Source organism: Cardiocondyla obscurior, linkage group LG18 (assembly GCF_019399895.1).
Source record: "Cardiocondyla obscurior isolate alpha-2009 linkage group LG18, Cobs3.1, whole genome shotgun sequence".
In the NCBI taxonomy this organism is placed as follows: Eukaryota; Metazoa; Arthropoda; class Insecta; order Hymenoptera; family Formicidae; genus Cardiocondyla; species Cardiocondyla obscurior.
Window position 1 is genome coordinate 4,852,494 of NC_091881.1, and position 59,750 is coordinate 4,912,243.

A 59,750-nucleotide genomic window follows, 5' to 3' on the forward strand; every position below is an offset into this window, starting at 1 on the left:
TTAGTATATAACAATAAATTTAATAAATTTCAACTTTAATTTTAGTTAGAGCAACATTTATATTCCATCTAATCTTTTTTTTCATTCGATTAATTATTAGTCTTCTTATAAAAGCGCATTATTGCGAGTTAAAAAGTTTCATTGTGTGAATATTACTTTTTGCATGGTAAAATTATTGTTTAAAAATAATCCTAATTTTCCATCAAATTATTTTGATGTAAGTAATGAAAATTTTCTTACCCGAGCGTTGCCATAATTAAAAAACTATAATTTAAGTTTAATTTAATTTGGGCTGACAATAGTGAGATTAATTCTATATTAGAGATATCAATTTATCTTTGATAAGTTTCAAAGTGCAAAAGCTATATTACAAAATCAAATTTAATTTCTAGTCACGTAATTCATCACGTAAAAAATATAGAATCTATTAACAAGTCTTTCTAATTTCTAATCTAGTCAACATTTTAATTTTACTAAAAGTCAAGTTTTTAATTTAAAAAGTCATTACTTAATTATAAAATACGTATCTAATTCGTATTAGTATAACTAAAGTAAATAAACTTTAAGAGAAAGTCAATCAACAAATCTAGTCACTGCGAAAAAAAGTCATATTTGATAGTACAAATCTTTCTTTAAGTTCCTAAAACGATTTGCTAATAACTTCTTCAAGCTTTAGAATCATAAGTTTCCAAAGAATCTCTTGCAAACCATACGTATACATTCCTCTAATGTATTAAATAGGTTTAGAATATTCGTAGAGTGTAGTCACTTTATAGTATAATTGTAATTAATTTTGTATATCACTCTTGTAATTCTAGTCATCATTTCTATTCAACCATTTAATATAATTAATTTTAAATACAACGCAGAATGTGCAGGCCACTAACAAATGCAATCCTTTCTTGAAATACGAGATTACATCTCATTAGCGTGGCATATCAGTATTAGTCTGATATTTATACATATAAGTTTGTACATCACGAGTAGGTCCGTGGATACGATGCCATACAAAACTAATACCAAAGCATACTAGTTATTTTCTCAGACAATTGAATAATCCTCAATGTCTTTGGAAACATATAACTCTTATCTTTATCTTAGTTTAATCAATTTTGTGTGCAAATAATCTAACAAATTCTAGGCATTACACTAGTCAAATGTAATTATTAATATTAAAGGCATTTTTGAGATTTAAAGTAAGGTGGGTAGGCACTAAATAGGTTTAATTAAATTACAAATAATTTATAAGTTGTAATATATTTTGGGAAACGTGCCAGTATTGCTATCATTTAAAACCAATAGTATCAAAATTATGAACATTTAATTATTTTGGAAGAATTATTTTTTAACAAAAAAAAGACTTGATTATTTAAGTATAGAATAAATAGAGAGACATAAGTTTGTATAGTCCCTATGCAATGTATGTATAAAGTGCCTATATATTTAATTTTCTTATTAATTTATATGCAAAAGCAAAAAGTCCTCAATGGCAGCTATAAAGGAATGAGTTATATTAGGAAAGCATAAGATGTATATGTTTATTTCCCAAAGATCTCAGAGTATTTCTAATTTAATTTATTTGTACCAAAGATCTCATATTTACTAAAGACTTCAAACTGTAACGTAGCAAAGTCCACTTGCCAAAAATTTTAGATTTATCTACCAAAGATTACGAGTTTTAATGCATTCTAGTCTGTTTCTCTAGTCTACTGTCCAAAAATTTGGATTGTAATGTATTCTAGTCTATTTGCCAAAGATTTCGGTGACCTAAAATGATACCAATACGAAAGAAAAATAGAATAAGTTTAACATTAAGTTTCGAATTTGTATCTAGCAAGCCTTCACTAGTCTGGCTAATCATCTTCAAGTATTATTCGGCTGTGGTTAAAATAATATTTCATAATTACTTTCTTGGAAATATATTCTAGTCAAAAGTAGAAAATTATATCAGAAACATTTTTAATAAAAAATTTTCTTTAACAGAATAACTAACTGGAAAACTAATCAAATATAATCTAAATTTCGTCTAATATTTAAGCTTTTATTTATACTGCTGTAGATTAAATAACTCTAACGACTAGTTTTGTGAAGAATGTAGTTTAAAGTTTGTGTATATAAATAAGAATTAAAATTAATCTCACTATAGTCAGCGTGTTAAGTCAACCTAGTGACCTAAAAGTAAAAGTCTATTTCTTAAATAGCGTGAGTCTATACTATAAATTAATTTGTACAAATTAATTTAACTGGTATCAACTTAGTGTGTAAGAAAGATGTAACTTATAAATCCAAAATATTAATTAAGTAGCCAAAAATATATTAATCTGATGATGACAAAAATCAAATAATTATGTAGAATATTTTTATTTGCAATGTGGCAATTAATATAATTCATCTTAATTATTTTGCTTATAAATATTGTAAAACAAGAAATTTTTTTTTAAAAACAAATGGAATTTAAAACATTGGTTCAATCATTGATTATCTATTTTTGGCTATTATATATAATATTTACGAGTGTCATCTAGTCAGAAAGCTCATGGACGACCGACTCGAAAAGTTTCTCCGGAAAAAGACCTAAAGTGGTCTCGGTAGTTTACGTAGTAGAGTACATGATCTCAGTCCATGACAATTAATTTATATATAGGCAGTAATTATTATAGTCTGTATTAATAATTCTAGTCTGTAAATGCAGTCTCTTCAGTCAGAAAGATTAAGTAGTTTAATATGAGTACAGCATTATTTATCGAGCCTAATAATAGACAATAAATAAATAAGCGAACATACGTAGAATGATACAAAGTCTCGCGTATTTAACCGCCTACATACTAATTGTTATTTTATATCTTATTTAATTATCTGATCTATACATCTATTATTTATTACTTGCATCTGTTACGCATTATTCTGTGTATTTGTTTGCGTAAACGAGCTGCTAATTTACCAAACTGATTAACTCCATAAAAATAAAAAAAAAAAAAAAAAAAGAAAAGATGCTAATCACTTACATTAAATATCAATGAAATGCTTCAGCCCTAAGACTAAAAAAAATTTTTTTAAGTGGAGTTGGTTACTTTGGACAGGGAATGGTTCAATTTATTCAATATTGATAGTTTCTTATGCCACTAATATTACCTATGATATATTGTATATCGAGCAATTAATAATAAGCATCTAACATTCCGGCGTTAGACCATATCTAAAATATTCATTATTCTTGGTGTGATTTAATAATTTTTCTAGAGCTCTAAGTATGTCGTATACCATGCATTTAGTCAATTATTTATTATTCCGCGTATTTAACTCTGACTTATTATTTATGTATTTTTTTTCTCAATATTTATTATAATATTTAATCTATTTAATCCGCTATTTTCTTGTATTTCCGCATAAAACTATTTAATCATTTATTTATTTGTCATTACACAACACTACATTTGTGTGTGCTTGCGATATGTAACTAAATCGTGATGTGTGAAATGTATTTTATATTATTAACTCCCACAAAATATCAAAAACATGTCCATCAGAAATATACATGTACACTTTGTTAATTCTGAACGAATTACAGTGAAATGCCGATTATTTACAGAAATTGAGAAGTACCAATCTAAACTTGTTATCAAAACCGAAAGAAAAATATTAAATAAAATAATATGAAATACACAAACATGACAGCAAAATTATAAGAACATATGTTTACATCGTATGTAATAAAATCGACGTTTTACTGTATTCTTATTCCAAGCAAAAATAGATATAACGATTCTACCCTCCATATGCTACTGTTGTACAAAAACCCGTCTTTAAATAAAACCTGTAACAGCCGAATAGGCCAAAATCTTTTTTAAACAATTCACAAATATGAAACAGGGGTAAGAGTTATTTTATACAATTAATAAAAGTGAACATTCGTACATATAAAAAATTAAATATAAGGACGGCTGACTGGTTCGATCATAAAGATAGGTTCGATGGATTCGACGAATACGTGGCGCCATTCATCGTGGCTTGCCCTCACCAACAAGTATATCCACTCGCTGGTAACGCATTTATCAGAAGTTGTAATGCAGTACTTACTGTAACAGAACAATTTATTATGTCATTATAATTGAATGATCGAGTATTATATTAATGTATAATGTAATATTTCGTATAAATTCATTACTCAAGAGTGAAATACAACAAGAGCGATCACTCACCCTTGTGACGATGTTTAAGGTCCAGGAAGGCTGCCCCGGTGACGCCAAATCATCCCTCCGACATCCTTCCTTCTCTTCGGCACTCACGTTACACGTTCTCTTGCAGGGTCACCGTTACCTGCAACTACGCGCCGTACTTTATTTAGCATGATGCCCTTGGCGTTGATTAAACGTGGCTTACACTTGATCGCCTACCCAAGAGATAAATGAAAACATTCGGAGGACGCGACCGCTGTGGAAGGGCATCTTTCACTCGGCACTCACGATGTCGTAACGAGTAAGAACGCGACGAACAAATGGCGTCATAGAACATCATAGAATAATATCGAAAGTCCAAGATTCATCATCGTAGCTAAGTTCATACCGACGCCACTTCCGCACAACCCCCCCTTCCCCTCCTCCCCGAGTCCAAGACACCGTTGTAGCAAATTTTCTACCTACGCGATGCATATTGTCTTTTTTCTTATCAATCATACTCTTTTTCTCTGTCTCTCGTAATGATTATTTATACATGTAGCGATTTGAGCATATTTAAAACGACGTATACTCGCGTAATGCGATAGTTAGTCAACACGCGTCGCCGGTAGCCGGTCATCGTTCACTAGATTATTATTGAAAGGTCATGGTGTTACAACAAGTCGCCAACAGGTTAATATTTACAGTATACAAGTCACAAAACGTTTAGACATCGGCTGATAATAATTGATGTAACCTACTGATTGCTCTGCCTTCATTTCGCTGCCGATTTACTTGCACGACGTTGCGGGGGGTGGAAGACAAGTTCGCGAGTCGGCAGCTTCGTCTCAAACTACGTGAGTCGCACAGGACGATTAGGACAAATCGCGTAGGCAGGCCGAGTACTCTAAATCTTTGTGCGAATAACATTTTTCAATACCTTGACTTCTGAGGAACGTCCTTGCTAAATATTTCGTGAAACAGGTATACCGTTTTCGCAACGAGCCGACGAGTCGACGAGCCGACCAGCACCAGGACCAGGACCAGCATCGAGACGATTCGGTTAGAAATGACCAGAGGCTGCGTAATATATCGTTGAGAACCAATCAGAGCTCGCAAATATGAACTTAGCCAATCAGAGCGCACTAGTACGGCTCTAAGCCAATCAGAGCGATCTAGTGCAGTTTTCAGCCAATCAGAGTCGCAGGCCATGTTCGCTGCACTACCACGAGGACGGCCATGTTGTCTCTGATTTCACTGCACTCTAGTCGCTCGTGACACAACTTCGTCGCCTTAATTCTGGCCAGAGTCCATCAGAGCGCGTTAAAAGCTGGTTTCGCGAATAACGTACGGGTGTGTTGAGCTGTGTGGAGTGTGTGGAACAGTGTAGTGTTACCAATACGAGGATGGTGCGACGTAGGAGTTCTACGTCTAATCGCACACGAGCCGCGCGAGTGAAGTATCTTCCGAAACGCATGCGTATCCCTTTTACACCCCCATGGACTACCGGTAGCTCCAGTAGCACGCGTCGACGTCGACGTCGCGACGTCGGCGTCGTTGGGATAGTTGTACACGCGTCGTTGTCGCCGCCACTGACGCCCGAAGTGGCCACCCACCAGAGCCGAAAATCTCGCGAATAGTGTGCGTTCACCTGTCGCACCGACATGTTCCCTCTCGTCGCCTGGTGAGCTCGCCTTTCAATTTTTTTTCCGCGGGGGAGTGTGCGGTATACGTTACATCCGGTTCCTCAGTACAAGATACTTCGTAGTTTCCGTGTTCTGTTCGCTGGTTTCACGCTATCGTCGTCATCGATCATGATACTCAATTGTTTCATCAGAATGTTCAAACAGAAACTCTGACTAATTGAAGCTCAACGGAAATTATCCGAATTACACCATGCAACAGGCTGCCGTTGCGGAATATTATGAAGTGAGTGAGCGAACAATACTCATTTAGAAGAAAAAAAAAAAAGAGACTTTTTATGCTATTAATTACAATCTTTCCAGGATTAGTGACGATGATCCGGGAATGCTGCCTGTGCCAAATTGATGGAAGCGCTAATAACATACATGTAGAAGTCGACGTGTTACACTTGCATCTCTCGTGAGACGATCGTAAAGCAGACCATGTAAGTAAATTTCTACATTATTTTTTCTTCTAAAAATAAAAAAAGATATATAATGTTAATTGGAAAATCTATTCGTGATTTCTGAATAAGGAGTATTTGATTTTTGGTTTTCAAATATGAGCCACAATTTACTATTACAAATATACTACGGTAAATGCGAAAGCGTACTATAAAACGCAAACCTTTTGAAAAATAAAATACCGTGGAAATTCGTAATTTGCTCTTTACAAAAAGAAAATATACATACTTTTATTTACATTGTTGCATTTTCTTCAAACTTAGGCAGAAGTGTATAATTTCACAATTTAACAAAATATTTATTAATGTATTAAAACGCACTGAATAGATGCAAAAAAAAGTTATCTAATAGTAAACTAGATTTAAAACACATTAAAGTTGCAACCTGATGATTATACTTTTCTCTCAGTTTTTTTTTGTACATTATGCAAAACATGTATAATGCTTCATCATTATATATCTTTTTTTCTTCTTTCTGCTGTTCCTCATTTTCTGCGTCATTTATTATTATATTCGAAGCAACCTGTGTATGCAGCTGTACGTACACAGTCCCTTGCACAATTTTCCTTTTTTTTCTGCTTTTTGTGTTAGAAGAAAAATGTTACTATTTCAAAGTAAATTCAAGGTAAAAATTTCTTATAGAACTTAATACATCTTAATCATATTATATGTATATAATTAAAGTACTTTCATTTTTAAGTAAACATTTATTAATAATTTATGAATACATATATGTAAGATATACAAGACAAAATAATTTCTTATTACGTATCACATTAACAAATCTAATTGTTACAAAAATTACAAAGTAAATTATTATTTGTTGATGTTAAATTGTGATAAAAGCTTTGCGTGGGGGGAAAAAGAAGGAAAAGGAAAAGGGTTTGTACGCAGCTATGCATCACGCTCGAATCTATTTTCGCCTTGACGTAGTTTCGTGCTGAACACGAACAATTGAGGATCTTCCTTTTAAAGGACTCTTTAGTTTGAAAAGGGAGAACAAATGACAGTATCACATTCATGGTGAGAGAACGTACAAATGGAATTCGGAAGTAAGATATTACGATATTAAAATCTTAAATGCTATGCCCTACTTCCTCTTTCGCGGATATTTGTAACACAACGCTCAAAGCGAGAATGCCATTAGATCGTATTAAAAGAATTTCTGAAAGGACGCGACTACAACACCCTTAAGCACGTAGAAAAAGCGAGACGGGATTATGATAAAGCAGAGATAAAGTTATTTCGTAGCTTTGGCACGTATGACTAAAGATACTCAATGTTATAAACTATATTTTGCGTTATCGTATCGTAGAATATTCTGCGTGAAAAGCAGAAATAAAATTGCAAGGGAGACGCGTAACTTTTAATTTGCGGAAAACTCACTTAAAAATTTTTTTTTAATTACATTTCCCAAGATTTAAGATTGCACAAAGCAGAAAATCATTTAGTATATGTGCATTCCTGCATGTTGAACGCCACTAATGAATTTAATAATACTTGGTAAATGCGGTTTATTTCTTTAAAATAATTTTTTAATGTCCTATTCTTTTTTTTTTATGCAAGTGACGTATATAGACGGATAATGTTTCTTTGCTCTTTAGCAAAAAGAAAAAAAGTTTACACCAATTCTACGATGCGAAACAAAACGTAAGAGATGAATCCCTGTAGACATCTGATTTATAAGCTAAAAATAATCTCGCAATTGTCAGCACGCCGTAGTCGCATATCATAAAGCAGGATTTTCAATCCCTTGTAAATCCGCCAATCTTTCTCTCTCTCTCTCTATCTCTCTCCCTCTTTTTTTTTATGCATAACAATTTAATATGCGACGCGCTTTAAGATTTAGAGGAGCCAGCAAATTTGATAGGCGTAACATTGTCTCGCATGTCGCGACTTATGATCGATCGACAACGTTTTGCATTAAACTATGATGTAGTAATTATAGTCATAAATCTTGCCCAGCGCTGAGCATTAGAGGAATTAAACAGTGAAATTCTAACGAGTTTGCGCGTTTATAAACTAAAGAGACTCCTCATGTATTCTGAACTAGATTTAAAAGAAACTCAAGTTTTTGTTATTGTGGTTTTCTTTTCTTTTTTTTTCTTTTTTTTTTTTAATAAGTCCGATATTATGCTGCGCAAAAAAATTATCTTTTTCGTAGGGAAATTCGAAAAGAAATATTTCCGATTATTAAAAGCTTGGGGAGGGAAACTAGGAATTGACTATAATTTACCGATTACTTGTCCCGAGATATAATCAGATTTTACAGCAACACAATATTAATAATTTTAATTTAAGTTATGGTGATTACCGGAACTTAACTTATGGCACTTACCGTGTCTTTTATTTTTAAGTTCTCTTTCTTTATCGTTCTTGTCTCCATCTCACAATCTTCCACAAATAATAATAAAAATAAATATATTTCTTTATGATGCTTTTTATCGTCAACATCAAAACTTTAATATTACGGTGACAAAAACGAAATTAAAGTTCCGAATTAACTGGTATATTTGAAAAACTAAAGTGTTTCGGGATAGATTCGTTTAATCTAATTAGCGTAATAGTACCGGTTTTATTTCGGCCACATGTTTTTTTGCTTCGAAAAATGTCAAGATTCTCTCGTTGCTAGGCAATAGAGACCCTATCTCTTCTCTACCTGTGTTTGATCTCCACGGCTATCTAAGAAATATAACCTACGAATGTTCCCGATTATATCCTATCTTTTAATTTCGCTATTGCCTCTTTATAGCGGCTTTTATCGTAAACCGATTTTACAACTTTCCTGCGATCGTAGCCGCATCATCATTATTAAGCTTTGTGATATTCGATCTCTCCAATCGCGCACAACTTGAAATTTTTCCTCCTTTTTTTTTATATATATTTTCTTATTTTTTTGATATTTAAATTACGGAAATATATGTAAAAGTTTTTAAATTAAGAAATACGTATATGTTTGAAATACTAAATAAAGTCACAGCAACTGATCGATCAATAACACCTCGCGAGCCGGTTCAACTTAAAAATAGCTAATAATATAACGGTGTATGCAATTTCGGCTTGTTGCTAAGACGTGTGGCGACATTAGACCCGGTTAATGCAAAAAAGGTTAATTGCGGTTCAATATTCGTCAGGTCAAGCTCGTTAGAAAGCATATAACCATTAATTTGCGAACGGCTTGGACTTCGTGCTGCGAATGGCTTTTGGTCTAGTTCGAGAAGTGGCATTTTCGTTTCATGGAAATGTACGCACGTGTTTATTTCGCCGGTTAAAATACTTCTCGTGATATTACGAATGTACGAACTTTCTTTTATCGTCGTGACATTCCTTTGAAACGCCGGCCAAAGTAACGTTCCATTTTGCGACGAGTGCATATATACTCTCTCTCCCCCATTCTTTCCTATTGTTAAATTTTGCAGCTCGCTGACATAATTTTGTACAATTTTACTTTTTATTGCGAGAATTTTATTACCTTACACTTAGGATATCGCGTTAAATATTTTTACAAAAATTCTTTATCGCGAAGCGTAAGATTGTCGGAAAATGAATTTTTTTTATTATTACTACTTCCACTTGTGCTTGATTACCATTACTTCCATAACAAAGCCGTAAAGCTGCTTATTAGGCACTTAGCCTTCAAGTATTTCCAACAACTCAAGATCGGTTTAAAAGAACGAACAAATTCCGATAGTTTTAAAGTAGTTATAAGTGTTTTTACTTTACGAAATGCGATGGTATGAGCTCTTAGAGCAATATAATTCAAAATATCGAAATAATTACGAAAAGAGTTATGTCGTAACGTAATAGCATCTCGGGGCCATAAAAGCGAAAGGCTGAAGTTAAAGTAGTCATGGGCGCGCACGTAATTTTCTACGAGATCGTCTGTGGAGACTGCAGGCGTAATTAACCCGCGTATTATTCTAATCTTACAATCGCGTGCGACGCGAATAACCATATTTTTGCGTGCGTACTATGCAAACGTTAATAAGCGTAAGGTTTTTAAATATTCATGTAATCAAGACTGTAGAATATTTTTTTCAAAACCAGCACGTTTTTATTTTATAATTAATTTTTTCTTTTTTTTGCACATGCATATTTGTTCTTGGTAAAATTATAATTATACATGTGTAATATATACACATTTATTCGTCAGTATAATACTTAGAATTTTTTATTTCCGTCATAGATACATCATAAGGGTGGGTAAAGTTATTTGACGTTGAAACGAACGATCATCAGGCAATACAATTAATTGTGTTCTATCTGATTTGTTCGTGCATGACGACAGGTTGACTGACGGAATTCATTAGCGATTGAATTGAATAGACATCGATTGATTCATTTATCAAACATGCCGGAAGTTGAGAAATTTGACGAGGTCTTTTTCGAAATTTCGGTTTTTGGAAAAAGTTTGCTATTGTTCTCGAGTCTGAAAACTCGTTTCTTTATATATATACACATAAATATATGTCGCTGAGTTTCCGTCTTCACTCTGTCTTGGTCCTTCGTCGCTCTAGTTTTATTGACGTTAAGGTTTTGTTCGAGAAGCTCATCTAAACATGTGTTCGAGACTCGTCGACACGCGAAAAATATTAATTTCTAATTAAACTTTCTAATTCTAATGATTCTTCCTTACATTCATTATTATTCGACGTGTAATTGTTACGTTTGCATGTGAGGTATCGATTTACTTGGTATATCAGCGCATTGTCATCTTCGCGCATACAGATAGGATTATGTACCTCGGTAAAACTAATCGTACCGTCTTCAACTTTCGCGAACCGTTGGATAATAGGACAAACTCATCTCAATTATTACTATTCTCCTCGAACATTCGGTCATCTATCGTGACGCAGGAACTTAGCCGAGTTTGTAGAGAAAGACCATGAGAAAGCCGAGAAGCGTGAGAGAGACGGAACGTAACCGGGTATTCTGTTCAACCCCTAAACTTAGGGATAGCTCTTAAGGGTTGCTGCACTGCACGTTATAACCAGATTAGGATTCCAGTATGTTTGCACTCGGGCAATAGAGTTGATGAAATAGTCGGAGATAGACAGATAGACAAATAAATAGATAGGTGGATATTGGAGTAGTTTATTGTGGATTGTGCAACGTGATGACGCACGGGAATAATTGCGGTGCGCTACGCAAATATATATCAAAGATTCTGTATTAGTCAGGAGCGGTATGTACAAATGGATCGACAGATTAATTATATATAACGCGTGTGTGTAATGTTCATTGACGCAATGATGCAAAGTGGCACTTTTCTAGAAATAAAATCGTGAAAAAGAAATTTGTAAAATAGAGATAATGTTACGCTAAATCAATTTGTAGGGGGGCACATTTTGTAAGAAAATAATATAAACACAGGATGGAACTCGAAATTGTTGCGGGAAAACTTTTTTTCTCTTTTTTTTTTTAAATTTGACAAGTTATACCGTACAACTTGGTTATCGAAGGAATTATGATATTGAGTTATAGGAAAGTAATAAGTTGAATATGAAAAAAAAGGACCCTGCGAGGCTTCTTTATCCATAAAAAGTTTTTAAAGAAAGTTGACTTTGTAAAACTTGCGGCAAAAAGCCTTATGTAACTTTAACATATGCAGATTACTTATTACGGTCGATCATTGAGTAACGTTCTGCTCGCTCTCGCGGAGCATTCAGAATTCGTTGAAATCGCAAACGTGAGAGGTTCAGCTATCGGGTCGACTTCGTTCAAAGAGTTATCAGGTGCAGGGGGGGGGGAGAAAAAAATAATGCGATCGAGCGGCAGAGGGATAGATTCACCCTTGTATCGTGTCGCGATTTAGTCTTCGAGTTGCCGCACCCTCGCCTACCGCGGCTACAGCCGGTTTGACTGACATGCGCCATGACCCGTATACCGATAGATAGCTATCCATAGGTATGGGTGTAAGGATGGTATTTCCCTTACAACCGAATGTTTCATCACGAAGCCAAATGCACGCGTGAATACGCATTACGCACGCTGGCACCGGCCACGTATTCAGACCTTTCTTTCCCTCGTATCGATGTTACGTACGTTCCACGGTGTTACATTCATCTAGCTAGCTGCCGACACTTCCGTCGAACAATCAGTTGTTGATCTTTTCGAAATAATACATTCCGTCGCGCAATTTTCATCGACATGTGTTTGCACGGCACGTGTACGGAAAAGTCTAACGTGGAGATCTGAGATACGGATACTATGCACCGCGCTACGATCTCGCCTCTGTGCACGATTCGCGAACTCAGTTCGGACTTGTAAATGGGATGACAATATAGAAATTTCGATACGTTGCAGCTATTGCGTGCTGTGTGCTCGTCGATCCTGTTTCACGTACCACTTGTTACGCCTTTTCGAACACAAACGCGCGCGTATAAAATAGGTCGAGTCTTAATTTGAACAATTACTTTCACACCTGAAATTGAAATCGATATCGCGAACAAATTGATAATAATAATAACAGTAATTGAATCGGTTTACGTACATGTATATTAATAATTATATACGATTTTTGTGACGAAAAAAAATAAATAAATTGTTTATTCGTTATCTTACACCGTATTTTGTGCAAAAAAATTTTAATATTATTTCTCGTTATTTGGTAATGATTGAATCATAATGCAAACCCTCGGAATTTAATAGACAACAATGAAAAAGTAATATTTGAAAAATAAGTATATTTCCAGTCGAGTATTAATATTTAAACTTGATTTTTTTTTAATACAAAATGTAACTTTTTTTTCTTTATTTGTTTGTTCTTGAAACGTTAAAATTTTCTTTAGGAAACAGAGTCTAAATTTTACGGAGTCTAAACTTTACGGTGACAGCATAAATAGGCATGATTTGCTCTCATAATATCTATTTCAATTACGTTAAGTGCGATAACACATTCGCGTATATTAAGAACCTTTCCGTAAAAGCTTTTCTTTCGTGCTATTTTGACGAAGTGTTTAAGAGAGATAACATCGTCTACGAATACGTAAAATCTAATATATTTATACAACTTTAATTAACTTATGGTGGGATTTAATTTTTCTACGTGCCGGTTTCAAAGAATTTAATGCGCTTTTAAATTACATTCTATGGTTTCCGTTCAACAAAATAAGCGATAATTATCACGTTATTCGATTTGACGGTGATTGCATGAGCAAACTCGTCTTAGGAAATCTGAGTGGTGGAAATCGTAGAGAAGTACGGGTCAGATACCATCGGACTCTCCTTCGTTTTATCGCACGGAATGCAAAAAGAAAAAAAAAAAGAAAAAAAAAAGAAAATAGGGGTCTGTAAAATGCGGATAAAAGCCTGTCGTGGAAACTACTAGTGTAGATGCGTAGACACAGCCAGAGGCAATTCAACCTGGATGGCAAAAAAAAAAAAAAAAAAAAGGAAAGGGAGAGGGTGGAAAATACGCGGCAGTTTCCGTTTGCTCTCATTGCACACGATTCCGCTTCACTCTCGACCACGCATCTCCGGGTAATTCCCATGGCTACTGTGGTCGAAAAACTATCTGGCGGAAGAGCATCCTCTCGACTCTCGGCAGCTTTTACCTGTCATTTCACTCCGTGTATCGCGACGGAGCTTCCTCGCCAAGGGCAGTTTAATCTCTTCTCGTACTACTCGAAATGTACGGGGCCGCTTCCTGTTAAAGTTGATGCTGGTCTTTGCAATAAAACGTACTCTTCCCTCGTGCCCGCGAGAGCTACTCGTCTTGCAATGTTTTTGCCCGCGTAAATGCGGACTTTTTATTTCCTATTTGACATAAATTAAAAATCCCTCAGACAAACGTTTACCGCGGAAATTATTCATGGGCTCTTTCTGATTTAAATGTAAATCTGGTTTAGTTCGTTCAATCTCGTGCCGTGCACATTACCTAAATCCCCCAATGCGATTCTCGGTTAGGTAAATAGGACACGTCTTATCGATACATTGCGTGAAAAGAGAGATGGACGCGGAGATACCCGGAAATTATTCGCGTGCCACGTCTAATCGAGATCGGTATGCGCTAACTTTTCGCTATTTGCACGCTTCCGTCGATAGTACTACTTCGGCGGTGCATTCTACGTCATTTCTCCTTCCTGGCGAAAGTTTCATCTACTCTGTACTGTCGTTGAAATAGCGTGAGCTCATTACTATCGTAGATTGTTCGCAGAAGTACGATATTTTAAGTTAGACCGTGCGTTTTACATATACATATGTATATACACGTATACAAAATCCGAGTTTGATTTACTTTTATTAGACGGGAAAAATGATTAAAAAATTACGCCCGAGTGTTAAATTTGTATTATTCTGGTGACTTCAATTTACTTTTTAGCACGGATATTGAAATTTATTTGTGAATGGCGCTTTCCGTTCAAACCATTTCTGCGCATTGAAAGAAACAGCTAGAAGCTTAAATGTAACCTAATTTGCAAGCTTTTAACAACCACATTCATGATACAGTTTCATTATTATAAAGTTACTGAGAAATGCGGTCATTAATGTTACTATAAATTAAAATGATTAGAGTGGAGACAAAGGGGAAAAACTTTATATATATAAGAGATTGAATTTTAAGGAATAAATTGGCATTTGTATCTAAATTTATTTTGCAATATCTAAACAATAAGATAATATTCAGTATTTAATGTACCTACAGTGTGCTACATATTTTACTACATATCGATTGCGTAATATAACAATGAGTCATTGGTGTTTAATTTTGTTAAATTCTAGAATCGTTAAATAACGAAATAGCATAATGTTGTAAATAATAACGTTGACGATCGAGCGTCTTTGTGGTAGCCAAACACTACGACTGCTAGCCGTGGCGACGTAGAAGGCTAAAGGTGACAACAATAACCATAAGCTCCGCTCGTAAATTCACCTTCGGAAATTAAACCGTGCTCGCTTAATTCGTGACCCCTCGTACTCTTGCTTGATATTCGTATCCTTCCCCTTTTCCTTTTTTTTTTCTTTTTTTTTTTCACCGTTCTCAATTACTCGAAGCACTACGTGACAAGGAACAATTCACGAAGAGAAACCCTGTGAATGTAGAACGTATAATGTTCGAATTCAAGACGTTTTTCATCCTCATCTATTCCTACTTCCCCACTTTTTACGATTCTCACAATTGGTTTCTTTTCTTTCTGTTTTTTTTTTTTTTAAAGGTTTTTTTTCTTTCCTCGACATAGCTTAAATTACAATTCCTTATTCTGTGAGTCAGATGATCTAAAAGCAATTTTCGGTAATGGCAATTTAATGCTTTTTAGAGTTTGAAATACAAATAAAAGTGAAAGACATAAAAATTATGAAAGGTTGTTGAAATGATATATCTGTGAAAGTTGTTTGTTTGTTCTTTTATTCAGAAAATATATAAAATTTCTACCTACTTCTGTCTCACTGTTTGACTCGGTTGAAATAATAAATTGTATAGACTGCCTCTGTGCTTTTCTTGGGTTTCTTTTTTCTTATGTCTCTTGTGTTTCTCCATTCACTTTCTGCTTACTTACGTTACAATTCATCTTAAAGGAAATAAATTATTCTACAGTCTGTGAGCTTTTATCTGATTGTAAAACATTCCTATGTCCCATATGTTTAGCTCTTTAAGCTAAAATAAATGGGTCCAAATTTGATTTATTCTCGTATATGTTCAAATAAGTCGATTATCATCGATTGGAAGAAAATATTTCGATGTCACGCAATTCGATAAGGATAATCAAACTTAATTAGATTTTAATTTTATAAGCTGTTATTTACATATTTATATTTAAAATTGTACATTTGCTGAATAATTTAGTTACGTAAAAACTAATTAAAAATCGATTAGACACTTCCACTTATTATAATGAAAAAGTTCTATGTATAAGAAACAGTATTTTAATAATACTTTTATGTTATCAAACGTTTTCTTTTTTTAAAGTAATATTATTATAATGAAATAATTCACTCAAGTTTATATTAAATTGAAAAAAGAAAAAGGAAAAAAAAAAAGGAGACTGAGCTAGTCATGGAAAGAAAAAGCCATTTATAAATTCACAACATGAGATAACGATGAATCTTGTGAGAAAAAGAACGTAACTTGTTACCGCGCAAATATTCTTGAAGCTCGCATAAATAGAACGTATCCAGTGACGCAATATTAAAACATATTTCTTTCATGTCATGCAATATTCTTCAAGTTTAAAACAGAGTTTTTTTTCACGCCGGCATTTATTAATTTATTCGACGCCAAAAAATTCAATATAAACGCGAATGCGAAATACAGATATTCAAGATGTTATTGCAGAGCATACTAAAAAAAAAAGTATGTCAAAAAGTCGTGGATTTTTGTCCCGCTGCAAACTTGCATATTTTCGTCACGGTTGATATTTACTACGTCACTGTTTATTCATTATCCGCCGACATATCGCGGCTATGGCACTACATCCAAAAATCCCCTCCTTAGCCATTTGAGAGATACGTTTGGTAAAAACGTGAAAAACCGTGTCGAATAAAATTCGTATTCGCCAGCGTATATTTATTACGTAAATGTTCCGTAATATTACGTAAAAGTACCTATTATATTATCGAAATATCACGCCCATATATCTCGCGAGTAACATAAGGGGCACACATTATGAAAAACTGATTTATCGGCGTAAGGAGAGACCTTGTATATTAATTTATTCTTAACCCAGGCTACGCACAAAAAATTTTTTTAATTTTAAAATAATATCAATAATCAATACCAGTAATGGTGTGTGGAAACGCATAGGAGGATAGACGTAGATTTTGGTAGATGAGTATTTTCTTTATTTCAACTCGTATAATCGTACATTAAAAGAAAATATTTTGGCTGAGTTCTAAATCATTATCAATTCTGTTTAACAGCGTGGTCCGGGGTGTTGGCTAAAATGATGATTGTCTGTAATTAAATTTCAGTATATGTTGTGGGCTGATATTATAAACTCGGCATAAAGCTTCCCACCGTTACAAGAACGTAAACAATTTTTGGTTGGTAAATTAATGACTAGATCGTAGATAGGATGTTGCGTAGTTGGAGCGCGTACAAAAAGACTATATGTATCATAATATAATAGCGGTAACGTATGTGTGTGGGTGTATTATCGTTTAGATTTTTTTACATCAATTTATTAAACTTAACGTTTAAATACAAGTTGCGGTAACGTCAACAAGCGTATTTAGTATAACTTTACCAAGAGCTTTGGCACCTTTTTTAATCGATTACAAAACGAATTGAAGGAGAAATCGATACGCCACACAGGCAGTTTAAAATTAAATCATCAGGTTTGCTCCTCGTAAATTCTTACAAGTAATCAAATGTAATTTACCTAAACCGCAATTTACTCGAACCTAGTATCCAACTTGTTCTGACTGTTCCGCTTGGTGGAAGATAATGATTAATCTCAGCCGCGCGTTTTATCAATTATCTCACGATAGAGTTTGCTTCCACTGATTCATGCGAGAGTTTCGCGTCGCCAGTTGCGAGCCATTAATGCTATGACAGGAAATGCAATGCGCGCTGCCGCAGAATATATACTTTTATTGTCATCGCGCGCGGCGCAACAGCGTTTCCAGATAAGAGAGTTTCAACGAGGTCATTGTCGTCGACATAACGCGGAGGTTATATAGATAATATAAGAAAGTGCATCGTTGTTTCCGTCTCGGTAATAACATCCTTGAAATAACTCGAGTCCGTTCTAGCTGTTCGCAAAGTGGCTAATGGCATTCCCATAAATCGCGCTACCCTCGCAATATTCTCCGTCCGTAGTCGTTCTTCGTGAACCGTGCACTAGTCCCCGTGAACTAACCCGGTCGTTTGCGTGGCACTTTAAATTTTTTCACATTGATATTCCTTTTCGGCCGACAGGGACACTATAGTTAAAAAAAAAAAAAAAAAAGAAAAAAATTATGAATTTCTTTGTATGCACATACATGGCATCGTTCTTGATTCAGTGAACGTAGTGGAAAATCAACGACATACGACTGAATTTTTAGACCGATTGCATATTTTATTGAGAGAAACCTTAACTTGAGATCTATCTATATAAATTTATAATAAACTACATCGATCCACGCGAACGAGTTGGGCCAAGTATATAATTAATACATCACGAGATTGAGTTACTTAATTAATATTTCAAGACGACGTTATATAACACGCATCTGTCACTATCTGGATTTGACTTGTGAAAGGATACACACGTAGCTTATTGGAATTTAAGGATAGGATTTTATTCGGGTATTTTAGCTGTTTAACGTTCTCATGCACATGAATTATAAAAATAATTATAGCGCAAATTAGAAAGTTAATTTACATAAATTTTAATCAACAATCAAATTTTAATTTATAATTCTGAAATTATTACGAATAAAAATCTACTGGTAAGATTAAAGAATATATTATTTAATCTACGTATTAAATTAACCGCACGCAAACGTGAACCAGTTTTACCTATTACGTATACGTATATGTATAGTTATTTAAAAAAAAGAGGCAAAAAGAAACAAAGAGCGTTAAAAACCCGAATAAACGACCAATGTCCATTTTCATTAATGCAAATGAACTTAAATCCCGGTATAATTTACTTCCCACTTTTTGTAGTTCTAAAAATTCGAAAAAGATGAAGAGTGGATTAAACCGAGATTAAAGTTAATCTGCATGAGCAAAAAACTGTAAACTTAAACCTTGAAAATAAAACCCTAGCGGGATTAAGTAAATGAAATGAAATTAAATGAAAAATTTTATTAAAAAACTCGGTTGCGTGTTAGTATTATCGGTGAAGAAATGATTAAGGGACACTTTCTCCGCCTTCGTGCTATTTCCTGTGCGCATTTGCGTAATGTTCGCTCAGTCACTTACGAACGCCGTAATGACATCAGAATCGAACCGCATCGTGGAACGAAGTCGTAGGTAGAATTAACTATCGGCTAATAAAGTGAGTCTCCGCGTTAACACTTTGAAGCCGCACTGACCGACTTTACTCTTCACGCTAATCGACGAAGCAGGAATCGCTTATTAGTCTCGTTGCTGGGTTTCTCTCAATTTCTGTCTTGTCGTCAAATAAATGTGCATAATAAAAAGAACACAGATAGTCTAAATATTCTATACTTCACGTCAATTATTTAAAAGATTGTGAAAAATTCCTTTGACAATTTTACACACCGAGAAACATTACTGAACTTTTATTTACACAAAGTCCTTATAATCTGATTGTAGATATTTTCTGTTCGCAAAGGTTTCTCTGTGATGCGATAAAAAAAAATATATATATATAAAAAATAAAAAAAATTTTATTATATTTTCTTTGTGCAACTAAACTTGATTGATGAAAGTCAGCGTAAAGTTGCGCCTGAGATTAAGGCAGTTTATAAGGGAATATTTTAAGAAGCTTCCTCGCATAATTTGAAATTTAGAAAAAAAAAGTTTTATAAAAAATTTAAAGTAACTTTAATAAACAATATTCAAACGCAGATAATTTTTTTTTACCTTTAGTCTTATAAAGGGAACTTTTATTATATCAAAGATGTAATAAATTTATACTATTTTTAATCAATTAAATAATTTACGATGTCTACAGTGCTGATAAAAATATGCAGTTAAAGTCAGTTATCGATTGGCATAAATTAAGTTTTTCTCGTTGGAACGTCTTTTTTTTTCTTTTCGTCAACGTAAATATATTAAGCTAAAGGTAGCTCGGTTTAGTTGTAAATTTCTTACGTCATATAGCGATCGCGGAGAAATTGTGTTAATTGATTTTCTTTATTATATCCTGCGTCAATAAATATTTGCCGACGAGACAGAAAATGTCAATCGCTTCGTTAGAGAGATGCTATAAATACATCCTGTTACGATGGTACAGTCAACACAGTCTTTTTCGAGGGTCGTTCAGTTCTCTAGTGATCATTAAGTGCAATAGCAGCTACATCGTTGAATTCAGTCAGATGCGCAACTCCGAGTACTAGACCGCATTATTGACCCATTACACATTACACTGCTTAGCATTAGGTTAACATTTGCGTATCGACCGCATGGATCATCCCCTAATTTGCTCTATTAATTTGTTGTGCAGTTTCGGTATAACAGGTTGTTCTGTCACGTCTACATATGTATACATACCTTAGTTTAGACTGCTGCTCTTTTTGTTAATCCTCAAGCACATTAAAAAGTGCCACGTATTTATTCAATCAATTTAAAAAAAAAAGAAAAAAGAAAAAAAAACGAATAACTATAAACTACGAAAAAACAATAGAGGTAGAAGAAAAAATAGAATATATCTTATATCACGTAAAATAATAATTGTTAACAGGGACGCGATAACATCATATCATACATTGCAGCGCAGGATGCTTAAAAGATAAGAAATTTATTAAAGCATAATAATGTGTAATATGATTTAACTGTCATAAGTGATCTTTGGCATTGTAATTAAAGCACACTATTAACATCATTATGCTGATTTAGCAACTGCTACCGTATATGCATATAACTATATGTTGCTGCACGCACCGAGATAATTGGGCTTCAATGTTCTATACAATTCTGCACAATCGAATCTTGCTTATACACGCTTATACGCCTATGCAGTGTTGTAATTAATTGACAACGATTGATGAAAATTAGATACCGAATTATCTGTTAAAAAAAAAAACCGAGCCGCTTCTTATTCCTGGCGTAATCGCGAGCGCATTTTATCGTGGCAATAAATTATATTGCGCATTAAATGTTTCCAACGTTAATAATAAATCAAACGCGATTTTGAACGACAGGCACTAAATTGTAAACGACAGCGGGCCCCGGTAACTACACGTGTCGAAAATGATGTGAAAAGTAAGCATAGTACGCCAATTTTCGCTATTACATTTCGAATTGTTAATCATTTTAATTGATAGGTTTTCGATTGAAACCATAAAATTCTTATTACGTGATGTTGATGATATTATATAAATTTTTTTTTTCTTTTCCTAATTGATAACATCTTCGGAGCACTGCTCAGTATTAATACCACGTTGAATCGTATATACAGATAATTATTATGTAAAAATTAATCGTTAAACATATTAAACGCGATTTATGCAAATTTAAATTGAATGAGATAGAGTTAGCGGTATTCAGTTCTGTTATACTTAAATTCGCAGAAATACAATCAAATTCGCGTGTGAGTTAAATTACGTTCGGTCAAGGGGAAAGCAATAAAGTGTGTAGGAGGAACAGTAATGAATATAAACGAGGAGTAATGTATTCCAAAATATTCCACACGTTTGATATAAATTTCCCAAGCGTCGTAAGAGATACTTGGATAACACATTCGATTAAATATTATAATAATTAAAAATAATTGTAACATTGACAAATTGTTAAACGTCGACCGTGTCTAAATTTACATTTCTATAATTTTTTTTCTATTTAAATTTTACTAGAAACATTTTCAATTTTTTTTTTTTTTTTTTTTTTATTAAAGTTGACTTGTTTGACTTGTAACATAGAATTGTTACAGTCAATGTATGTAACGTATATTGCAAACAAAATATAATAAGAAAGAAAATAAGAAAATAAAATAAATCCTGGTGTGCACTGGAAAAAAATATGAAAAATATATCGCGTCGATATGACGTAAGCATTTTTCTACGAAAACCCAGATACAAATAGGCAAACATAGAAATAAGCTTTTTTTAAGTTTCGCCGAATTTCGGTTATCTCATCATGTTTGCGCACAAAGTGGCACATTATCGATGCCCTTTCTTTTTTGTTTTATATGTATAGCGCCGTTTCATTAAACTTGCATAATGTAAATTTGCATAATTCAAACTTGCATAAAGTACGCATTATCGAACTACGTACGTATACGGCGCGAATTAAAACAAGTAATTTTTGCATGTGTTCACACATGTACGCACTTTGCTACGCGTATGCACATGTACACGCGCCTGGAACCGATAACACGCATCTGCGGCGCGAGAAAGGCCTCTGCAAGTAATTCATTAAGCGCTAATTTATTAGCGGATACGATGTAATTGCTGCAACAAATCTTCCTCTCTCTCCTCGCGCGTTTAAACGAACGCACGATTAGACGCGCGTGCTCTCGCGTAACTCTAGATAGTCTAGATAATCCGCGAAAACGGAGACACTCTTCGCGGGTGTCATGCCGTGCGCCGCAAAATCAACAGCTCGCGAGCATAACGTAGTATTCCAGTTTCTAGTACATTATCCCGGGACCCCGATAGTCGCTTTATTATTTTCACACCCCGCGTCGCCGAGCGACGTGAAAAGGGAGCCGTGTGCGCCAATCTGTAATCCACGGTATTTCCAACGCGCTATTTCCTTCCGCGACGTATTTCCAACTTGCCTTTTCATCGACGGCGAGTGCGGCGAGCGTCGCGACGCTAACACTTAGATAATCAGCACTTTCCAATCGCGATTCGATTATTGCCGCATCCGAGCTTTCCGCGAATTCCTTCCTTCGGCTTCGGTAAACGTTCCGCTGCACGCTTTCACTGATGACCTTTGCGAAATTAAAACGGTATCGTAATTCGTTAAAACGTGACAGCACGAGTAGTTTTTATTTTTTCCCCCTTGACGTGAATATTTCGAGAAATAATGATTATAACATTAACGAGCGAGCTGTTTAATAAGCAAGTTATTACAATAAATAATTAAATAAATAAAAAAAAAAATATATATATATAATATATGTGTATATAGATTTGCAAAACTTACATGTTTTTATTTAATTCGAAACAATTAAACGTAGTCATTTTGTACCTCTTTCGTGAAAACGCCCAGCCAATTTACAATTAACGCCGCTACGATAACGACGTTTTAATTGAAACTGTTATCATTCAACAGAACCAGGACAATGCTAAAAAATTGCTTCAGGTTCAGCAGTCCGCGATTTAAAATCGAATCTGTCATAGTAGGACAAGGCACAAAAATAAAACATTAAAAAAAAAAGAAAATTAAAAACAAAAAAATTAATTTGCGCCGATGTACACGGCGAAACATAAAGGGAAACGGAAAATAACGGGTGCGTGGTGTGCACAATCAAAGGATGAATTATCCACATGAAGCATCTTTTTCACAAAGGGACGTTGCATGTGCGCATAATTCATGCACAGAGACACAATGCTTGCGGAAATTAAATGACAATATTTTGTAACGCTAAATACCAAATAGCAGCAAACTATTAATTCTATATTTACCCGTGCATTCTTGTTCGAATGCGTTTCTTTCTCTCTCTTTCTCTCTCTCTCCAGTTCACTTTTATCATTTGTGCGTATCGTATTATACATTTTTTTTTTCGGAGATACGTTCTGTAGATATATCGGCTCTCATGACACTTGCATAAATATCATAGTAATGACATTTCCGTCAGAAAAACAAGCTGATAAATTCTGCTCACTGTTAGCGTTGGCGCAAGTAAAATTGGATCACAAAGTTTCACTGTGCATTTATGAAATACCGTTATTTCATCCAGAGTGCAGACGGTCGAGAGATGAAAGCTGTTTCCCGACCTAATAAAACTTGATCGTCGCGTTCGAGACCGGCAAGAAGCGAAGCGATTTTCTCGATCATGTACATACATATCTTTTACCTCGTTATTATCATCGCTGCTAACAGAATCGACCACCCTCCCACTTATCACACATTTTGTCAGTCTTTTCTCTTCCGTGCAATCTCGGTCACTTCAATGGCGCATTGTGCGCGACGACATCGACACAATATGTGGAATACGCCGGGTAATGTCACTGTCTACGCGCGTGTCCTGTGCAGATGAAAGTCTCTTCCACCCATCGTATTATCGCTTATCGAATCGAAATTGATACCGATCTCCTTTCTTGCGAATGCAATTCAAAATTGACTCGGTCAACCTTTTGAAACTGGCTTTGACACCCATTAGTTATCGATGGTTCGCTTTCTTTCTTTTTTTTTTTTTTTTTTTTTTTTTTTTTTCTTCAGGAAATAATTATACCTCGTATATACAGATTTCGCATAATAATAGACTTTTAAATTACGTTGTTAACTTCCTAGTTTGCACGAACGTTATTCAAGTGGAAAGAAAAAAAAATCGATGCCGCAGCTGACTTATGTCCGTTGTAACATCCATCGAGAAAAAGTAACATTCTAAAAACACTAAATTTTTATAATCAAGTCGCAGTGGGGATTCTTTTAAGTTCGTTCGTTGTCCTTTGATCTTAAGCTGTATTTGAGGGGATTAATCACTTTTTGCCGTTAATCAATATCAAAAGTCGTCTAAGTAGCCGTGTCGATCAGAAAAGATCATCTTGAATTACTCATCAACAAACATTCGCGACATAGCACGCCTTAATGTGCACTTGATCAATGCTTCGTTAATTCAGCTAGATGCGGTTTTAACGAGGTCGAAGGTCCGCGCTGTCGAGGGCCTTTAGCCGAGGGAGGAATTCATGAGAGATTCTCTATATCAAAGCCGCGAAAATGTTATCGATTCGCTCACACTGATTGTGGATTGCCGCATAGTGGGCGATGTGCTCCTTTTCGTCGAACGAAGGGGATGTTACATACGTACACGTGGCAGTTCTCGGCATTCGCTACGCACATTTGTATGACATGTATGTGCCATGCATGTTTCGGGATTTTGCCGGATTAGGAATTTCGCATATCAATTGCCCGATCCTACATCGTCATCAAATTTATTTGCATTTCTCTCTCTCTCTCTCTCTCTCTCATTTTTTATCAATTCTTTTTTCTCACGTCGTTTTTTGTTGGCATTCTAATTTCACACATTTCAGCGGAAGTGAAATTTTAATAATGACGCTAAATGAGTATATGCGTTGTTTTAATTAAGAGTGATCGAATGGTAAAAGCTGTGTCAGAAAGATATTGCGATAGTTATTATGTACCATGATATCGAATAACATGATATTTAATGATCTGCTTTACTCATTATTATCATTATTAAATTAAATATTATTAACAATTTTTACGTGTATGTGTATACGTTATAAACATTAAAAGTCTCTAAAATATAAAAGAACAACCTAAATTTACAAGCACACACACACACAATTCCAGTGTGCAAAGTTTTAGTTTGTCGTAAGGATATTAAAAATAAAATATTAAAATGTAAAAAGTACGTCAAGTGTAACAAGCACGTTTGTTTTTAACTAAATATAAAACTCGTTAATTACTGTTGTATGCAAAGAATTTTTTATCTAAAGTTGTTTGTACAAAATATCATTTTTTTTTTTTTAATTAATGAAATCAATTAATCTTTTTCAACAGCAATTAAAACAAATTTTATTGTTTTATTAATACGCGGTGTATTAATATGCGCTTGTTAACGGTACAGCATTCGATTATACGTCAGAAATATATTCTCCATTCGATAAAATTTATCTTCATTGATAATGCGCATTTATTTTCTTTTTTGTATACTCCGACGTGTGTCACTCGTGGTTACCGCGTTGCGTGCTTAATTAATTCTGAGTACAACCCGTCCCCTTTATTCGTTAATAACTTTCAGCGCGGTAAAACTCTGTCAACTTCTATGCTCTGTCATGGTATTTTCAATCCATTTGTAACCGAAGTGACAACAAAGTAAGCAAACGCAAACGCAAATCCTACATCATTTTCTTGAAATTGAGTTTTGTCTCTTTTAGTCTTCGTCACTTCGCGCATAATCCAGATACACCATCGTAATCGAATCCTTAAGCGCGTTTACTTTACAAAAGAGATAAATGTGGTCGCGGGTATTACCATATCTTTTTTTACAAATATTTTTCATCAATGCACGTCGAATATATAATTTAAATACGTACATATTACAGAGCTCGCGCGTCATTTACACTTGATTCTTCTACGTGAAAGCAAATCGTTTTACATTTAATAATTTTTAACAATAAACTACGGCCACGGAATTTTCGCGAGTGGACCTCGTGGCGTTTGCAGCGGATGGCATCGCGCGCGCGGTCTTCGCTTCGTTCCTTACGGGCATGATGCCCGACTCGCCGGCCGCGTGGCAGCTGACGTTGAGGTAGGTTTGCTGACGAGCTGAACTACTTCCGTACCTCTGCCCGCGACCGAGCTGCGGGCCGTATGTGCGTGTGCGTGTCTCGCGCGCGCGACGCGAGGGCATTGCCCAGCTCAGCTGAGCGATCGTGCCATGAGCTACGACAGCCGCGGGACTTACGGCGTGTCCGGTCATCGCCTTACGTAATACCGCAATATACAATATAATATATTATTTAAAAAATATAATAAAAATTAATGAAAAGATATTAACAACACAATAAAGAAATTAAACTGAGATTTACTCTCGCTGAACGAATATTTGAGAATAGGATAATGAACGTTGTCTCCTTTATGACTTTTGCTCTTTTTATCCGTCACTCTACATTAATTAATTGATAAAATATATTACCTGCACGCTCTTAATTATTATTTACCTATTATATTTACTCACGTTATTCATACAATACTTCAATAATAGTTGTGATTAATAGCACGCATTTGTGAAATTAATTATTAAATGAAATATAATCTCGTGCCACTGAAATTTAGTACTCGGTATTACAAAATGTATGTGATGTTTGATTTTATGGCTTTTGTTTGAATAAAAGAGAGAGAAAGAAAAAATCTCTTTTGTTAAAATACTTTAACGGAGTAGGAAAACGCCCACATTCTGTTTTATACTACTCGCACAATGAATAATAATGCAATGTAATGTTCGCAAATGCACGTTTGTAGACTCGTACAATTCTGGAACCTTACTCCGAAATTAGGTAGTTATCGTTACGTTTTATGTTATGCTGCACGCAGCGAGCTACGCATACAAGAACTAGACTATAAAAATTATACAGGTTGTCCCAATATAAGTTCCTCCCGTATAAAAAAAAAAAGAATATCCTATAACTTGTTAGAGAACTTGCGTTTGTCATTGTGCTAAGAGCAACACCAAATTTCGAAATTGACGAGAAATAGGTAACGCGTTTAACATTATATCAAATAGCGGACGAGGAAACAATATTTTAAGCTATTAAACAATCCATTATGATGCGAAATGGAAAATTCTAATGCACACTCGTTCAAAAGGACGATTGCGTGGCTATAGATAGTATTATCCGCCTTGTCATTCGCGTCAGTCCATGAGCTGATTAAACTGTGTACGCTGTACCAATATTTAGAACGGCTTGGCTCGAATGCACGATAGTCGAATAACAAAATGGGGAGACGAATATTGATTACACCTTTTGTTACAATATTTAATATAAACGCGTGTCAAATACATAAAATGACTTTGAGCATAAATCGGTATACACATCATTACCACTATTATGGAGACCAAGAAATCGCGCGTTAAAGTAAAATTTTTTATGTAAAGGAATACATATATATGTAGGTATAGGTTACTACTTTATCTTTATTTTAAATAGAAGGAGTAAGCGGTATTGAATATGTAAACGTATGTGTTTGACGTATTTAAACAGCCCTCCTCTTACTCATCCATTTGTGCGCTAACATTTAGGTTAATTTAGTTTGTAATTTGTTGTGTACATACACGCTTCATGTACATTAGAATTGTTCAACTAGCTTCGATCAAGTGCAACATTGTCGTTACAAGAGCTTACGTAAGCTCATATTGTAACTAACGTTATCGAACAGCAGGACAATAATGAGAATGGACGGATGTTCCATTAAGACATTCCTAATTAAATCCTAAAGCCATGGAAACCGACGAAATTTTCCCTTTTTTTTTAATACATATATACTCTCGTAAAGTTTTAAACTTTTTAAACACAACAATCTACAAACGCATACATTTTATTATACATAAATAACAGAAATGTTAATAATTTTAAGTGGAGAAGCAAAATGTAATTGGAGTGATTTATTAGTGATAGCACAAAAGCATGTATGTATGTACGTACATTATTTGCACAAAAAAAAAAAAAGAAAGAAAGAAAGAAAAAGAAAAAAAAAGAAAAAGTTAACTTCGAAAAACATTTCACTTGCTAAAGCAACTATATTTCATAAATAACGAATGTGCAGGCAGAATTTTATACCCACGTGGATTGATGTATGTACGATACAAAGAAAGCTAATACACAAATCGCTTATTTATCGGAGCGACGTAATCTGACCGATCCTGACCGCGGAATAAAGGATAGCGCGCGAATTTGCGGAGGGAATTTATGGCCAGACTCGTTATACAATACCCCGAGCCACGCATGTAACGTTATTGCTACACAATAGGCGAGCGTTCGGCAATGGAGTCTGGTAATTAATTCGCGATATCGAGTAGATGAAGTTAAGCCGGACTTCTGAAGCCAGACTAATACGGCAAATAAGAGGCTTGTTAATCACTCCGATATAATTGAGGGCACCGATGCGACGTTGTATCGATCGTAAAGGGAGAAAGCTGATCTCAAAAGAAATTACTCTAAAACTTAGCAACATTTCCATTCAGCTATTACTTCAATAATCAAATTTCACAGTGAGCTCGCATTATAAATACCTGTTTCAGATAAGCCAATTAAATTTGTTTTTTTAATATTTTTTTCTTTTCTTTTTTTTTTCTTTATAATTTTTCACAAAAGTTTTCAAAGATTCAATTAAATCGAAATTAAAAAATAAATTAAAACGGTATCTCATTTTTATTATCGCAGATAATATAACGTCTAAGGTGTTGAAAAATTAAATTCTGTAGAGCGATTATTTTAGGGTTTAGGCGTAGTTACGGAAAAATAATTTGAACTTGACACGTGCTTTTTAACACAGTTTATGAATGTTTGTTTATTCATTATGGAACATTGCGAGACTTCATTTGCATTTAACATGAAGCGACTGGTAAGAGGTCCGTTGACTATACAGAGACCATTGAGATTACCTGAAGGGATATGGTTATCGGCAAGAGCGGCCTTAAGGGGAATAGAACGTAATATGAGGCGACGATTCAACATGAGGCACGTGAAGCACGTCTTATTTTCAATTATAATCATTAATGTTTTATATTGCACAAAACTACTTCTCATGCTTCAGTCGTATAAAAAAAGTAATTATCAACGACCTCATTAAAAGAAATAATAATAAATAAATTAAGTTAATTTGAAAAGAAAAAAAAAACTTTATTATAAAGTATACGATATGTAAAATATTCTGATGAAATTGCTCACAACGTTAAAATTGTATAATTGTGCAATACATTACACATAAAATTGTTTCGGAAAAATAATATACTGATAAAAAAAGTATATTTTTTTTTTTTTTTTTTTTCGAGTTATTGCAAATAAAATGTGAAAATTTTTTTAATTATTAATAACTATTTTTTAGCATTTAAATATAATTTCAAGAATCTAATTTTAAATTAAAAAATATAATTTTAAGAGCAATGCAAATTTTAATTTTTGATAAGCTTGATCCGGGAAAACAGTTCCGATATGTGCAAAATTTGTAAGCGGTTTTGTTACAATAGACATATAACGTATAAGTTATATATGTATAGGCAGCAATACAGTTTACCTACATACTGATTGTGATGTTTTCTCGAATTGAAAATACGTAAAATGTATGTGAGGCACGCCGTGAATTTTTCTCAATGCTAGAAAACATTGGAAATATTGATTTAAATCAAATATTGCAGATACTGTATTTTCATCGCTGTTCAAATAAAACATTTTTTAGCTGATAGCAAAGTATATTAAAAACAAAAAAAAAGTATACATGGTTTGAGACAACAAGTGCATCGCTAAGAATATACAAGAATAAATTGCATGCGTAGGAAAAAATAAAATAACGAACGACGTACGCGTACCTATATTAATTAAAAAAAAAAAAAAAAAAAAAAAAAATTAGCTCAAGTTTCATCGAATTTAATTTAATCAAAGAGAGTGTTTCAGATGCAGCTCATAAACAAATTTATATGAAAAAGATCACATCTCTTGCGCATTGAAATAATTACCAGCGAATCACTCATTTTCAATCATCAGTTTCCCTTCATCTCGTAATTGAAATGGATTTGTAATTTGATTCAATTACACATATACAAACACATTAGTCCCGCCACTTATACCGTATGCGAAACGATATTAGCAATACTTAAGATCATTAATACGAATGACGACGTGCGGTGCAAACGTTAGTGCGCGCGTTATGCGTCTCGTTTCTCTCGGCGTCGCGCGCTGTCGCGCTGCTTTAGTCCGGTTGCTTTTCTTTGGGAAGACACGCGGCGAGCCGGTTGCGCATTCGTAAATCAATTACCTAGGAAGAATGGCCCTGACAGCTCCGGCGCATGCATATGCATCGATACTCGTAACAAAGAGTCTGCACACGGTCTGACGGACACGAGAGCAAACGAGCGCGTACGTAGTCGCGCGTAGAATGAACCGAAGTCTCGTCCCGTTTTGTTATTATTCTCACGTGCAATATTGTTCTCGGTCGAGCAATATCCTCCCGGTTATCAGTTACATCCGCTACCTTTCAACGGGCATGCCGCCCCAAAACTTCTCCGGCGTACCCTCGCGGGATACGTCACACGTTCACCCACTTAGATTAGCAACTTTACGATCTTATTTCCGTACCTCGCCCTTTCCAAGGGTCTCGCCCCTTGATTACACCCGAAAACGTTGTTCTCTATTTGTTGTTTTTATTTATTTATTTTTTTTTTTATTTCTTTTTTTCTTCCTTTTTTTTCTCGCCATTTTTCGTCGCACTGTCCTTCGACAATTGTCACAGGACCCATCGCTTTTGTCACATAAAACGACGCAATGCCGTCGTGTTCGAGTGTCCGCATACGATTCTACCCTCATCTATTAAAGCTGAACCTCACGCATTTTCGCCACCGCGACCGAGTTTAACGTCGCTCTCTTACGAAATGGCACTTTTACATTTATGACGAAAAATAAAGAATGGATAAAAACTTTACGGAAGATTCACGTAATGATTAAGGTAATATTTTTTTCGAATAAATTCAGAAGGGCAATTAAAGATTTTTGAAAAATAATAATAATGGGAAAAGAATTGGCGTTGCGCCGAAAAAGGTTGATCTCGAAAGTATATACTACGTAATCGAATAACCAATTTAGGAAGAGTAACAAGATCCCGATGGCGAAATGTTATTAATATTTTGTACAGAGGTACACTAAATTATTTTATTAAGGATTAAACAGCATTTGTGTTCTCAATTAAATCCCGCGCGTATGTACGGATGTGTGTATCGCGCACGTACACGGATAAAAGTATTTTATCTTTACACGGACAATCTCGCACAAGATGATGATATTTACACGTGTTTATTTTGGTAAAGATGTATCCAGTGGTATTAACAACCACGAAACTGAAAATGTAGGTCAAAATTGCAAGCGCATGTTCGCAACTGCAAACAACACCCTCTCGATAAGCGCTTTTAATCTCTGACGAGCTGTATCGCGTGTTTCTCTCTTCCCTGGGCGAGTTTCGACGAGGGGGTAAAGAAAAAAAGAAAAAAAAAATCTAAAGAGAACATCATACCTTTTTCTCGTATCTCCCGCTTTTTCGATCGTCTCGTTTCTTTTTATATACTCCCCCACTGGGAGAAATGACATTTCTGTTACGCCCGAAAAATGTCTCGTATTATCAGATGTGTTCCACTCGGATATACTTCGGTTATCGAAATCGCAGCAAATCGTGTATCTTAGTCCGAGATTCCGCTCGCATTTACGAGGCTCTTAAAGCTGCGCCGCGTAAATTCAGCTAGCCGCAGCTCTCAAATCTACGACGATTAAGTTAACCCGGTTAGGAGAAATTTCAAATCGATCCTGTTACTATCGCGAATAGAGGCAATAAAATGATAGAGATAGGGCTTCTCCTCTTCGTTCTCGCTTCGTTCTTCCCTTGAATCGACTGACGACTGTAGGCCGAACTATCGAGGATAAATCGATGCCATTGCGTCGCACCTCTGCGGCCTGCGCAAAGTAATCCCGTATATCAGACCGTATTGCAAAATTGCGGAATATCGTTCTGCGACGGAACTTCAACGTCGGCCCAACGTCGAAAAACTATCATATATAATTCCCCTAGAATATTTATAAATCTATTAACGAAACGTATATGTCCTCTTTCTTTTTACAATAACGAAACCATCTTCCGCCAAAATTTTTTTTAGATTTAAAAGTAAAAAAAGCGCATATTGCATTTACATTTTATTGCGTAATTAACAAGCGTACGTGCTAATGATGTCACTTAACGTTCCATCTTGTTTTCGACTTATCGGATAATTATTTTAATCGACAGATTTATCGTACAAGACGCATTCCAGATAGATAATCCGTACTACTCTTTGCTGTTACTTTTAATTGCTTACGTAGCGGAGCTTACGTAGCGGAGCTTAAGTAGTATCGTTGAACACAAGGAAGTCGGGCCGCGAGAGGGTTTGTGGGAAGGTGCACATACCGGCGCAAGTTGTGTACAAATGCGACATGTGCGATCGTATGCAAAATGCGTTTACGTATAATCCAGTAATAATCGTAAACCGGCTTACTACCGTCCGAGGAGCTATAGAAGCGCAAACGTGGTTGCACTAAATTCTATTCCTGGATTGTTCGCTCGCGGAAATTCACGCGGGAACAATCGTCCTCGCGAAATTCCGACGCGGCTCACTCTCTTCTTGTCGATACGCCGCTTATCGTAACTCTTCTTCCAGCAAATTTTGTACGAGCTTGAGTACAGTGTCTCCCGCTCGCGCTTAACTTGCCTCGCGATAGTTTTCTTATCATCGCTTGACACTTTAAAAGCTTCCAAACATTACAACCATCACGGCGACGTCGACGTCGCCGGCGATAAAACAATATTATCAGTCCCAAAGAGGATTGCGTTCCGAGGAGCGATCTATTTTCGACAGAAAATTGGTGGAATTTGTTTGGAGCATGGCTCGATAATAACGCGGAAAAGTTTAGCTGAAGAGAAACCTCGCCGGTGTCCTAAAAACTATTTTCGAATCGAACACTGTGATTTTATTGATTAAATCTCGTCAATCTCTATAGACTGCGATATCAAACGGAACAATCTTTTTCCATCAAAGGGAGTTATCAGGTTTTTATAATAATATTAGCTATTATTTCTAATAATACGAGGCAATCTAGGCAGAGTAATAAAATTGCGAAAACTCGAGCTATATATCGCTGCATTAATTCGTCAGCAGCAGCGAGTTTTCAACGGTGCGTTTTCAAGAAAGCTTTTTGCTGGCGATACACAAGTTTTCTAATAAGTACAATACGCCTAGACATATAGAAGTTATGAAAAGAAATCGCGCGCATTCGTTCTCGGTAAAGTTGTAATATTAATTTTCGCGAGGAAGTCCGTTAAACTTAAGAAGATACTCGCTCCCTTCGTTTATAGCTTGCGCCGAGAGATTCGCGAGGGTGTCTTAAAAACTTTGCACTCGAAGGAGGGAAAGTCGGAGAGAATTCGAATCAAGCGGGCATACACTGCGACTCGTTTTTATTACGCAGTGAGCAGTTAGCTCAATAATTTGTAGGCATATCGCGCCGAGCCGTTTTACGTCACGTCGCAATTTCGAATCGGATGTGTTTATGTCACGTCGCAGACATTGTTACAATTCACGCTGTCCTGCTAATGCACAGACTGATGAACGAGCGCCCGATATCGGACAGAGGAGAATTTCCGTTGTAGGATCCTATTTGGCGATATTTTTGTTCTCACAAAACAAATTTTCCCGTCGGATATCGGATATCGCTCGTACATCGAACGTCGGACGTCGGACGCAATCTGAATCCACCATTAATCATAAACTAGAGATGCGATCCTTGTCAAATGTTAACTGTCAGTTGCGGCTTTGTTTGCTCTTTCGTTATGTATAATTATGATACGATTCCCGTGTTAGTCGAAAGAGAAAATAAAATTAACATTTCGGAACAGCCTTCTAGGAAAGTGAACAAGGGAAATAATAAAGGAAAAGGTTTTCTAAAAATATAACATTTTTTTAATAGCAATTTAAAAAGAAAAGAGGAGAGAGAGAGAGAGAGAGAGATTTTCTTTTCGAACGCGATGAATCCAATTTTTAACAATATTTTAGAAATAAAGCGACAAAATTTTACCGAGGGGAAATTAAGTTTCTTTTTTCCCTGTTTTTTTTTCTTTTCTTTTTTTTCCTTTTGTAAAAACTTGAACGGGAAATAAGTGAACTCAATGATCAAACTTACATAACAATATAGCGTATGCAGGCGATTTCTGGCATGTCTACCTTTCGGCGAAATCGAATTCCCACTGTTCCATTAATCATCAGTTCGCATCGACTTTCCTATGAATATCCTGTCACGAAATGCCTGCACGTTGACGCACCATGTGTTACCACACGCATGAGAGAACGAAGGAACACCTCCGGAAAAAAAGACGATAACGATTTGTTTATTTAAAAGATGAAAAAAATCGATCTCGTATTATTTAACACGAATATTCATAATTATGAGAAAACTTGAGAAGAACGCAACGTCGATCGCAGTTTTACTATTTTTCTTAACCCATAGCGGCGTTTTTGTACATTTTATTTCTCGCGATGTTCCTTCTTTCTTTTCAAATCGCCTTACTATCCAATCCATTCAGAATAACTCGTTAGGAAGACTTTACCGTAATTATGCGAGTAAAAACCACGTGAAAGTCTCAAAAAGAATTTTCTTCCCCTCCCTTTTTTTTTTTTTTTTTTTCCACGCCCGCGTTTATTCTCGCCGGCCCCGTCTGATTTTTAGTTCCTTCGAATGTATTTTATTTCTTAAAACTAAAGGGTCCGGAATTAATTAAATCGCTTCTCGGATATTCTTCGCGGCAATTTCCGCAATCTCGAGAAGCGGCATACGTTCGCATCTCAAGAAACTGTACGGCTGCGACGACGGAGGCGGACGCTAAGTGGAAGTGTAAAGGGGAAGGTTTATTAACAGCACAGAATACATAAAGGCGTGGAAAACAACGGCGAGTGAATAGCGGAAGAGTACCTTGGAATTTAATAAGCTCAGAGTAGACACCCCTGCCTCCGTCGTTAGCCCTTTTTTTTTCTGCGAAAGTAACTCGCATTTTGACGTAATTACCTAGCAACACCAGATTATTTCCAATAAATTGATCGCGTCAACGTGATGTGACCAGGCGTCTCCTCGTTGCCTGCGAGGCTTCCCTTTTCGAAGGATGAGAAAATTAATATTTCCTAAGCTTTGATTTTTGGAGGCTCCTTATTGTCGCTCTTAACTGAACGCGCGAGAGAGAGGGAGAGACGGTTTATTTTGGTTACTTTGTACGTTCCTAACAGCTTTGACGTGCATGATCCCAACCTTCTCACACGATCGTACCCTTCTCTGCAATATAAACATGGAGCTGATGACAGGGTAAAGGCGGGTGTTCTCCGTTACTTCACAAAGTATCCTAAACAGAATACATATGCACGCGATGAATACCGCAGCGAAATAAAACAGAGTCAGGAATTAACGTTTGCGCTGAGTTAAATGTTAAGACAAGTGTTAAGCCAAGTGGGCGCCCATATCGTTTGAAGAGAAGATTAATCGAATTAACTGAATCATGACACGTTCTAGTTGCGTTAAAAATTACATTATTCGCAGTAACGCTGCAATACTTTGGATGTTTGTCCGTGATTTGTTTCCCTAAGCTTAGCGTCGATCGAGTTTGCACGTAGAGAAGAATCATTAATTTTCCTCTCCTCTTTTATTCATTGCGTCCGTGTCTTAGCCCGATGCGACGACGACGTCGACGTCGACGGCGACGATGACTCTCGAACGGCATTTATCGCAGGGCGTTATTTGTTATTTAACATAAATCAACGTTTCGCAACTCTGTGAAAATTTTCCCAAACGCGGGCGTAGGTACCCCTCGAAAATGCAAACCTCAAACGTAAATTCGGTTACGTATCAAACATATGGAGTTCTCGCTCAAAGTGCAAATGGACGTGATATCACTCGGCGTAACGCAGATAACTTGTTGCAGCTAATACGACAATTTGCTAATTCTGCATTTTGCGTTTCAACTCCCCGTAGAATTGTAATTTCGGTGCGATGCGCGGCAAAACAATTAGTATATCAATCATGTGTTAACATACATGATTATTTATATATAGAAAATTTTCGGTGGCGCTTCAATGAGCTAATGATATTAACGTATGTAATTGCGAATAAATTCAAATCAATGCGTTCGTGCGTCGTGACGATACTCGCGATGTGCCATGTGTAACGACGCGGTTATTCGAATATTAGCGGAATAATAGATACGTCATTCCATCTTATTTCGGCGCGTCTGTCTGGGTATATATGCAGCTCTCTCATTTACAATTAATTACATAAGAAAGTGTATGTCCTGCTCGAGATAGTCTATCTCTTAGTCGCGTCAAGGGAATAATACGCCGACTGTGAGATATATTGCACGTGCGCTTGATTGAGTTCCTCCTTTCACTGTTGATATCCGAGTAAGGAGGTATATTAGTTTCTACAGCTATGTATCATACACCTCTTGTCCTGTTCTCTGTCATTCCACCCTGTACGTAGTATACGTGGTTCTGTTACTGTACCTGCTATCGCCCGGCCAGGTGCCTGGGTCTTTCGCATTTTTCTCGTGTTCATCACGTCCTTCTTTCCTTGAAAGCGTCCACGAAAAACAGTCGGGATGTGTTTGCCGAGCTCACCAACCGAAATTGAACAAACATTTGCGATCCACGACACCATCGAAATGAAATTCTTAAAATACGTTTTCTCTCTCTCTCTCTCTTTCTCTCCCCGTTTTTTATCATGTCTGACAATCAGTTCACTACGTCAATACCTGCATTATCAGAGGATCTTCTTTTTTTATTTTTTATTTTTTTTATTTTTTTTATTTTTCCTTCGACCGCTGCTAGTGCGATTTTAACCGGCGTAATATCGCTTGCGTCATTGGTACATAGAGGCGCGAACGCGAAAGCAGTAACTAAAAGCAATTTGCTGCTTTTATGTATCCATATATGCCTCACTTCCATGATTCTCTCTCTCTTTCTCGTGCAGCAAATAATTGATTAAAAGTAGGTAAAAGCTGAAAAAATTCATGCTTTATGCCCGATAAAGTACATATCAAAGCTGACTCGACCGCAGTGATTAGATCGCCCAACAATCAAATGTTTAGTTATCACGCGGTCGATAGATAATTGTGTGAACGCCTAATATCTAATACGAAATCCAGTAAGCGGTTACGTAAGTGATATCCGATCGAGCTAATTTTAAATCGAAAATGGGCAGAATTGTCTTTAGCTTTGAAGATATTAAAAAAAACCAATTAGTTCTACGTCAACCCTTGATCGCAAATATGCTACTTTTTTTTCTGCTACCGAAAGAGCGGGATGAGCAATTATGGAAACTTTAATCGAAATTCGAAATTTTAATGAAAAAGTTAGTCCCTTCTCGAGTTCCATTGTGCTACGAGTCAATAAATAAAGTTTCGTCAAGAAATTTACATATCTTAACGATACGAATTGCATGGCCACATGCATGAAATTAATATATATTTGACTACATTAATTTAGTTTCTGCTCTCATTTTAGATTTTATTTCGTATATTTGGAATATTTGCCTAAAATATGACTTGCCGATGAGTGGAGAAAACTAAAGTGAGAAAGCTCGCAATTTCTCAAATAAATATATATGTTTCTTTAAAAGTATACGAAATAACTGGTTTGTAAAAGAAAAAAAAAAAGAAAAAAAAATCCACATTGCAAAAGTAATTTATTATTTTGTCAACGGTATTCATACTTTCTGACGAAGCGAAATAGAAACGTGAGAAAAAAAAAATCCACGAGAACAGTAATCAAAGTATTGTACTTTAGTAAATGTTATACGTGTCAAACATCGGTCGAAATTTATTACAGTACAAAGGAAGAACTTTCTCTAACTAAATCCCCGTTTGAGTTGTTGCCCGTGTGTGCATATAATAATCCTAATCGTATGCGCGCGTGCAACCCTCCACATTAGAGGATTTATCCTCAATCTACAACAAAGCGTACATATGCATCCATCATGCACGTTTACCTCAATATTCGTAGCACCTAATTTTAATAACCGCACCGTCAATAAAACGACATATAATATGCGACATATCCTAAGCGATGTTTACAACAAATCGATTAGGTCAATCTGATAACCCGTGGCATTCAAAACTTTGGAAACTCGTAAATTTTACCGAACCATTTTTCGAAGGGGCTAAAAAGAGAGAGAGAAAAAAAAAAGAGAGAGAATAGTTCAGATTTATATTCTCGCAGAATAAATCGTGATGTGAATACTTTTTGATCACTATTTCGCGGCTGGCTCGTGTCCTATTTCAAAGATAAAGTGCTCTCTATTCGTGTAACTTTAAAAACTATTTTTACGGTGGAAAAAAATTTCCGTTTTACTTGACGATTAATTCCAGTAGCTATTTGAAATCTTGTTCATCTTTCCTTAAATAAACCCGTCGAAAACACGAATAAATTCGTTAAAAGCTTATTCTGCGGCGGTTTAATGCTACTATTAAAGTAACTTTATTAATACCAGATGTATAGTTTCCTTTTGAAGAGGTCGGTTAATTAGTTTGAAAAGAATATACTTGATTAATTACCAGCGCGTTAATACTTTTAATTTCTTCGATCCCTATGGGCAAGCATTTAATTGTTCGCTACCGGAGAGGAAGTTCGAGTGTCGCGAGGTTTTATATAACGTGCCGTTTTATGCTTAAACACTCGGCATTCTTGTCTCTATAAAGCTTCAAGTTTCCCGTGTCGAAAATCGTTTGTCCGACTTGTCAACACCATACCTTCTACTCCTGTGCAGCTTGACCTGCGGTTTACCGTACCGAGTGCAGCTTTCAAGCAGTTGTGGGAGAGGTTTTCATGGATCAACACACTCGGACTCAAAAGTCCCTTTTCTCCTTGCTTCCTCAGTTTCACTCTGGTCGATAAAATTCTCCAAGCCATTGTCGAGATACGCGACGGCCTCCGCGAGCGAAACGCTTTTAAATATTCTTGAAACGCCGCATTATCGCAAGCGCCATAGCATGCTGTTACAAATTGCGTCACGTATGTTCGCTAATTTACTGATTGTTCATGTTTCAGATTCTACTCCTTTACGTCGTAATGGATACAACGATGAATATAATGGATTACGATAATATAACTCTCAATGACTTAATGAACAACACGGTTATGAACTGTGACGTCGACCTGTCGATTATCGGGTTGATCAATCAGATCCTTTATTCGCTCGTGTGCATCGTTGGAATTCTTGGCAACACTCTAGTAATTTATGTCGTTTTACGTTTTTCAAAAATGCAAACCGTGACGAACATGTATATTGTTAATTTAGCATTCGCAGACGAGTGCTTTTTAATCGGCATACCGTTTTTAGTAACAACGATGAACTTACGCAGCTGGATTTTCGGCAAATTCATGTGCAAAGTATACATGACCACAACGAGTATTAATCAATTTACTAGTAGTATATTTCTATTTATTTTGAGCGCCGATCGGTATATCGCTGTATGCCACCCGATCTCAGCTCCTAAAAAACGTACGCCTCTCATATCTAAGATAGTTTCGTGTACCGCCTGGACCGCTAGTGCTCTCTTTATGATACCTGTCTTTCTTTATGCGGATATTATGGAATATCATAATGGCGCCGTTAGTTGTAATATTTTTTGGCCGAACGACCGCGGTGGCCAAACCGCGTTTATTCTTTACAACTTTGTCCTAGGCTTCGTTCTTCCGTTGATATTTATAATGATCTTTTACTTTCTGGTGATTAAAAAGTTACGAACGGTAGGCCCGAAGAGTAAATCAAAAGAAAAGAAACGATCGCATCGAAAGGTCACCAGGATGGTCTTGACAGTGATCACCGTGTATATAATTTGCTGGCTACCCTACTGGGTAACCCAGCTTGCTTTAATATTTACTCCGCCGAGGCAATGTCAGACCAAACTGAGCATTACAAGTTTTCTCCTCGCCGGTTTTCTCAGTTACAGTAACAGTGCGGTTAATCCGATACTGTACGCTTTTCTGAGCGACAACTTTAAGAAGAGCTTCTTAAAGGCTTGTACTTGTTTGACGAGTAGGGACGTAAACGCATTGCTCACCAATGAGAATAGTGTATTTCCGAGAAAAAATAGGGCTAACGTTGACAAAATGCAATCTAACCGCATCACTTTCGGACAATCCAAATTAGATCTCGACGACGAGGATGCGGAAAGAGGGTTGCTTTATAGCAAGACTTCTACCACCGCGCTGACTATGACGTCGCGGTCGAACATCATGATCAATATGTTGGACCGCGACGTCAGCGAGCCCAGAGATTTACTACAGAGGGAAAAAGATTTAACTAAGAACGGCATGCAGCTGACCATGTCGACGCAAGTTTAGATACTCTTGTTAAAACTAGCGCGCTATCGAAAGGCGCGGAGATCGAGGGAGTATGAATCTCCTCGGCATAAAAATTCTTTTTCGCGTTGTCGATTAAAATACAGAGATACTGATACTAAACTTCTGAAAGAGAGAGCAAGTCGTTTGTCTCTCTGCTACTAGCTCGAGTACTTTGTTGAACAAACAAACATTACTGGACTGAATATAAAAGCTCGTGATAAACAATCTTCTTATTTCAACGAACGACTAAGTAACTTCACAAGATTGGTGCCGCCGAGATTGTTGACTTTCGACATTTTTAAATATTCGCTGTAAGGGTCGAGAGCAACATACGCTTGATTATTAGTCTATGGATGTGGACGAAAAATGTTTCTATTTGCGATTGTTATCCCTACTTTTTTAAAACGACGTTGTGTGTGCATGTTGCGCGCGTGTACGTGTAAATGACGGTGAAACTTGAATTATATAGTAGCCAGAATATTTGTTATCGAACATTGGTTCAGTATCATTAACAAATTATTAATATTTATTATAATCACGAGATTTTATTAGTAATTAAACCTTTGCCAAATAAGACTCAAGTGTCAGTTAAAAAAGCATTTTATTAACGAATCGTGCCAAAGGTATAGGAATTGATTTATTACGCACACAGCAGTATGACAAGGTAAAGATGCGAATAATTACGAAACAAAACATTCAAAGTACTGTAAAATTTGTCAAGTACAATTTCTCTTTCGGTTTAACGCTTTAAAGTCTAGCAATTTTCCTTTATTCAATTACTTATTTTCCCGGAAGAAAAATAACGTGATTCTCTTGAAATCCGCATCTTTTTTTTTTATCTTTAATAACAGTACGTGATAACATGTTTTCCAATGGTATTTCACTGATGTGACGTTTCCAAAATCGATTATCAACTAAAAGTAATGTGTAATATAATTTTCTGTTTCTCGTCGAAAAAACTTGAAAGTAAATTTCCTTATGATTTCGCCAACTCACTCCTTCTCTCGTTGTATTGTTTATTATAAGACGTCTTTCTTATGTGGTTCGTAGGTTTACGTGCAATAAAGATTTTAATTTACTGTTGAACATTAATTTAGTAAACGAAACCTTTGTTGAGCACTACGGTGTAACATAATATTGCAACGCACTGCATACGTTGTAACGCAATATCTAATTCTACATGATGAAGAAATTAAGCTGAAATTCTTTTATTATTTGCATGAAATATTTCACGTATATAAAATAATTTACAATTTTTTTTTACGTTACATTGTTACATATTATTATCTAATATGTCAACTATCAAGTTCAAATATTCTAACATTCGAAGATGCAACTCTGTATGTTTTATATGTGATGTCTTATACGTGTGTAATCAACGAATACTTGATCAGAAGACTTGATCAGAATGTGTGGTGTCAATATGTCGACCGTTATTACCGATGTATGCTCGTAGATTTTAAGCAATGACCAACCGTCCCAAGTTTTGTGGGACATTTTAATTTTCGACTCTTATTAGAGCCGTCCCGAGAGAAGATTAGGCGGGATTTATGTCCCAATTTATCACATCATGTAATATATAAATAATAAGTTATATGTTCATTAACTAGTATAATATAAAAATGTATAAAAAAAAGAAAATTTAAATAAACTTGCATTTTCAATGTTTACTTGTCTTAGATTTTCAGGCGCAGATAGAATTCAAGATTCTCTATAATGGTCCCGATGTGCTGTTGACACGCTAGATTGACAAATTGGCTAATTTTACATGTAGTATGACGATACAATTGCTTCCAGTAAAATAATAGATTGCAGCCAGCAGATTAAAACGTAAGCTAACGATTTCCACGTTCCCTGATTCGTTTCCTGTATTGCTTCTCTCGTGTACATTTTAATGGCCACCTCTTTTATATCTCTTTTAAAAACGCAGTAGCAATTTAAAAATAGCATGTCCGCCTCCATGTCATAATGTGCGGCTTTAAATAACAAACAAGTTTTATTAAACCTTCTGAAAGCTGAAGATCTTACAAGAATAACTATACAGTAAAAATGGTTATAAACATCATTTTCATTATGACAGTATCAATAATACGTTTTCTGATATTTTTACACATCAATAATAATTTAAATATAAAGTTGAATCTAAGCTTTGTTTTGTTAATACGATAAATCACTTTTCTGTCTTTGTTTTTTTCTTTTTTGGCGAGACATGTTGATAATAAAATTGGGATATAATATTTTTTTTAACGATTTTTACATCGTTTTTATACATCAGGCGACCAGATTTCACACATTACCGGAAGCGACCGGTGCTAGCATGAGATATAAATGTCGTCGCACAAATCTATAATCTTCTCAAATGGAAAGGCAAATGCAGAAGATATTGCGAAAGCACTCCGGAAATAGCTAAGACGAGCGATAATTGCTACGATTGTCATTTCTCCGTTTCTAAGAAAAAAATTCTTTTTATAATAAAAATACGGTATGCTAAAGATAGAATTTATGGAAGTGACCCGATGTTCTTTCGTTCCAGTGAAGAAAGGTGATTTTTACCAATCGCTATAGATAATAATTAAAAATAAAAATACAATATTTTTTAATAAGAAACGTTATCTTTACCGAACTTTCTACATATGTATATATATATATATGTAGGTCCATAATTTAGCTCATTTATATTACACACGCTTGTCCAGAAGCAATTAAACTCGTAGTGGCTGCAGTACGCAGTTTGCACGATTTGAGAACGTCGGAGCCGTCGAATTATTAAACGCGTCATTCGGAGAATGTGCATGCTGATTGCTGAACGGTGTATTTATGCTTCGATTACGTTCTATCCCTTTTGCTTGCAGGCAGGACCCGTTCTATACAGCTATTTGTTTGATCTGTCAATGATTGCGGTTACCCTCATGCCTCAAGCCTCAAGCCTCGAGAGCCTCGAGCCTCAAGCGAGAGAGTATCACGTGGCGCGTGTATAATTCCGCCACAGAGCTATCATAATTGCACTATGCGTTATTGATCAGCTTGTCATTTTCGTGTAAATCACTCAAAACCAATATCGATTCGGATCACAGCCAGGTGGGACAGAAATCGTTTACACTAAATAATCGCACAATATTCGAAACCCGCAAGACCGGTGGCGCGAATATTATAACAATGACAATGTTTTTGTCAGATGTTTTAAATATGCAAATGCCCCTATATAAATTTAAGCTCATTGATTTAAAAAAGAGCTTAAATATAAGCAGTTTATTGCATATTTTAAACGCCAAAATAATGTATGCATTAATCGACAAACTGTGAACGCCTATGTTTCACATTTATATTTATTATTCATTTATATTCTGATATAATCGCATGGATTACTCGGAGAAAACAGTAATGCCTCATTTCAACTGCATATTTTTCATATTTAAATAATTTAAATAAAAGAAAAAAAAATATATATAATCAATATTTAATCGGAAAACTTGCATACTTTAATTATTTTACAATATATGAGATTTAATTCTATGACAATTATTAATTGTAAAATCAAAACGCGTAGCGGATATGCATATATCCTGCGATTACGGGATAGTGATGTTTAGTATTCCAATTGTGCATATGTTAATTTGTTAAATGTTGCCGATATTCAGCGTTGAACTTTAAAACTGTACATATGATATGTACTCTGACGAAATTAATTTTACGATCATCGTTACTCGTACTTACATTGCCGTTCCTCTGCATGTAACAACAGGTGATTCTTTTTCTGGCGAATGACACATTCCTTTATCTATTTTCGTGATTCTTCGTGATGATTTCGGTTCAATAAAACGTCGGCTGTGCTGTAAACCGTCCGTTTTATTTGTGCGAAGGCGATTGATTTTCACCTGACATTTAATTGTCACCGGACGACACTAATAAAATCTCGACACCCAAATATCGTGACTCCAGAAATCCACTCGTTAAATGAACGCACACACGTCAGCACACGTCGCTCTCCACTTCGGATCGTGACCGCACAAAAGTATTTCGTCCGCAACAGTATTTACACTGATTTAACCTGCGAAATTAAACTGATTTGAACCATATAAAATATATACAGCGTCGTCTACGTTTCAAAATGGCCGCTTGACTTCTTATTGGGCGGGTTCGGTGGCGCAGCTAGTCAGCGAGCTCTCGTGTCTGATTGACGTATTCTTTTAGATCCAGATATAAATAATCCAATCGGACATCCGAGATCACTGAGCGGTTGCTTTACTGAACGCATAAAATTTGTGTGCGATAACCCTTACTAAACTTATTGTAAACCCAGTTTAAATGATCTCTGCTGTAACGTTTCTCGTAACGTAGATTAATTATTGATAATTAACAAATAGATATCGAATATGGCAACGAAAAAGCTGAACAGTTTATGTGCGTCATTTACTAAATTGAACAAAGGAAATATATCGACGCTAGACAGGATAGCACAACGCACATATGCAACCATAGATGAAGGAGATACTAATGTTACTCATACTGGTCAAGTAAGGCATATTTATCAAGTATATTTAGTTCTAATTAATAATTTTGTACATGTATGAGGTTCTTGTAAACGTACTGTAAATTGCAACTTTGTCACGTTGACTTATTTTTTTTATTTATTGGTTTTTTAATTATTTCGTTTTTTATCAGGTTTTTGAAAAAGACGATTATCGATTGGTGAGATTTATAAATCGGCCGAAAGAAGTCAATAAAAATTGGGCTATCAAACTGATAGACGAAGTACCACCAGCCCCTAGAGAGGAAAGAATAGTAGCTTGCGATGGCGGTGGTGGTCCACTTGGACATCCTAAAGTTTATATAAATCTGGTAAGATATATATTAATGTCTACATGTTAATATTAAAATAATAAAATTTATTTTTAACTAAAATATTAATTTAATTAATTTTTCTTTGCAGGATAAACCAGGTAATCATGCTTGTGGTTATTGCGGTTTGCGTTTTTATAAAGATGATCATCATTAGTTGATTATTGCACAGAAGTAGTTATGATTATTAACTTATAAATGTATTTTAGAATGTATATTTGTTGGAACATATAAAATAAAACTAATACATAAATGGGTAACTTAAATAAACATTTAAATAATAAATATGTTACTGAATATCAAGATTAGACTACATGTTCACTAAATTTCTTTTGAAAAATATTATTTAATAAATTAATATATTATAAATTAAATCTACATATTTACTGAACTCAAAGTTATTTAAAAGTAAACATATTTAGACATGTTTCAGTTTGTATTTGTATTTATTGGAAGCCCAAAATCAGATAATTAAAATCGATTAACGATTCTTAATCTTAATGAGATTACACTTATGTACAAGAGCCACTTTTTAAATACATTAGCTTTAACAAATTTTATTTTTGTCATAACAGAAATTTTAACATAAATAATGAGAATATGTTTACTGAAAGGATTTGTTTTTCTTTCTTCAACTTACAAATTTTATCTATGTTTACATTTCATAAAGCTGTCTTTTGACTATTCATACTTAAAGGTATAGCTTGCAGTTCTGTTCTCATACAAAGAAATTCTCCACAGACACACATTATACTTAAAGACACAAGATTTAAACACCACCAACTAAAAGATGTTGGATAAGTTCCATTGTATATCCAACAACAAATCAAATGAATCCAATGGGCAGTACAGGCAAAGTCCATGCATAACTTTGTTCTCTGCACCAACCACCATAATGCAAATGCACCAATAAAGGCATTTAAGACAAACATAACAATAACTAATTGTCCTCCAAAGTCACGAACGTGTATCTCTTTATATTGAAACACATAATCCAATGATTTTGTCCATCCCAATATTGATGCAACAATCCAAATCCAAAATCCCAGGCAAAGATACATAACCGTCTGTACAGCAATTATTTGAGAAATTATGAGAATGGGATCCCATGTTGTTTTACGAAATTGTCCAGAAAGATTATTCATCTTTTTGCATTAAATGTGGCAGTTGTTTGGAAAATATTGGTTGAAAATGTACATACTAATTTTTATTATTTAACAGATGTCTTGATCCAGTATCTGTAAGTAACAAAGAAATTAAATATATTAATAAAATAGAATAAAGAAAATACTAAAGATGTAGCTTTAAGCAACATATTATAAATAATATCAACATATATTTTCAGACTGGAACATTACCCCCTAAGTGTATACTTGCATCATAATTTAAAAGTCAAAATAGAATACAAACCTAAAAAATTTTTCCATATGCATTTAGTGTGTCAACGAAAGGAAGACCCATATAAACATAGTTTTAACATAAATATAACATAAAAACAATCACTGTATGATTATATCATACAAGTGTTTGAAGATGCAAGACATTGTCAGTCTTATTTATTCCGAGCCATAAAGTGTCTTCTTTGTCATTCAATATAAACGAGAAAAAATAAAACCCCCCCCAAAAAAAACAAAACAAGATGCAGAAAGGGTTTTTCTTTGTTAAAAATGCATTTAATCGCAGACACAGTTTGCACTTAGCTATTTCATCTAATCAGCTGTGAACAATTACAAACACAGACTGCGTTGTCCGCGTTCAGCAGTTTAGCGGAAAGAAAACTCCGGAGCAGCTTTAGGCAGAGTTTACAATGAATGCGACTGGCGGATATTTTTGGATGTAAAATCCGTGACGCCTGGCGCCAGAAATTTTAACGACGCTTTCGGTTAGGCGCGAAAAATCACCTTACGATGACGGCCGCTCGTCTATTGTCCAACATTGGCGGGAACGTACGTGACACAGTAACGAAGTAACAGACACTAGTCGAAATCGAGAAGGCAAGAGGTATCAGTGCACGACAAATTCTCCTTTTTGGACTTCCTCACGATGGCTCGCGGTGGGCATCGTGTCAAGCGTAAAACAGCTACCCGACAACTGAGGGATGAAACGCAAGGTGAGTTTAACAATATACTGGAAAAATACAGCTAGAATTATTGCTTGGCCATTTTTCCAACATCTGCTGCGTGTTGTGATATTTTACACTTTTCCCGCCTTTCCTTTTTTTTTTTTTTCTTACGTACAGCAAATTGATTATCGCATACTGTACTTTAATTTTACATGAAAGGTTATCTGAAATCATTCAAGGAAAATATTGACTGTTGTGTATGTGCAATTAACGCGAGGTGGAATTTTTTACTACACAAGATCTATTAATTGTTAAAATAATTGCTATTATGTACAAATGATATGCAATGTGATTAAAAATATATATAAATAATTGGAAAATTCTTTTTGATATAATGCATGTGACACATTAATTTGTCGTATACATTTGAAAAAAAAAGCTTTTTTTATTATAAGGAATTAAATAGAAGATTGCATGATAAATTATTTATGAATTTTGCAATTAAATTTTTATATTGCTTTATAACAGAGAATGATCCAAGCTGCAGTAGAAAGAGAATGTTTCGGAGTAACATGGAGAATGCAGACTCAGATGAAGCAGGTGATGGAGGAGATGAGCTAGATACTAAAATTAATTCAGATTCATCTGTATTAGATGAAGCTTCTAAGCAATCACTAAAATGGACAAATAATACAAACAAGGAAGCAATGGTTACTGATGAAATGGAAACTGATAAAGATAAAAATCCTACTTTAGAATTTGATAAGGAAAATTTCAATCCAAAAGTACATCAAGAGGAAATAAAAGAGAACTTAGAAAAAAAAATAAAAGGAGAAAATAAAAAGACGTCTGAATTAAAATCTCCAGATAAAAAGACATCTGTTGCAATAGAAAAATGCATTTATTGTAAACAGAAATTAGATAATGATATAAAAATGTATCAAGGGCATCCAAATGGTGCAGTTGAAGAAGAGATAGCTTTGATAGATCCTAAACTGTGCTTATTTTTAGGAGATGAATCTTTTATAAATGAAAACGATCAAAGACCTCAAAATAAATTAACTCATTTCAGGTAAACTTTTATCTATACTTTCTAAACAATATATGTTAATTAAAAAAATTATTTTATTAAAACAGAGTGCTTAAGTAACATTATTATAAAGAAATTACGCATATTTAAGTTAAACTAATAGAGAAATAATTCCTTTTTAGTGTTTATGACATGAATGGGCATTTATGCCCTTTTGATACAGGACTTATAGAAAAAAATGTACTGCTATATTTTTCGGGATACATGAAAGCCATATATGAAGAAAATCCCTTACCCGAAGGGGGTATACCGACAAAAGATATGGGGCCAATAAATGAATGGTATGTCACTGGATTTGATGGAGGAGAATTGGCATTAGTAGGTTTTAGTACTGCATTTGCCGAATATATTTTAATGGAGCCATCGGAAGCATATGCACCGTTCATGGATATTGTTAAAGAGAAGATATATATAAGTAAAGTAGTTATAGAATTTTTGCTAGACGAAATTAATACATCTTATGAAGATTTATTGAACAAGCTTCAAGTAAGTTTGTTATTTTTTATTTTAATATATTTTTATATCTTTTTTGAACGTTTGTATTACATTTATTGCATTATTTTCAGACAGTGGTACCGCCTAAAGAAACAATAAGGTTTACAGAAGATACATTGTTACGTCACGCGCAATTTATTTGCGATCGAGTTCTGTCATTAGATAATGCTGCTACCGCAGACGATGAACTTCTCATTACGGCTCCATGTATTCGAGCTCTTATGAAACTCTCTGGAGTTACACTCGGTCGTCATAAATCGGCTGTTCGTCAAGCGAAACGTGAGCAGAAAGTTAAAACGCCTTCCTGGTCTATGGCTACTACAACAAAATTAGTTAGAAATATATTCGAAAATATTTTTGCTGGCCAATTGGCTAGTAATAATAATCATAATAATGCAGTATGTATACTATCATATATTTTAACAGATATATTCTTTTATATTATTTAACATTAATAAACTTTTTTTTTATTAGTTTCGTAAAAGATGGCGATGTGGTGTTTGCGATAACTGTCAGCAACCCGATTGTGGTGTTTGTTCTGCTTGTAAAAATATGCAGAAATTTGGAGGTACGGGAACCCAAAAGCAATCATGTATTAGAAGAAGATGTCCGAATTTGGCGATTCAGGTATAATTTAATTGTATTAAATATAAAAATTTATGCGCAGTTATTACTTATCTTTAGATTATGTAAACATAGCAATACTTAAATATATATATATATATATGTATATAATTTAATACATTTTTTTATATTTTTAAAAACTCAAATTTTGCAAACTGTAGTACTCAATTCATTATATTTCTTTATAAAGGAAGCAGAAGAACAGTCTGATCTAGAGAATGAAGATCAAGATGAAAATCTAACGGAAGATCAAACTATACAAGAGCAAGAAAATAAGAGAGAAGATTTTAAAGAACTTAAGAAAGTGATGATAATATGGGATGAAAAAGATAAAATTATCGATGGGCAGGAAACGTACTATAAATCAGTCATAGTTGGAGGTGAAAAAATTGAATTAAATGATTATGTTTTATTAGAACCTCGTGATCCAACGATTCCTTTACAAATTTGTAAAGTTGTGTATATGTGGGAGAATAAAAATGGAGAAAAACTATTTCACGCAAGTCGTCTTCGTAGAGGATGTGATACCATACTTGGTGAAAATTCGGATTCTACAGAATTATTTTTAAGTGATCAATGTTGTCAGGCATCGTTTAAGTGTGTTAGATCAAAAGTAACGGTTATCCATAAAAAGATACCTGAAAATTGGTTTGAACTAGGTAAGAAAATTATGTTATGACTATGTACGTTGTCAAAAAAATTCCGAATTTTGTGACTCTTGTTTAGTTTTCTCGAGAATTGTAGATTTCAATTACAATTTTTTATATTACAGGCAATGTAGACATAGATAATGAAGATATAAAAGATACAGACGGTAAGACATTTTTTTACCAAATGAAATATGATCTTGAAAATGCTCGATTCGAGTATCCACCACCAGATCCGGAATGTCCGGGGAAACAAATGATTCATCGATTCTGTCCATCTTGCATTCGGTTGGCGATATCAACACAACGTGATATACCTAAGGTACATTTTATAAAAGAATTAAATAAAAATTTATTTAGAAATTAAATATTTCTTTGTTGTCTAGTTATATAAATATAACTTTCGATTGAAACAAAATATTATAAATTGCGATTTTATTCTAGGTCTATAACCAAATAGAAGTGAAGAGCAATAGAGAAGTGCTTTATGAGTTAATTAAATACAAGGGTGATGAATATAAAGTTGGTAGTGCAGTATTTTTGCATCCACATGCTTTTAATTTCGAATTTAAACGGACATATCCAAAATCTAGAAATCTAGAAATGGAATACGTGGACGAAGATATGTATCCGGAGTTTTATAAAAAAGCACAAGATAAGCCATTTGTAAATGATACACCCGAGCCTTTCCATATTGGTTACATTAACACAATATATGCTACAACAACTGATGTATTAGTGTCGCCCTCGGACATTTTTATTAAAATAAATAAAATTTATAGACCGGAAAACACTCATCGGGATTTAGCACTAATGGAGCAATCGGACATTAATATGGTGTATTGGAGTAACGAAAGTAAGTTATGATACATCAAATTACCAATTGCTCATTGTTTTCATAGATAAATTTAATATTTTTAATTAATATGTTAATAATTATTAATGTGGTTTATATAAAAATGTATCTCTTTAGTGCACGATTTGCACTAAAATTTACACATGTGTATTATTTTTCAAAAGAAATTAAATAATCCGTGTTTGATTTATTTGCAGTATGCACTGTACGATTTTCTATGGTTGCCGGTAAATGTTATCTGACATATTTTAAAAACATGAACGAACCCATTGAAGAATGGTCTATGGGAGGTCCAAACAGATTTTATTTTACCGAAGCATATAATTCTAAAGAAAAAACTTTTGATGAACCACCTAACGATATTATTAATACACATAAATTTAGTAAAGGAAAGGGAAAGGGTAAATCGAAGGCAAAGAAAGAAAATGTTGAAAAAAAGGAAATATTTGAAACACCTACAGATTATCCTACTATTTCAAGGAAATTAAGAATGTTAGACATTTTTGCTGGGTGTGGAGGTAATTAATTTTATTTTTAATCTTTTTTTCTTATCTTTCGTTTCCTTATGTCGTATTTTAATGGCATTTATTTTATAGGATTATCTGAAGGATTGCATCAAGCAGGTGTAGCTGAAAGTTTATGGGCGATTGAGAAAGAAAGTGCTGGAGCAAATGCATATCGTTTAAATAATCCACAAGCTACCGTGTTCTCGGAGGATTGTAATCAACTGTTGGAAAGAGTAATGAATGTAAGTTTCTATTACGTTTTATCACATTTTACATTCAATTTATGCACAAAACAGTAAATATCTTGGTGCTGATTCTAAATAGTAAAAAAACTATTGTATTTTAATTTTTTTGCCTATTTAATTAAAAAATGTTGCTTTTGCCTTTTAGGGCGAGCATTTAGACGGCAGTGGTCAAAAACTTCCTCAAATAGGAGATGTAGAGCTTTTGTGTGGTGGACCACCGTGTCAGGGTTATAGCGGCATGAATCGATTTAACTGGCGGCAATACTCATTATTTAAAAACTCTCTTATCGTTACGACTTTAGCTTACTGCGATTATTATAGGCCAAAATTTTTTATAATGGAAAACGTGCGAAATTTCGTGTTTTGTGAAAAAAGTATGGTGTTGAAATCAACTTTAAAATGTCTTATCCGTATGGGTTATCAATGTGCATTTAGTATTCTTCAAGCTGGATGTTATGGAGTACCACAAACGAGAAGGAGGTTTGTTTTATTATTAACTTTTTACTTAAATTGAAATTCTCTTTGGATAATATATTTAATTCAATTTTACTAACGCATAAATTAATAATAATTTATTTAATTTATAGAATGATACTTCTAGCAGCTGCACCTGGAGAGATACTTCCCAAATATCCAGAGCCTACGCATGTGTTTAGTAAACGATGTTGTTCGTCGAGCGTAATGATAGATAATAAACAGGTATATCTTTATATATTTATCTATTTTACATTAGTGACACACAAACACACACACGCGCAACATATACATATACATACTTATCTTGCACAATATACTTACATTAACACAATAATTCTCTAATGAGAAATACTAAAAATTATTAAGATTCAAGGTAAGAACAATCGTGTAATGTATAAAAAAAAAAATATATATTTTTTTTTTTAGTATAAAACCAATTTCATTCAAAAACATTCTGCTCCATATAGAGCGATTACCGTAAAAGACGCTCTGTGTGATTTACCAGAAATTAAAAGTGGTTCAAACAGAGAAGAAATGCCTTATGGTGGTGAACCGATAACATATTTTCAGAGAAAGGTAATGTAGTAAAAATATATGTAGTATTTAGAAATAAGCCTTAAAATTCTTATTTAATTTAATTTATTTCAGATGAGAAGTAAATCGTGTCGATCGATATTGACAGATCACATATGTAAAGAAATGTCTCCACTTATAGATGCACGAATGAGTTATATCCCAACTACAAGCGGTTCTGATTGGCGCGATTTACCGAACATTGTCGTACGATTAAGTGACGGTTCTTTTACAAACAAATTGTGAGTGTGAATTGAAATTAGGTTTATTTTGTCGAAAATGACTTTCATCACTTAATCCATATCGTATTTTTTTCTTTTCTTAGAGAATATATGTATAATAATGTGAAAACGAAAGGAAAAAGAGCAACGAAAATAGTTCGTGCAGTATGTAGTTGTAGTATTGGTCAACCATGTGATCCTGCTGATAAACAATTTAATACTTTGATTCCATGGTGTTTACCACATACGTCGAAACGACATCATAATTGGAAGGGTTTATATGGAAGAGTTGAGTGGAATGGATTTTTTAGTACAACTATCACTAATCCAGAACCGATGAGTAAGCAGGTACGTTGACATACGTTGAAGATGTAAAATAATAAACGAGATATAGAGTCGCTTATTTCTATTAATTTTTTCAAGTACTATGAATTTGCATTTCTATTTTTTTTATTAATTGCTTCATTAATATAGCATACAATTAAAAATTAATTATTGCTTAAATATAATGATTAACTTTCAGGGTCGTGTATTGCATCCAGTGCAAAATCGAGTTGTTAGCGTAAGAGAATGTGCGCGATCTCAAGGTTTTTCCGATTCATATCGTTTTTTCGGTACAATAACTGATAAGCATCGACAAATTGGGAATGCAGTGCCACCACCATTAGGTGCTGCTATTGGACACGAAATAAGAAAGTGCATCCGTGAAACGACGTTAAAAGACACAAAATCTAAACCTATAGATGATAGCTACAGTGCGGAACCAACAACGAGTAAAAGTTTAGACAATAGTCTCAACGATAATATTGAAGAAAATGACAAAAATGTACACGATGTCCCAATATCTCATCCAAATAACTCAAGCAACAATCTTAACAATAACGCCGATATGGACGATGGATGATATTTATATTGATGAAAAAAGAAAATTCATTTTGGGTGAAATAATATAACAATTTTTACATTTTTAATTAGTATTTAGTATTGAGTAAGTTTGATATTATACTTCGATATCTGCTTCAATAAAGATAAATTGTTATAGTTTATATTTTCGATAAATAGTTTATCAATTTTTTAACTTTAAAAATTTTACATGAATTTTAAATAATTGGAGCAAGTTTTTATATTAAAACTTAATGTAGTTGCAGGCAATTTCTCATTAATCAACAAATTATTTAATAAGTTAATCAAATCTTAATAAAATTATTAATGATTTGATCTAACTCATAATTTTCTTGCAGTTAGCAAAAAGCGGGAGTATAATGAGCAAGAAAATTACACTGTTTAACATTTTGAGAATATTTTTATTTTCGAAAAAGATTATCTAGATTTTACAAAGTTAATTAGAAGCTAAAAGGTGTCGAATTTTTTTATGTTACTGATTTAGAGAAAAATAATAAATGAAACATTTTTTAAAATTATTATTTTTGTACATAACATTTTTATGCTTTTTTATAGACATACATACAAGTCATACATATAAATTACAGTGCAATAATTGTCGATTTTATTGACACTTACACTTGGAAAAATTATAATTTCTGGCTGTTTTGCCATTTATACCTTCTTCTACTGCGAGCTTGCATAGTTGTTCGCATTAGCGAAATACACGGTGCTTCTATGATTACGGACAATATATAAGCGCACAAAAAAGTAATTACGAGGTTTCCAGTAACCATGGTAACCTAAAAATACAAAATTACGATAATAAATTAATTAATTCTTTCAAAATTTAAAATAACTACGTACCAAAGATATAAACTCAAAGTGAATAGGAGTTTCTTTCAGCGCAGAAAGCGATTGTATGAGAAGAGGATTTAAAAGATAAGCGCAGTACGACAATCTACTAAGAGGAGCCCATCCTTTATATGACAAAAATTGGCGAACAATACCTGTAACGAAGTAAAATTTATATATATAAATTTGATAAAGATTTAATAAGATAATAAATACTAACCACCGTGTTGAGTAAGGCACGCTATTACGATCCACGCTATACCTACAGCCCAAACGCCTTTATGCAATGCGGCATAAATTGCACTTAATAAAATAGACATGTTTTTACGATCGAACATACTGAATAACACGATAAGATTACAAGCAATACCAAGGCACCAACATAGAATTGCAGTTTTCTAAAATCGATGTTTTAATTAAGTTATAACATAAAAAATATTATAAAACTCGGCGTGGAGTTTTAGTATTATTTTTAAGGCTGTTTGATTGTTATATTAATATTACAAATGTAAGTTAAATTTTTTACCCTTTTCAAAATCAATTTTCCATTCAGTTGCGATAAAACGTAACCGGCGATTATTCCAACAATATATGGACTTATTCTAACCCACGGTGGGAGATATAAAACATTCACTAGCCTGTATTGTTCGTCCAATCTATAACGAAAATAATTCTTGTTTTAATTTAATTTTTTTTTCTTCTAGTTATCCTTTTGACGAGTAAAATGTTGATAACTCACGTCGGGACAAATTCGTAAATGTAAGAAAGATAACCGGTAACAACAATTGAGCCTATTAAAAGTGCACCCAATATAACTGCGGCAAGGTAAAAGGATCTGAAATTTTTATTAATTAAAAACAATGTATACTTTAGCTATGCGATACGATTATGAATAATTAACTTACATGGTTGATAAAATTAACAGTGCCGCAGTGATCATAAAGAACTGCATATCTGCAGATAAATACCAGCTCCAACTCAAGCACTTATAGAAAAAAGACGATTTATGACTGAAGATTTTGTATATACTTATTTTAAGTACATCGTTTTCCACTAAACTAAGTGTATTCTTACCATTGAGTCAAAACTGAAGAGATTATTTATATACAGAAGATTTCTCCACCAGTACTTTGAGCAAGTTTCCTGCGGCCTTTCATGTAAGTAAAACTGAGAGATTTTATCGAACCAAGTAAAACTTAATTGCGATATTATTACTGTTGCGATATAAGCCGGAGTTAGTCTAAAAATTAAATTCTATATAAAAAACATTGCTAGCTTATTATTCAATTGGATAGAATTAAAAAAAAAAGGTTTTTACGTTGTTTTTTTTTTCATATTTTGCTAATTAATATAATAGTTATTTTATTTATTTACTGCTGTCTTTCTTTTTAAATTAAAAAAACAAAACATACCGAATAAATCTTCTTATCACAAGGATAAAAAATTCATTTATCTTTGCTCTATAAGTAAGTGGCTGTACTCGATCTTTGTCCACTTTATCTTTTATATAAAAATAAGTTACTAATAGTCCACTTAAAAAAAAATAAGTATCTACACCGATATGCGAATTGAGGAATATTTGGCTGATAAAGCTGTGACTGGATTTCCAAGTCCATACTTTATTATCTACATCAAATAAATTAATTATCGTATTTGAATAAAAATCTGATTAATCTTTCACATATCACTTTCAAAACATTTTACCAATGTAGTCTGCTAAATAAAGTCCAGTATGGCCTGCGATTATCCAGCACATATTAAGAAATTTTATTCCGTGAATAACGGGTATCGTGTCGGTGTGCAATTTCGTATTGAATATTATTTTCGTATTCGTGTAAGCTGAGAAACATATTAGCATTTTCCCAATTTTACTTTCCTTCACAGACGAAGTTCCTTCAACTTCCATTATTTGAATTGTGTTTTTTTTATCTAAATCATAATTCAAAATAATATTAGTACATGATATAGTAATCGGAATGTTCCGACGAGTTAGCGAAGGTTCTCTTTAATTTTTGCCACGATTATACAGAAAAATAATAAATAAACGAGCGACTGTGATAAATGAATTTATACACACATATATACGTTCAGTGTCAAAGCTGACAAAAATTTAAAATGTTTTTGATGCAATACTTACTGATCTCAATGTTCATTTTCTCATTTAAATTTTTCTGATTCACGAATATGTCATATATCGTTCCGATTATTACCATGAAAACCGGAAGCGCTAAAATAATGCTGTAAATATAAAATTGGTAAATGTAAAGTCTCTCTTTCGCTCTGTAACATTTTATTTATGCACATTAGCTCACGTACCAAATAGTAAGTGTACCACCAGTGAGCCACTTAAAATCGTTTCTTAAATTTTTTACTTGAACGAGTTCGAAGTCTGTAGAAAAAACATTGCTAATTAAAAGAATTCTTTCTTGAAATATCCTTTGGAGAATAACACTTATGTCATTCTCAGAACATGAGGCTGGTAAGCAAAGTCCAAGCGTAATCACATCCTAAAATAAAGATTTAAACATAATATTTATTATTAGTTATTATTGATTAAGAAGCATGGTAGTGTTTTGTGCCAAAAATAGATGCATTGTACGTACTACTCAGATTCTCTTATTTTATAATATTATATAAAATAGAATATACATATATGTATATATTAAATAAAAGTGTAGTGTGATTTATGTTTAAAAACTGATTATAAATGAAGCACTTAAATGAAGCTCCGCGACATAAATAATTATCGCAATTTTTTTTTCTGGTGTCGCAATTTACACGCAGGCGTAAACATCATTTTATGCTTGTTTTTAAAAAACAATTTTTCTCTGTATGCTAATTTAGAAATATGCAAATGTGTTATTTATATATTAAGATTTTGCGAAGATGTGCGTGTTGAAAATAAGTTTTTAGTATACCAGACATTTTTTACCGTTGCTAACAGCGATTTTATTCCTCGATACAAATAATAAAAAGTTGTCTGGTGATAAATTATTGCAATTGTATAATTTAGATCTCTCACAATAATAGATTATTTTTATGTAAATTAACTTTTTTTAAGCCAGTTTTGAAAAGATGTAAAAACAGAAATGTTTCGTTGAGTGTGTTATCATCTGCTTATGTTTTATATGATTTATGTCGCGCTCAATTTTTTGCACTAGCCAAATGGAAAGTATATTTTAAAATCGGTTTTGCATTCAACATATTAATTTAATTGCTTTAATAATGCATCGAATGTATTTTGTTTTTCTTTTAGATTTAGCTGTTTATATTTGTCTAAACTTAAATATAATATAACTTACAATTTTATGTGGATTATGTCAAAGCTATTAATGTAATATTACTACTTACTTCGTTGGGTAAATTTAAGTGGTATTGAAAAGTACTGTTGTGCCTAAAATGTGCTACGAAATAATTAACTTCAAAAGGCGGAATCTTCTTTTGCGGATTACGATGCAATGTGCTATTTAATGAAAGCCGTTCTGAAATCTGTAGAGGTGCAGTATTCATCGTATCGATACATTGACTACGACTACCAAGCCAAAAATTATTTCCATAAAGAAAACCCGATTGAAGATTCCCGCTAGAATCTAACACTTAAAGATAAAAAATATACAAGCGTTATTACATAAAAATTACGAAAAAGATGTTGAACAGTGTCTCGTATTTATATTGTCGGTCAAGAAAAAAAAAAAAGTTATCAATAATATTACCGAAAATTATTAATCTTAAATAAGAACGCATTATTATGTATTACGTATACATGCTTCATTAATAATTAAGTTACTAAATATGCTTAAGGATTTTACATACTTTGCAGACTCCAGAGTATTTGTTGGTCGACTGAGTCTCGGAAATTCAGCAATTCTTTTTCACATAACGTCGAGTTAAGAAAATTCGAAGCTGCTGAAGCAATAACATAAGCCGGAATTACGTGATCAGTAATTGCACTGTTATCGTTGATATCATTTATTGATTTAGGAAAGTGCGCAGAGACACAGAGTAATGTCGTAAAATTTATACAAGCCCACAAAACATATGTGAACTGCCGCCGCGACATAATGCGAATTTAACGTATAACAGTCGTCACTTTTACGTTTTATTTTCACTCCAAATTAATAAGAATATTAGAAACAAATTGTAAAATATACGCGTGTAACTATATATATAAATTATCGCTTAACTTGTCGATAAATAAACATTATTGATAACTATCAAAGTAACAGAATGAAATGTAAAGGTATTTTTTCAAATTATTTCTATCAATTTCGCTTGTTAAATGAGCACAATTTAAACACTACAAAGAGATATTGATCTTTGGCTTGTACGAGATATCGCGCGAATGATCAGCAAGTTTCGAAGAATAAGAGAGAACTAAAATACAGAGGCTAGAGTTTTGTGAAATCATGGATTGTGGAAGTGAAATATTTTGGAGGGAGCATTTCTCCAGTGTCTAGCTGAACAGAAGTAAGGAGGAGAATGTGAAGACGTCAGGTTTGTATAATCTATTAAGAAGCAACATTTGAAATTGAAATTTGTAATAATTAAAAAAAAATGGAAAATTTATAGATAAGTATTACAGTACAATGCAGTGCAATACTATACATTGGCATTATTACGCTAATACATTAAATTTGTGGTATTTTAGAAATAAAACTGGGGAGTTACGAAAGGTGTCCTTGTTGATGATTTAGTCATTTATTTGCGAGTTGAG

The 59,750-nt window shown here is 34.2% G+C and overlaps 5 protein-coding genes and 1 long non-coding RNA gene across 10 annotated transcripts; 3 read left to right on the top strand and 3 right to left on the bottom strand.

The window, feature by feature from the left end:
* Positions 1-3,726: 3,726 nt before the first annotated feature.
* LOC139109672 (uncharacterized) lies at positions 3,727-5,284 on the bottom strand. The gene is made up of 3 exons (XR_011546878.1): positions 5,095-5,284; positions 4,200-4,323; positions 3,727-4,076 (listed from the first exon to the last, which is right to left on the bottom strand). It is a non-coding gene; the product is annotated as an uncharacterized lncRNA (long non-coding RNA).
* An 876-nt stretch (positions 5,285-6,160) lies between these two features.
* On the top strand, positions 6,161-42,332 carry LOC139109669 (somatostatin receptor type 2). The gene is made up of 2 exons (XM_070668914.1): positions 6,161-6,282; positions 39,366-42,332. Exon 2 carries the CDS (start codon positions 39,387-39,389, stop codon positions 40,662-40,664), a length of 1,278 nt encoding a protein of 425 aa, XP_070525015.1. The 5' UTR covers positions 6,161-6,282; positions 39,366-39,386; the 3' UTR covers positions 40,665-42,332.
* Positions 6,212-45,802, top strand: Nd-13a (NADH dehydrogenase (ubiquinone) 13 kDa A subunit). 2 transcript variants are annotated; one of them, XM_070668916.1, is made up of 6 exons: positions 6,212-6,282; positions 42,345-42,494; positions 43,517-43,742; positions 45,029-45,178; positions 45,327-45,503; positions 45,595-45,802. In XM_070668916.1, the coding sequence occupies exons 4-6, from the start codon at positions 45,038-45,040 to the stop codon at positions 45,658-45,660; spliced, it is 384 nt and encodes a 127-aa protein (XP_070525017.1). In that variant the 5' UTR covers positions 6,212-6,282; positions 42,345-42,494; positions 43,517-43,742; positions 45,029-45,037; the 3' UTR covers positions 45,661-45,802. The 2 variants fall into 2 exon arrangements, with proteins under 2 accessions (XP_070525017.1, XP_070525018.1); XM_070668917.1 differs by lacking the exons at positions 6,212-6,282; positions 42,345-42,494; positions 43,517-43,742 and having other exon boundaries at positions 44,935-45,178.
* Positions 45,803-45,930: 128 nt separating this feature from the next.
* Sys1 (Sys1 golgi trafficking protein) lies at positions 45,931-47,319 on the bottom strand. The gene is made up of 2 exons (XM_070668915.1): positions 46,914-47,319; positions 45,931-46,741 (listed from the first exon to the last, which is right to left on the bottom strand). The coding sequence occupies exon 2, from the start codon at positions 46,646-46,648 to the stop codon at positions 46,166-46,168; it is 483 nt and encodes a 160-aa protein (XP_070525016.1). The 5' UTR covers positions 46,649-46,741; positions 46,914-47,319; the 3' UTR covers positions 45,931-46,165.
* An 81-nt stretch (positions 47,320-47,400) lies between these two features.
* LOC139109667 (DNA (cytosine-5)-methyltransferase PliMCI-like) lies at positions 47,401-57,542 on the top strand. Of its 4 annotated transcripts, XM_070668911.1 has the most exons (20): positions 47,401-47,613; positions 48,094-48,637; positions 48,778-49,141; positions 49,222-49,548; positions 49,625-49,777; positions 49,965-50,433; positions 50,547-50,743; positions 50,866-51,277; positions 51,475-51,795; positions 51,874-52,025; positions 52,174-52,508; positions 52,616-52,727; positions 52,932-53,081; positions 53,154-53,320; positions 53,404-53,647; positions 53,823-54,656; positions 54,758-54,952; positions 55,088-55,201; positions 55,741-55,861; positions 55,962-57,542. In XM_070668911.1, the coding sequence occupies exons 1-16, from the start codon at positions 47,547-47,549 to the stop codon at positions 54,201-54,203; spliced, it is 4,395 nt and encodes a 1,464-aa protein (XP_070525012.1). In that variant the 5' UTR covers positions 47,401-47,546; the 3' UTR covers positions 54,204-54,656; positions 54,758-54,952; positions 55,088-55,201; positions 55,741-55,861; positions 55,962-57,542. The 4 variants fall into 4 exon arrangements, with proteins under 4 accessions (XP_070525012.1, XP_070525009.1, XP_070525010.1 ...); XM_070668908.1 differs by having other exon boundaries at positions 54,758-55,201; XM_070668909.1 differs by having other exon boundaries at positions 53,823-54,238; positions 54,758-55,201.
* LOC139109668 (nose resistant to fluoxetine protein 6-like) lies at positions 54,583-59,422 on the bottom strand. Its single transcript, XM_070668913.1, has 13 exons — positions 58,850-59,422; positions 58,388-58,632; positions 57,353-57,543; positions 57,174-57,274; positions 56,741-56,965; positions 56,449-56,662; positions 56,111-56,276; positions 55,942-56,021; positions 55,776-55,871; positions 55,563-55,692; positions 55,257-55,434; positions 55,049-55,191; positions 54,583-54,984 (listed from the first exon to the last, which is right to left on the bottom strand). The coding sequence occupies exons 1-13, from the start codon at positions 59,094-59,096 to the stop codon at positions 54,832-54,834; spliced, it is 2,169 nt and encodes a 722-aa protein (XP_070525014.1). The 5' UTR covers positions 59,097-59,422; the 3' UTR covers positions 54,583-54,831.
* Between the last annotated feature and the right edge of the window lie 328 nt (positions 59,423-59,750).

What these genes read in the sequence shown, in the direction of transcription:
- LOC139109669 (XM_070668914.1), top strand. Translation starts at nt 39,387, where the DNA reads ATGGATACAACGATGAATATAATGGATTACGATAATATAACTCTCAAT.
- Nd-13a (XM_070668916.1), top strand. Translation starts at nt 45,038, where the DNA reads ATGGCAACGAAAAAGCTGAACAGTTTATGTGCGTCATTTACTAAATTG. An exon ending in ATGTTACTCATACTGGTCAA is followed by an intron (nt 45,179 to 45,326) that starts GTAAGGCATATT and finishes GTTTTTTATCAG; the next exon opens with GTTTTTGAAAAAGACGATTA. An exon ending in CTAAAGTTTATATAAATCTG is followed by an intron (nt 45,504 to 45,594) that starts GTAAGATATATA and finishes TTTTCTTTGCAG; the next exon opens with GATAAACCAGGTAATCATGC.
- Sys1 (XM_070668915.1), bottom strand. Translation starts at nt 46,648, where the DNA reads ATGAATAATCTTTCTGGACAATTTCGTAAAACAACATGGGATCCCATT.
- LOC139109667 (XM_070668908.1), top strand. Translation starts at nt 47,547, where the DNA reads ATGGCTCGCGGTGGGCATCGTGTCAAGCGTAAAACAGCTACCCGACAA. An exon ending in AATAAATTAACTCATTTCAG is followed by an intron (nt 48,638 to 48,777) that starts GTAAACTTTTAT and finishes ATTCCTTTTTAG; the next exon opens with TGTTTATGACATGAATGGGC. An exon ending in ATAATAATCATAATAATGCA is followed by an intron (nt 49,549 to 49,624) that starts GTATGTATACTA and finishes TTTTTTTATTAG; the next exon opens with TTTCGTAAAAGATGGCGATG.
- LOC139109668 (XM_070668913.1), bottom strand. Translation starts at nt 59,096, where the DNA reads ATGTCGCGGCGGCAGTTCACATATGTTTTGTGGGCTTGTATAAATTTT. An exon ending in AATACTCTGGAGTCTGCAAA is followed by an intron (nt 58,633 to 58,849) that starts GTATGTAAAATC and finishes TTTATCTTTAAG; the next exon opens with TGTTAGATTCTAGCGGGAAT. An exon ending in GGTGGTACACTTACTATTTG is followed by an intron (nt 57,275 to 57,352) that starts GTACGTGAGCTA and finishes TTATATTTACAG; the next exon opens with CATTATTTTAGCGCTTCCGG.